General features: G+C 41.8%; 1 long non-coding RNA gene across 2 annotated transcripts; it reads left to right on the top strand.

Moving 5' to 3' along the window:
• The first annotated feature begins 32,796 nt into the window (after nucleotides 1–32,796).
• On the top strand, nucleotides 32,797–70,057 carry LOC104682716. 2 transcript variants are annotated; one of them, XR_004055059.1, is made up of 3 exons: nucleotides 32,797–33,015; nucleotides 65,930–66,009; nucleotides 69,929–70,057. It is a non-coding gene; the product is annotated as an uncharacterized LOC104682716 (long non-coding RNA). The 2 variants fall into 2 exon arrangements; XR_004055060.1 differs by lacking the exon at nucleotides 32,797–33,015 and adding an exon at nucleotides 60,636–60,925.
• Nucleotides 70,058–72,089: the final 2,032 nt, after the last annotated feature.

Below are 72,089 nucleotides of genomic sequence, written 5' to 3'. Positions count from 1 at the left end.
ACTCAGTTTACTTTCTGTAATGGGGATTTATTGCAAGATTGGTACATGCAGAGGGGGAGAAAGGGATGCTATCTCTCTGGATCCTAGTAGCCCCAGGACTGTGAGGCATAGCAACCTTCATAGAGAACTGGACTTTAGAGATCAATCTTGTCTTGGTTTGCTTAATATTCATATTTCCTGAAAGAGAGAAAATTGGGCTTATCTGCCACCATTCTACATGGAAAACCTTGGTGGGCAAAATTTAGGATAGCATATCCCAGAAATAGCCTTCTTTGTATCTGGTTCTGTGACTTCTCAGCCATTCCATAAAGCAGTCAGCTGTGTGGTTAGAGAGAGCAGGGTTGGTTTATCCACATGACATGGCACGAACTACATCATGATTGATATGGTTTGGCTGTGTCCCCACCCAAATCTCATCTTGAATTCCCACGTGTTGTGGGAGGGACTGAGTGGGAGGTAATTGAATCATGGGGGCAGGTCTTTCCCATGCTGTTCTCATGATAGTGACTAAGTCTCACAAGATCTGATGGTTATTATAAGGGGAGTTTTCCTGCACAAGCTCTCTCTCTTTGCCTGCTGTCATCCATGTAAGATGTGACTTGCTCCTCCCTGCCTTCTGTCATGATTGTGAGGCTTCCCCAGCCATGTGGAACTATAAGTCCAATTAAAGCTCTTTCTTTTGTAAATTGCCCGGTCTTGGGTATGTCTTTATCAGCAGCGTGAAAAGAGACTAATACAATGATATATAGGAATAAACCATACTAGTCATTTTCCTTATATTATGTTTGGAAAAGTTGGGCATCTGATGATTTTGAGGTTCTTCCTGTAGCCCCTTCCTCATACTACTTTGATCTTGTCCAAAGTCTTGGAGCATAATTTTATTGTTATGACATTTACAAATGCACTTTTTTTTCGAATCATAAAATTTTGTCTTTATGGGTGCATCTCAAAAATCTCTCTTTGCATAATGTGTGTATAGACCTGCCTACAGACATATTGGGTGGAAGCCCTAGGAGCCTCAAGTAAGTCTGAATGTTGGCCCTGAGAACCACTGTTCTCATTATCAGAAAGGATTTTATCCAGAGACCTCTAGGAATACATTCACCAAAAATGCAACTGTGGTCCTGTGGTTGTATGAGCTTTGGCTCTTCTCGTGAATTATATTTCACTGGGGTCAGGTGTTTTCTATAAACGTCGTTAAACCACGAGACCAACTGCATTGAACGTTTTTTGTACCACATTGTTTTATTTCTTGCTCATCTTTTCCTTGAAGAGCTGGGGCTGGGGTGAGGTGTGTGGTGTACCTAGCACTCAAAATGTAATGATTCTCAGAGTCATACAGGGGCACGGTCAGTACCTGAGAGTGAGCCACTCCTTAACATTTTGCCTTCTAGGTGCTTTACTTGCCTTGCCCAAGCACTAGCCCTAGATTAAATAATATGTTTCCATTAGTTTTTCAAAATTATAATATTAACAATAACTAGCACTTTATTGAGCTCTCCCTTAAGTGCCAGTAAATGTGACTTACATGTATTTGCTTATTTTTCCTTACATGAAACCCTATGAAGTAGATACAATGGGTATCATCCCTGTTTCATAGACAAGGAAACTAAAACACTGGAATGTTAAATCAGTATTTCAAGACTCATCTAGGAAGCGCCAGATCCAGGACTGGGACCTGGGCCATCTGATTTTCAGCACTTGATCTCAAACTTTCCACTAGATACCTCTTCAAGGACATTTTTGTCCGTGTGACAAGTAGAAAAATTCCACAGCTGGTTTGCTGACCAGCCAAGTCAGAGCTTCCCTGACACCAGTGTAATCTTAACACTTGGGATTTGAAACTGTGGTCAAGAATTTTCAGACTAGCTCTCCAATAAGAGCAACTTCAAATATCAAACCCCAGGGCGGCTCATTTTCATCAGGGTCTTTTAAATGACTGATTCTTGGACCCGTCCATTGACACATTCATTCAACAAATATTTACCGGGCCCCTCCTACGTACTAGATATCGTTCTAAATGCTTAGAACACAGCTGTGATTAAATTAATGCCCCTATCTGCATAGAGGTTACATTCCAGTCGTGGGGACACATCGTAAGGAAACAGACAAACATACAGTTTGATGTCACAAAGAAAATAAAGCAGATCTCGAGGGAAAGTGAGTGTTGGGTGGCCAGGAAAGACTTCTCTGAGGAAGCGGCATTTGAGCAGAGTCTTGAGTGACATGAGCAGAGAGAGAGAATGCCAGCCTCACATAGCAGTACTGTAGCTACTTTATAAATAAATTTTTCCTATTGTGTATTTGACTTGACATTTTTAAAAAGTACAAGATCAACACTGACAACAATGTAGTCACGAGAATGTCACTCACCATGGCTTCAAGAGCTATTTTCACCTCCTTGCTGTGGCAAGAAGGAGTAGGTGTGGTAGATGGCCCATGAAACAATTTACTTCACGGACAAAATCTTCTGACTGGGGATTTGAAGTCTGCTGAGTGATGCCCTGTTTGTTCTTCTGAATTAAATTAGAATTGGGCAGTCTCCATTTTGCGGTTTTCTTCTTCAGCCTCTGGTGGACCAGAGCATCAGCCAGTTTTCATTTGTGTTGATTTCCTTGGAGGAAGAAGTTGTGGCAGAGGCTGCCCCAGGTGTGCGAAAGACCATCCTTCCTGGGCCATGGCTGCAGCCTCTGTTTCCATTAGCCTTTCTGTAGGGCAGTGTTGTCAGGTGTCCGATTCCAAATGTCGCATGACCCAATAGTGAGCACGCAGTGGATTTGTCAGTCCTACCTAAGGCTGGGTCAGGACGAAAGCTGCCATGACAATGTCACGTGTCATTTGCTGTGCAGGTGGGTGTCTTAGGTGAGACTGGACTCTTCCTCTGAGAAGATCTGAAATGCAGTGAGCACTTTTGCTTGAAGACAGGGACTGATTTGGGTAGCATCCTTTGGCCTCTTCTAGTCTGGGAGTCAGAGAAAGTTTGCATCAAAATGTCATCAGGATACTTGCGAGTGTGAGTAAAGGTAGACGTTTCCAGGGCATCTTTGGCCAGAGGTAACATTTTAACATTTCAGGGCCAAATTTTTAGTTTTGGCAAAAACACGTTTTGCAACTCAAAACTTCTCTTCCTGCTTTACCCTGATTAGTTGCTAGTTGAAAACACTGGGCATCTCAACTGTGTCCTCCCCTCCCTATTACCACCCCCTCTCCCCAGCTGCTAACTTGGGAACTCAGGGCTGTGCCCAGTGGAGACGTTTATAACAGTTGTAGGGAGGTAGGTGGGAAGAAAGGAGGGAAAGAAGACAGGAAAGGAAGGTGGAAGGGAAGAATGAAGAAATTCCTTATCTATCCAGTTTTAGACTTGGAGATAACATTTTTCTCTAGGACACGGCGCAGGCCTCAGCGGTTAGAACAGTTGGGTTCAAATCTTAATCCCCCACTGAAAACACTGTGTGACCTTAGACAAGTAACAGAACCGTTCTGAGCCTCAGATTTTCCTCATCTCTAAAGGGAGAACGTGAGGGACTGATTTCAGTGAAGTAGCTTCTGTCGAATGCTGCTGCTGCCACACTTAGCAAATTGCTTAACACATAATAAGCATTCAACCTGAGAGTTTTATTGTTACTTTATTTGGGTACTGAGAGCTCTGTTTCTGGGGTGGCACTGCCTGACCTGGGGTGGAGTTACACCGTGTATCCCAGATCCACTAAGTCTGTGGCTTTATATAGCCTAAGAGGTTTGAATAACCCCAAAGCTTCTATCATACAAGAATTTCATAGAGATTCAGATACCAGCAAAGCCACTGGAAGCTGTGATGGTTAAGTTGATGTGTCCATTTGGACAGGCTGCACTATCCAGTCATTTAATCAAACAATAATCTAAGTGTTGCTAAGGAGGTATTTTGTGGATGTTAACTTTTACAACCTATTGACTTTAAGTAAAGAGGATTACCTTGGATAATGTGGGTGGTCCTCATCCAGTCAGTTGGAGGGCCTTGGGACCAAAAACTTGGACAAGAAATTCTGCCTTCAGACTGCAGCCTCAACTCACACGGGAATTTCCAGCCTGCCAGCCTGCCCTTTGAATTTTAGACTTTCTAACCCTGACAACTGCATGAGCTAATTCCTGAAAGTAAATGAGCTAATAAATATTTGTATTTTATATTATAAGTTATTATATTATTTTATATAAACTATATTATATCACACAATTATGTTACCTTTATATAATATAATAATTATATGCTATTTCTAATAAAATTTATATTACATTATATATTGTATTCTATATTATATGTCCAATTATAAATTATAAATACATGTAAATTTATGTATAAATAAATTATAATAATTTATAATTTGATATAATCATAATACATACATGTATTTATAATAACTTATAATTTGCTATATAACGTAATATGGAATATAATGTATATATTCCATATTGTTATATATTATATTCCATATTATGTTATATAGCAAATTATAAATTATTGTTTTTTCTTAATGATATGAATTATATATATATTATATATATGATATATATAAAATCTGCTCTTGGTTCTCTTTCTCCGGAGAACCCTGACTGATTCAGAAGCTTCTAGCTTAAGCATGTATACAGTGTAGACGAATTTTAGCAGGACCCTTTCTTCAGCTCTTCTGTTAGAGGAATCCAGACTTGAATTCTTAAGGAAAACCAAAAAGGGGACAAAGGCAGGAGCTTCTGGCTAGGTGGGGACCGGTGTGCGGATGGATTTCCTAATCCTAACCTGAAAAGGGAATTTCAGGATAGAATGGACGACGTCCCAAACCCCAGACCAGTGTTTAGTCCCTGAAAGGCTCCGTGGAGAGGTAAACAGCTTGGGTGGAGTTCACAGTTTTGTCTGTTCCGTTGCAGAGCTTTCCTGGGCCTTTTCCCCAAGCTGGGTTGTGGTGGTTTAAAATTAGTTCTTATTTGGCCTGCGAGGGAAGAGGGAGTTTGTGGAGTCTGGGCTGGACTCAGCCTTTTGCTGTAGAGGTTCTGAGGGCTGTGTCTGTGACTTGTGCATGTTGAAAGTGGAGAGACTTGGGCTCAAGACCTCCATGTGACCAAACCTCTGTCCTTGTCATCAGAGCTATCCAGAAACCTAAATGGAACTGAAGGCCACCACCTTGGTCTGATCTGGGAGACACGTCTCCTGTCCCAAATAGAGCTCTCTACCTACCTCCCTCTCTGAGATGCCTGCAATCCGCAGGAGGAATTACTCCTTTGGGGCATGACTGTAAGCAACTACTCCATTGCAAGTCTTGTTCCCAAACCATTACTGCCCATGAGCACAGTGACATTTAATTTCATCTTTAGGATTCACTTCCATCACTTCAAGCAGGGTCATCTTGGAACAGGACCCAGGATAGGTAAGCTTTGGTGGGGAGGGGAGGAGGAAGGTTGCAATGCTAGTTGCCCATTTAAGAAAGAAGCCCTAGCTCACTGGGAGGCGAGATGAAAACATTGCGGGCTGGAGAGCGGAGGATGCTGATTGAGAGAGTTCTGTAAGGGGTTAAAAGAGCAGAAAAACAGACATTCATTTTCTTTACAAGTGTGTTTTCAGTTGGCATGAAACCTCCTTTGACTCTGGAGTTGTTTTCTCTGAATATCTTTGCTTTCCCCTTTTCGGACATTGATTCCAATGTCAGTGTAAAGCTAAACGTGGCTGACTACACACTTGGCCTGGTCCTTGTGAAAATATCTAAGCTATTACTGAATTCAGGGCTATTGCTGATTGGTTTCCTAAGTGGACTTGAAATGTATAGCTTTATTCAAATAATCATATCAACAAGCCATATTGCAAACAGGTCAGCATGGGTAGTTGATGACTAATACCACAACACACACACACACACACATACATATGTGCACACACACCACTTCATTGTGAGCTGAGTTTAGTTATAATCATTCCAATCTCAGCAATGTTTGATTTATTTGATTTCTTTTGTCTGATAAAAACAGAAGTGATGAAAGATGATCAGTTTTAGTTATTAATACTTATTGATACATATTTAGATCTTTGATTGGCAGTTCAGTCTTACGACCACTAAAAAAGAGAGGCCCTTGGAGGAAAGATTAGCTTTGTAAGAATGTTAGGATTTTAATAGCTTAGATAAAGTTTTTTAACAGTTGGAAACTAGAAAATTTGCTTTGAATTTAATTTATGAAAAGGACTTCCAGACCTCTGTCATGTAGACAGTAGATTTCTGTTCCAATTGCAGACAACTGTGTAATCTGTTATTCAGTTAAGAATGTTTGTACAGTTTGTGTTCAAACAGACATATTTAAGCAATGAAGAAAGTATTGTAACTAGGCAACTATTGATTATCTACCCAGTGTCCAGTCCCTGCTATTCCCTTCCTAGCAGAACCTTGATTGGGTCGAGGTTTAAACAGCAATGTGTCAAGGCAGGTGGACCAGGAGGATCTTAAGGGAGGGAACTTGATTGACCTGAGGCAATCATAATACTCTTGAACATCCCTTGGCCAGCAATTGGCTTAGAGGTGGGCATCCTAGACTTGGCATATGAGAAAGACAGTAGGAATTTACTGGGCGCTCTTGGGAAATATTGCATAAAACAGTTCATCAAAATTGGCCTTTCCTTTTTGCCTTGACTAGCCATGTAAGAAGTAATGCCTAATGCTGAGACAGACAAATTGCAACCATCAGGGAAAGCCAGGAGACTCTGAGAGAGACCAATTATTGAGTTGCTGAATTAACCCTTCCTGAAGCCACCTACTTACTCACTTACTGGTGTGTCCTTACTGTGTAAACCCCTTTTAACTGGGTGTTTTGTTTCTTGCAGCCAAAAACAATCCATTGATACACTTGGTGACATTGATTGAGAAAAAAACAAATATGGGTAAGATTTAGTCTTCAGATTATTTTTTGTCTTTAGTAAGGCATAATGTAATTAACCAAAAAAGAAGTGATTATACTTTTGGTAACTCTTGTAGCCATTGTCAAAAAATAAAGTGATTTGGAAAATATGCATATATGCATGTACACACACGCACACTCACACACACATGCACTCTTCAATCCATTCTTGAGGTTGATATATTAGTTTCCAGGCATTGATTGTTTCAGTATTTCTATACCTAAAAAGTTGTGGAAGGACCCGAGAGACCCAGATTCAGTTTTTATAGCTGTTTGCAAGTATCCTAAGTTGGCAATGCATAGATGTGTAGAGAAGGAAAGTAAGAGACACAGGGAGCAACATGAGTGAATAATCTCAAGGGATGAACAATTCCCAGCTGTGTGGACTTCTTTAGCCACATCACATCACACGCTTAGAAGTCAAGTTCGCTAGGTGTGTTTTACAGCTAGAAAAGTCAAGGTGCAGAGAAGTCAGGACTTGCACATAGAAATTAAGTGATCTGAGTTCCCAGTGCCCCCAAAGGATTTTCATTACTGCACATTACCTCTGTTTTATCTCCTCTTACGAAAATGCAGACATGCTCAACCCTCTGAGGACCTGTTGCCTTTTTGTGAACTTGAGTAGAAAAGAGATCAAGCCACTTGCTGTGGCTGTTAGACTGGCAACTCTGAGTTGGTCACAAGAAAAATGGTGTTCATTTCCATGAACCCAGCCATCTGAACTGGTCAGGCTCTAATAACCGAGTTTATGGAAGCTTGTTTGGAAGAGATGAATTTGCTTTTGGTATTTTGGAAGGGTCTCAGGATCTTGCCAACATCAGCTGCTGATGGAGTTCCTGACTGTGTGTGACAGGTCTGAGCCCCCTGCTTCTAGGTTGCTCCAGGTACCCACTCCCTGGTAACCACCTCTGATTTTAAACTTCCCTAACAGTCTGGCCATGGAGGCATGATATCCATAACATCCCCCAAAGGAGCTAAAGGAGAAATCCACAAGTTACCATGAGCATTTCTAGTCTGCTGATTGCCAATCGATTCCTCCAGGACATTCCTCAAGGTGTGTATGAAAAATAGTGTCCACCAGGGACTGAGGTGGTTCAGGTACCATTGCTGCTTTGGGGTGGAACATTTCTGTAAAGTGAGTACAAAATAGGGGTAGGAGCTACGTGAACAAACCCTCTATTGACTAGGAACAAGACATAAAAAGTTTCTGATAGACACATATCTAATGGGGAGTTCATAGCGGAATCAACGCCCTCCACTTTTCTACCGATTACATCCTACCTTCCTCTCGGGCACATGGCTGCAGTCGTGCTTAGCCCATGAGGGTGCTGTTCTCCCTTCCTTATGGAAATTGGAGAATGTGGGAAGAGGAGACTTTGTTTTTCTTTTTAATTGTTCTCTTTTTAAAGAAAAACAATTAGGCTGTATTTTTTTTTAGAGCAGTTTTAGGTTCACAGCAAAATCGAGCAAAAGGTACAGAGAGTTATTATACTTTTTGTAACTCTTGTAGCCCCCTGCCCCCACACACATGCACAGCCTCCTCCACTATTAACACACCCCATAGAGTGGTACATTCCTTGCGACCAATGGGCCTACGTTGACACATCATTATCACCCAGAGCCCATAGTTTCCATTAGGGTTCACTCTGGGTGTTGTATATTCTATGGGTTTGCACCAATGTATAATGATACGTATCCACCATTATAATACCGTACAGAGTGGTTTCACTGCCCTAAAAATCCCCCTGCTTCACCTATCCATCCCTCCCTCCCCCCAACTTCTGGCAACCACTCATTTATTTATTGTCTCCAATGTTTTGCTTTTTTTCAGAATGTCATATAGTTGGACTCATATAGCATATAGCATTTCAGATTTTCTTTCACTTAATAATAAGCATTAAGTTTAAGAGACTTTAATTTTGTTCTGTAAGAGAGCCTAACATTTTTCACACCCTTTAATAAGGGTGTGGTCTTACTTGATTTATGTTAGAAGGAAACCATTTGTTTGGAATGAATAGAGTAAATCTTTTGGGAAAATAGAAAAAAAAGAGTATTTAAAAATCATGTGAATATTTAGGTCTAAGAGTTGTCCATGAATCCTTAGCTCAGTGTCCATAGGTCCCTACAAACAAGATCTATGAATAGAATTCTTGGAATCCTTAAGTTAGGATAAGAAAAAATTACCTTTATTTTTTCTAACCTCTATTTGAAATGTAGTATTTCTTTTCCTTATAAGTGTATGTGACAAGACACAATAGTATTGGTCATAACTAAGGCTTTATCACCAACAAAAATCATAGACTTTTTATATCACATTGTAATGTTGTAAAAATCTCAAGATATCATCTATACTCCTCACTACTTCAAAATTATGGTAGTTAGTAGACCCACCTTCAGGTCTTGTTATTGAATGCATTAATAAGGAAGCATACATGTTATGTTTCACAATTTTATTTCCTAAATATTTTTAGATCGCAACTGCATTGCCATATAATTTATTTTATAATTCAATGTGTTTCAAGTTATGCATTTACACATGTAATTCTAAAAAGAAGTCCATAGACTTCACCAAATTTCCAAAAGAGTTCACAGTAAACAAATTATTAAAAATCTCTGTTAATTCATAGATACTCATTCCAGAAAACATAACAATGGCTGCATATCAGGAATATCTTTTTCTAGAAAAAAATATCCTCAGTTACTAGATATTCTGGGTAGTTTCTGTATGTGGAGTTTCTGGGGTATATCCTTTGAGTTCAATATGTTGACTCTATGCTATGTCATCTCAAATATCTGACGTTATTCTGTTTTTCTTATCCAGGTCATTGTATGTTTCATAACTGGATTTCGTATTTGGTATTTGCCTCCCAAATTTTAAGAGCAAAACTTGTCATCTATCGCCTTATTTTAATTCTCACTATGTAAACTTATAAGAAATAACTCACAACGTGGTGTCTCATAACTCACTTCTGAAATATCCAATGAAAAATTGCCAAGTTATTCACTGTTGTTTATTTTGGTCCCAGTACACTGTCCATGCCCTGGTTGAATATCTCGCCAAATTTCCTCCAATTTATTGCAAAACCAATTGGCAGAACAATGAGGAAACCTGTCTGGGGCCAATTTCAGCAATTGATGGTGCCGCCTTCTCCCCCCACCTCCACTTTCCACTAATCCATCAAGTTTCTTCCAGATCTAGCCATTCTTAATGGGAATTTAACACCTTGGCGTAGCTCCAAATGTGAAAAAAAAAAAACCCTTCCTATCCTTACTCCACTGTTTCCCTCCCCTCTGCTTCTCATCCTTTTCTCAAAACTGACAGCCTCCAACAAGTACTTCTCCCAGCAGAGAGGATGGCCTACCTGGCATTGCAACATTGAGAATGAACCTTATTTTGAAAATAAGTGATCATGCTGTTATCAATACAGGAAATGGGAGATTTAAACCTCTTCCCATCAAGGTGTGAACCTTTCACAAAGCAGCAGCTCTGAAATATTTCCTATGCGGTTGGCATAGGTGAAAACACTGTTTTGCAGAGCCTGCTGAGGCCAAAACTAGGGAGTGTCTTTGCAGCCTGTTAGTCAAAGTAGTTATGTATTGCTGATGGTGCTTTTCTAACATAGACCTTAAAGCTCTTTTACATGGACTGTCTTTTTGCTGCATTTTTAAGACAGAGCAAGAAGCTGAGGTTATCTGTTCCCACTATGGTTTCAAGACTAGAAACTCAAGGAGGTTTTAGGCTTGTCCAAATAACTTTGGACAAGTGTACTTTGATACTTGTCCAAAATATACTTGATACTAGTATTTCACTAGTGTCAAAACCATAGTGAAATATGTGAATTAAACTCTGCTGCCATTCTGTTTATTATTATTATTTTTTATTATACTTTAAGTTCTAGGGTACCTGTGTACAAGGTGCAGGTTTGTCACATATGTATACATGTGCCATGTTGGTGTGCTGCACCCATTAACTTGTCATTTACATTAGGTATATCTCCCAATGCTATCCCTCCCCACTTCCTCCAATCCCATGACAGGACCCAGTGTGTGATGTTCCCCATCCTGTGTCCAAGTGATCTCACTGTTCAATTCCCACCTATGAGTGAGAACATGTGGTGTTTGGTTTTCTGTCCTTGTGATAGTTTGCTCAGAATGATGGTTTCCAACTTCATCCATGTCCCTACAAAGGACAGGAACTCATCCTTTTTTATGGCTGCATAGTATTCCATGGTGTATATGTGCCACATTTTCTTAATCCAGTCTCTCATTGATGGACATTTGGGTTGGTTCCAAGTCTTTGCTATTGTGAATAGTGCTGCAGTAAACATACATGTGCACGTGTCTTTATAGCAGCATGATTTATAATCCTTTGGGTATATACCCAGTAATGGGATGGCTGGATCAAATGATATTTCTAGTTCTAGATCCTTGAGGAATCGCCACACTGTCTTCCACAATGGTTGAACTAGTTTACAGTCCCACCAACAGTGTAAAAGTGTTCCTACTTCTCCAAATCCTCTCCAGCACCTCTTGTTTCCTAAGCATTATGTTGAGTTGATTTTCAGATTTCTCCCATAGGTAACAACCAGAAAGAATTTTGGGATATTGTGTTAGTTAAGGTGCATGCAGGAATACAGAAAGCACATTAGGTGTTTCAACAGGGGGATTTAATTTAGGAAGTTGGTTATATATATTTCAGCCTTTTTGGAAGGCTGAAGTAACTAAATGGGAACAATGAGATAACACAGAGATAGTAACTGCAGGAAGACGCTACCCCCACCAGGGCTGGGGAATAAGGGAAAAGATTAGGTCTATTGTAACCTAAAGGATCAGAGGAAGGGCCTTGAGGAGTTGAAGTCCAATCTCTGAGGGGAAGGCCCTGTATGGCTGCTGATGGCATGTCAGGAGATTGAAGGAGGGATCTTATAGAGCTGGAATTCAAACATCTGAGGAAGGAGCAATACTGACTTCCTAGAATTTGCACCTCTGAGAAAGCACTTTGAGGCTGACTCTAGGAGATAGGGACTGTATCCAACTACTGCTGTAAGGATGAAGTATTGCTGCTAGGTAGCACTGGTGGGAGCAGCAAGTAAAAAAGTGGGGAGATGCATTCTGCCTTCTCCTGATTCCAGTCTCCCTCTACTGCCCCCTATTGCCAGAATCTATCTGTTAGAAGCAACTAGCAAAGGAAAAACATGATTTGCAGAGTCCCCTTTAGTGTCCTAGAGCAGGTGTTGGAGGTTTGGGAGCTGGGAGACAGTAGCTTACTACATCACACAGGTATGTAGGACACTTTTGGATTACCAGAGGATGTACCAGTCATCCATAAGAATGTTTGGTATCATGAAGAGGATGATTTAGTATGAGGTCTACAGGTCATATATGTATGCCTAGAGCTGGCAGGTGAGTCACTGGGACTTGAGAGCCTAGGCCTTCTCTCGTTTGCATAGTCCTCTTGCTTGGGGCAGAGAGAGTGGGGTTGGTGTGGGAAGAAGATTGCAGCATGCAGGGTTGTGGGTGGTGATGCCAGTGTCCCTTGTCCAGCCATGCAGGTACTAGAAGCTTCAGAGCAGTTGGGCTGAGGCTACGGTCAGGGATTAGATGGGGAGGCACCTGGCAGAATATCTGAAGGACCACACCAGCATTTTCTTGTATAGGAATCAATGTATTGGTTTAGACAAACATTTGCACCCACTTAAGGCCCCAGTTGCTGGAATTATAAGGAGTAGAAAGAATCTTGATTATGAAAATCTACAGATGAATGTGCTCATCGAATAATGATAGAACGTCTAGTACATACTATCCATTGTGCTGGGGCCAGGGAACGTGAAGATGAATCAGGTAAAGATGAATCTGCCTTCAGGGGAGCTCAAACATTAACAGAAAATTATAGTCACTTTATTTCTAGCAGAATGGGAACAGAGTTGAGGGAGAGGCAGCTTACTAGTGCACATTAGGGACAGCCTCACCCAGGAGCATGAGCTGAGTCCTGTTATCAGGAGGGATGTTCAGTCGATGGCAAGAGTCAGGAGACAAAGGGCCATGGAACGATGAAGCAACATGAACACAGCCCAGAGGTGTAGCATAGACTGGTGCCCTTGAGAAAGTGGGAGGGATAGCAGGTAGAAGGTCAGGGTCTCCACTGAGGCAGCAGCTTCACCTGCCTTCTCTTTCCGAACATTCTATCAGGCAGCAGCCTGACCGGTTTGAATTTCACCTTCTGCTCACCTCGGATGAGAGCAATAATCATCATGATCCCAGGGAACAGCCAAAGGAAGAGAAAAGGCAGAAGATTTGGACAAGACTCCATGAAGACTAACAGCTCTTGGATAATTGAGAGAAGGCAGCTGCATGAACAGTTTCGATGCACTCATGAAGGCAGGGCCCAGTGCCTGTGGCATCTGCCTTTTTCTGGAACCAATCCATATTTCCTTGTGGCTTTCTAAAGTGCAGAGAGGGTACATTGGGAACTTTGCTTGGGGTCGTTTTCACATCTTAGAGAGAGGGAGGGACCCTCAGCATTTGTGTTAGCAGAGGGTGATCCTCATGTCCCTCTGAATGAGCTGGACTTGAGGGAACGAGTCCCTTCCAGGAAGCTGTCCCATGACTGAAGCCTCAGCAGCAGCCTCTGTCAGTTCCCTCCCCCCACAGAACCTTTGGCTTCCATCTGACCAGCCTTGACACCCAGTGTCCAAACACCGATAAAATTGATTCCACTAAGCGTGGGAAAGTCCTGGAGCATCGATTGTTTCCTCCTCTGCACCCCCGATACCCTGGCATTAGCGCTCTCCCAGAATGTACCTTGCTTGTTTGATTGGAGGAGGTCAAAGCCCTGATGAAGAATGAGTGGAATTCCACAGGATTGGGGCAGTCTTGATAAATGACAGCAGGGGATGGCGTGGGGAGGGGAAAGGATTGGAGGAAGTGGGGATAACTGAATGGCTTAAAAAATAATCCACCTTTGCCTCCCCTGGTTCTACCAGTCTGTCTAGTGCTTTCAGAATGAAAAAAAAAAAAAAAAAAAAAAAAAAAAGCTTGCCATTCTAAACATTTGGAGTTTCAAAAATGATCTATAGGACACGTTTAGTTTTTCAAGTTAGAAATATTAAAAGAAAAAAAAATGTTTGAGGGCTTTACTGCTTTCCCGCAAAGAGCTAGAGCCACCCAAGCAGGATTGACTGTCATTGGTTTGAGGTTTCTGCTTGCTTTGAGGCTATTTTTTCCTCAGTGCTATGAACTAGATCAGTCCATTTTTAGCTGATAACCCTTTCCAATTTCGCTATGAAATGAGAGACTGGTTGGGTGGTCTTTTATGTTCCTTCCAGATTTGACTTTTATGGTCTTTGATTCCAAGGTACCTCATCGACTCTGAAGACAAGAGATAGGTAGGTTCTAACTCCAGACAAGCCACTGCAAGATGGTACCAGGATGGGACAGAGAGTCTTTGTACTACCTTTTATATGTTCTCAAACCCAGCCAGGGATCAGAGTGACAATATACCATGGGGAATCAGAGAGATGTTTATGGTGATTCTGCTGTGAGTCAACTGAGATGTCCCCTATGGAGATAATTCCCCATACTATAGGTAGTTAGACAAAGATGTAGATGCCTCCATTACAAATGCTACCCAGATCTAATTAGGACCACACATGCAGAGAACCCAACGGCTTTTGGACATACAGGCCAATGGTCTTCTTGGGAAAGTCTCTTCTAGTCATGGGAATTGTCTTTTTATCGTTTAAGCTTTTGCATAGACCTGGAAGAGACATCCATTGCTGTTACCCCTGAGTTTATAATCGTGCTGCAAGTCCAGTGGGGAACTTTGGCACAAAGCGTTGAATGAGATGAGACTGCACTTATGTAGCCTGCATTGCTTGAGAATAAAGATTTCTGTTCATTTGGTGCAGTGGTTCTCATCTGGGGAAAACCCAGGGAGTAGAGGCCGGGAATGCCACTGAAATCCCTACACTGTGCAGGAAAGCTGTTAGCCCTTTGCCCCACAACAGGGGATTAACTCGTCCCAAAAGTCAGTAGTGCTGTGTTTGAGAAATGCTGTTAAGCACCTGGAAGTTCCAGAGAGCTCAGATGGTGGTGGTCATTGTGCTAAGTTTGAAATTCAGTATTTAGGTTTGGTTTTTAGCTTATAGGCAACAAATTGGCTGACTATGGGGTAAAAAGGAACTACCTCCTTTATCAAGATTAGCTTCAAAAGATGTCTGTCTCCCCTTCTGGTGGGTTCTGTGTCCATTCACAGTGTGAGAAATGGAAAGGAGGTCACTAAGAGACTTGCAATGGATGTAAAACTGGATGCAGAAACTCTGGATCTGAAGGGAATGTTCATGACTATTTCATCCCTCCTGCCTTGGAGCACCAAATGCAGGAGCCACCCAAGGTGAGACTGAGGATTACACAGTTTTCAACATTGCTTCCCATGGACTACTTCTTCCAGCATTTGTAGATTTTTTGGTGCCTCCTTTTCTTCTGGAGACTTTCCCCTTTTCTCTGAGCAGTGTTCTGGCTATTTCAGATCTCTGCATCTATGGAGGAACACATGCTAATTTGTTGTTGCATGGCCAGATGTCAGCAACTCATTGCATTGTGTTACCACTAGCAACTCTATTAGCATTTTTTTTTTTTTTTTGAGACGGAGTCTCACTCAGTCGCCCAGGCTGAAGTGCAGTGGTGCGATCTTGGCTCACTGCAAGCTCCGCCTCTCCAGGTCATGCCGTTCTCCTGCCTCAGCCTCCCAAGTAGCTGGGACTACAGGCTCTCACCACCATACCCGGCTAATTTTTTGTATTTTTAGTAGAGACGGGGTTTCGCTGTGTTAGCCAGGATGGTCTTGATCTCCTGACCTCGTGATCTGCCCACCTCGGCCTCCCAAAGTGCTGGGATTACAGGCGTGAGCCACCGTGCCCAGCCTCTATTAGCCTTTTTAAATGGGGTTCTTGAAAAAAAATAATGCCTAGCTCAATTTTTCAGTGGTGAAACTCTAGGTATCATAATACTTTAAGGAAGAAAACACTTTTGGTTGCAGGTCTTTTACTGCTTTTCAAATGGTTGTGTATAGGCAATCATTTACTCTTAATATCTACCTTATCCATGGTAATATTCCAAGCAAGATATTGTATAATCTTCCTTGGAAACACACTTGAATATTTAACAAGATAGAGTCCTCTAGATAACAGAACCCTATTTGCCTAAATCTAAACTCTTGAATATAATGAAAAGTCTTCCATCTGGACTATCTGGGAATAGTCATGTTTAGAGCTGCTAAACTGCAAATCAGTTATGTCTCCTGGCATTAAATATGACTTGCCTTCCTGTTTGTCTCATTAGCACTTTTCGGCCCTCTCTAACTTAGAATCCCAGGCCATTGATGAGGGCACAGGTGGGCTGTGGAGTTTAGCAGAGGGAAGGAAGCCACTCCCTGCCTGCCATGCTTGGTGATGGACCACTGGGTCCTGCCCAGTCTATTTTCATCTTCCAACACCTTTTATGACCTTGCTTTAGAGTAAGAAAACCGCCCTTCAAAGGCCTCGCTCTGTCAATTTCCCCCACCATATGTTCTTATTAAAATGTTTATGACGCTCTTTATCTTAGGCTTATTATCTTAGGATTGGCATTGATTAATAAAACATGCTACAAACTACAACTTACTATTTAGATTTTTAAAAAGTGGGAATAACAGTAACACATGTAGATTTTAATCACTTTCTAAGCAAATGTTTCTAGTTGCAAAGTAGTCTCAATAGCAATGGAGGACATTATCAGGGTGTGTTATTTTCAGACTAGAAACAGCATTGAATATATATATTTGTTTGGGTCACATGCCTCGTGATGTTTTTTTATGAGACTAGATAAAGCATATTGCAAAGCTGATAGCAGCAAAGCATTTATTGACATATTTTAGGTGTTTTCCAATTGACTGTAGTTTGTCATTGTTTGACAAATATAGCCCGGTCAATTCCTTTGATGATGGTGTTTTAGCAAAGTACTGTATGTTCAGATATTAGCATTAACAGCACATGGTAAATAAGCTATTTCTATTAAAGATTTTCATTGTCTTATTATAAAAGTAATTATGCTAATTGTAAAAATTTTGGAAAGCCTAGAAAAGAGTAAGGAAGAAAATAAATATAATTCATGATCCTAGCACCCATTTATAACACTAATTTTTTAATAAACATGTAGAGACATTAAGATACAGCTATATTGCATACATACACACATATAAACAAGTAAAATATATAATTATTTTGGTAATTCTATTGCATAACCAATTCTGTATACTTCTACTACCATTATACTATAAACATTGCCTATCAGGACAGAATTCTTTATAAACGGTTTTAAAGGCTCTGTGGTAAAACATTATGAGGGTGCAGCATAATGCTTGGTCTCTCTTAGCAGTATACAAGAAGGCTGTTTTCAATTTTTCACTATTATTAACAATGCCATAATAAGCAGCATTGTCTCAATCTCATAGGTTTTGTGAGAGGGAAATGAAATGGTTCATGTAAAGTTCCTAATGTAATAGTGATAGATGTTCAGAATGCCTTCCTATCCAACTTTCTTCCTCTCTCTCCACCTACGTTTCTCCTTTTCTACCTTTAATGCATTTTTTCCCTTAAAAATAAGACCCTAGAAGTATAGCTACTTGGTTAACGTATCTACACTTTTTTGTTGTTTGTAGTAATTTTTACTTCCTCATTTTAAATGCAGTTACGTGGATCTAATTCTTGATTGGCTTGATGCCTCGTTAACCTCTGTCCCAGTCTCAGTCCCATGTTAAAATATAGAAGGGTGGGAATGAAGTGTGCTCTAAAGTCAGTTACCACAGGTAGGAGGGTCTGTGAGTACGTTTCCAATGTCAAGTCCTTGCTGTCTTCCAGTCTTATCCAGCTGAAACCATCAGCCCGTTTGGTTCCTGGGCGTACCCGGATAGAATAGTGATGCTTTAAAAGTTCCATCTGCACTAGGGGTCTAGAATTTGATTTGTTGTGGAAGGTAAGATCCAAACACCTTCCTGTCCACAAAACACATTTAATTCTGCCGTATTTATTCAGTTCATAAGATTGATCCTTTCTCCCATTTCTGATTTATGTATACTTTACCTCCTTCTTGCAGTTGTAACCCTCTTCTAAACACTAATCTGTTTGGTTGGGCTTCAAGCTTCTGTCTGATCCTTGCCGACTCCTTACCCCTGGAGAAACGCAGTCTATTTCCGACTGAACGGGCCATGTGGAAGCACATTGCTCTCACTCTGCCAGGTGTACTTAGACATTTTTGCTCTCCTCTTTCACCCTCAAGAACTAACTTCCTTGAGCATTTATAGAATTCCAGATCGAGGCTCAATTTCCCATTCCTCTTAGGAGTGTAGGCCATCTCTCTTCTCAAAGCACTGACCCTGGGCCTGATCAGACAAATCTGTTTTGAGCCCATCCGCCCCAGAATCCTTCCTTCTTTCATGGCATTGGCAAATGTCACCAACTTCTCAGCCCGCTCAGGGTCAAGCCAGCTCATGAAAGGACACCCTCTGGTGTGCTTCTGGCTGTTTCAGGACCACAAGGAGAAGCAGCAGCTGGCAAGAAGCATGTTGCTAAATAGACCTGGCTTCTATGGGAATCGCAGAGTTAAGCATTCCCACCCCTTTGGGCCACCTTTCACATTTGATTGATTTTTTTTCGATTGGTTGTTTGCCTGACCTGATCAGAGAGTTTGGACAGGAGTTTCTGTTGACACTTTATTTCACTTTGGGTAAAGTTTAAACATGACTTATCACAACCCTGACACATCTGGAAGGCCATATTTTGCCCCCCTCTTGTTGTCTACCTCTTTCAATTATGAGAATATAGGGCATAAAGGCCTTTTTTTTTTTTATACATGAGGAGGACGTTCATTGCTTTGGATCCTTTTAGAGATAAGTCTTCAGCCGTCTAGGTTATAATTACTGCTAGATGATCCTTCTTTTCTCCTATTGTTAAAAACCTTCATAGTTATTTTATTTACCGCAGGTGAAAACCATCCATTTCTTGGAGAAGTGCCACTGTGGGGCTGCAAGTCCTAGGGTCAAGATTTCTATGTGTCTCTTTTTCCCTTAAAGTGGCTGAAATCTGAAGCTGAAGTTGCAAGTGTCATGGAGTCATTGAATCTCACAGTCTCGACTGATAAAAGTTATTAAATGTCCTCTGGTTCAACCTTCTATTTAATGTGGAAATCCTTTCTACAGTAACCCTGTGTGGGAATCACAGTTCACTTAGGGGCTTAGTCTCATAGTCAAAATGTCTTCTTCCTAAGTGGGAAATTACTTCCAGCTTCTAGTCACTCAATAGTTGTTTAATACTGTCTCTCTCTCTCTCTCTCTATATATATATGTATATCTATAGATATGTATAGATATACATATATACATGTATATATAGAGATATATATGTATATATGTCTATATACATATATGTACATATATCTATACATACACACACACACATAAATATGAAAAAAATATATTTAGAGAGAGTATATCTCTGTCTAAAAGTAGAAGCATAAAACATTATACCTTTAACACCAGGGTCCAGTTTAGGTGTGAGCGTCACAGGCATGCTGCTGGGCCCATGGGACGTCAAGTTTAGTAAATCCCAGAATTTGCCTTTAATAAGTTCAGAGTCTAAATATCTAAATATATATTTTAAAAGATGTCTAAAACAAGTTTCCTACTAAAAAGTGACTTGTAGTCTAGAAGGCAAGGAATGACAGCCGCTCATACTTTCTTTCATGTGCTAATCATAATGGTAATAAGAATGATACATGACATGCATTGAATGCTTTCTCTGTGCAGGTACAGTTTTAAGTGCTTGACATGAATTAACTCATTTAGTCATCATAATTTAACACTGCAAGGTAGGTAAGCACTTTCATTAACTTACCCATTTCGCAGAGGAGAAAACCGAGGCACAGCTGCTCAAGATTATACAACTAAGAATAAGAGGATCCAGGATTCAAAATAAAACATTTTGCCTCCTGAGTCTGTAGACTGTACTGGTATGCTATTTAATCTCTTGCAAACAGCTAAGATGTTTGGTAGAAAGAGAAATGCCATGAGAGAGAAAGGGCAGACTCCTGTGCTTGGAAAAGATGGCCTGTTTTGATGCCTTTGTAAATGATTTATCCCTGGTGTTGGCTTCTCTTGGGCATGTTTCCGGGTATGAGGGAGAAGGGAGTCACTGGCTTAATCTGTTGGTTGCCACCTGTAATTTACAGCAGCAGAGTTCACACTCAACTGGAACTTGGTGTTAAAATGATAATATTTTATGCTTTTGCTTTTAGTGAGTGACAATAAAAAAATCAATGAATTATAATTATAGGACCTTGAAGTTCAGCGTTGCCCCAGACTGTAATGAAAATCCATTTATGGTCTGACAACCACAGATTAGCAATTTATCTCTCCCAAAATAGCAAAGCAGTTTATTGTGTTGCTGGTTTGCCACCACTTACAGAAGGGACCAGATAATGTGCCAGGTTGCCCCATGAGTAATAGCCTGGTTTTATTACACAGGATAAATCAATCACATAGCTTCTTGCGTTGGCTTAATGAGGTTAGATTAGCATGCACGGAGCTTGGGAAAACTTGTTGGTCAATAACCTCCGAGTGCTGACAGAGGACCCTCAATGGGCTGAATCTGGAGTGAATACTCAGCAGTTTGCCTTGCAGGTGGGTGATAAGAATCTGAGACTTGGTTTGGGAGTTGGTTTTCAAGAGGCGATGATTCCTTTTTCTTTCTGTCTTTTTTTTTTTTTTTTTTTTTGAGACAGAGTCTTGCACTGTCACCCAGGCTGCAGTGCAATGGTGTGATCTTGGCTCACTGCAACCTCCGCCTGCCAGGTTCAAGCAATTCTCCTGCCTCAGCCTCCCGAGTAGCTGGGATTACAGGCACCTGCCACCATGCCCGGCTAATTTTTTGTATTTTTAGTAGAGATGGGGGTTTCACTATGTTGGCCAGGCTGGTCTCGAACTCCTGACCTCGTGATCCACCTGCCTCAACCTCCCAAAGTGCTGGGATTACAGGCGTGACCCATGGTGCCCGGCCAAGAGGGCAAGATTTCTAAAATACGGTTGAAACTGCAGACAACTTTTGTAGATGAGTAGATCAGTTATAAAACAAACAAAAGCCCAAACAATAAATCTTTTAAAAAGAACTGGCAGTCTTTGTCATTTCCCTTTGGAATGATGGATTTATTTAGGAGAGGATGTACATAGAAGGGGAATGGATTATAGAATATCACACTAGTTGATGGCCCCCAAAGGAAAGCATCCTGCCTCTCTATGGCTAACATTGGTTGGTGTGTGGAAGTTGTTTTGGCACGATATCTAGTGACTCCCTATCTTTCCAAGCTCCCTTATGTCACAAGTGCCACCCTTTATTGCTTGAGCTAGGTTCATGGCAGGAGAAAAGGCATTATAGTTTCCGTCTGCCCTTGGTACCCTGGCTTTCCTGTAGATGTGTTAGAGCCTACCTTTGAATATCTTTCAGACATTTGCCAATAAGAACAAGCTGAAAGTAATCAAGACCTTCTCTCTTGGTGAGCCTTCCTCACTAAATATCTCTCATGAAGCTAATATCTTAATTTGCCCCCACTCTGTGTGTACAGCTAATAAGAGTGCCATGCATTGGGCTGGGTGCAGTGGCTCATGCCTGTAATCCCAGCACTTTGGGAGGCCAAGGCGGGCAGATCACGAGGTCAGGAGATCGAGACCATCCTGGCTAACACGGTGAAACCCCGTCTCTACTAAAACTACAAAAAAATTAGCCGGGCATGGTGGCGAGTGCCTGTAGTCCCAGCTAGTAGGGAGGCTGAGGCAGGAGAATGGCGTGAACCTGGGAGGCAGAGCTTGCAGTGAGCCGAGATTGCACCACTGCACTCCAGCCTGGGCGACAGAGCGAGACGCTGTCTCAAGGAAAAAAAAAAAAAAAAAAAAAGTGCCACACATTAAAAATTAAAATAACCACAAAGAGTTGTGTTGTGGGATCTGGAAGAGGGAAAAGCAGACTCAGAGAGAGGGTTCAGGTGAGGTCCGATACTGGCATTCTCTATTTCAGGGTCAATCATGTCTTGCCTTTTGGAATGAAGCCATAATCCCTACGGAAATTCTAGAAGAGGCACATTTGAAGACTTTTTGCCTCCATAATGCGTTTCATATTTCATTTCAAATTTCTACTTTGTCCTTTCTATTAAGAGACTTAGACTTATCAGAAAAAACAAAGGTGTTAGTTCTCGTATGTCAGAAGATAGAAATTTGTTGACATTGAAGCAGAAGGGGGATAACTGAGACATAGAAAGCAGGTTATAAAAGGGACCATGACGGTGTATCAGTCAGCGTTGGTTGCATTAGGGTGTGGTAACAACCCTCAAACACTTTGTAACCTTTTTGTGTCAAATAAAACACAGATACAGAAACCCACACAAAACAAATATTTATCATATTATTAGAAAGCTGACCAGGCGCAGTGGCTCACGCCTATAATCCCAGCACTTTGGGAGGCCGAGGCGGGCAGATCACAAGGTCGGGAGATCGAGACCATCCCGGCTAACACGGTGAAACCCCGTTTCTACTAAAAACACAAGAAATTAGTCGAGCGCAGCCTGGGTGACAGAGCGAGACTCTGTCTAAAAAGAAAGAGAAAGGAAGGTAGGAAGGAAGGAAGGAAGGAAGGAAGGAAGGAAGGAAGGAAGGAAGGAAGGAAAGGGAAAGAAAGAAAGAAACCTAATATCCTTGTAACCAGCACGAAGGAAGGAAGGAGGGAAGGGAAAGAAAGAAAGAAACCTAATATCCTTGTAACCAGCACGAAGGAAGGAAGGAAGGAAGGAGGGAAGGGAGAGAAAGAAAGAAACCTAATATCCTTGTAACCAGCACTCGGGTTGGGAAATAGAGCATAGATAGTCACCCCAGAAATCCCCTCATAAACTTTGTCCTTTCTCTTCCTTCAAAACTAGCCATCTTCCTCACTCTTATGGCAATGACCCCACATCTTAATGGATTAAGACAATGAAAGTGTATTTCTTACACTGTGTGTCTCTCACCAGAAGCTGAGGTGATAGCCTGCTTGTCATTGTCATCCATATTCTGGGACTCAGGCTGGAACTTTCTGGAATATTGCCAGGGAGCATGGCAGAGGGCACAGTGCATTCTGGGGGAATGCACATTGGCTCAGCCTGGGTAATGAGTGGTATACATTACCTCTGTTCACAACTCATTGCCCAGCACCAGTCACAAGGCCCCACCAAATACCAGAGCCCAAGAAATGTAGTCCTGTGGATATGGTTTTGCTGTGTCCCAACCCAAATCTCATCTTGAATTGTAGCTCCCATAATTCCCATGTGGGAGGGACCTGGTGGGAGGTAATTGAATCATGGGAGTGCATCTTTTCTGTGCCATTCTCATGATAGTGAAAAAGTCTCATGAGATCTGATGGTTTTGTAAAGGGGAGTTCCCCTGCACATGCTCTCTTGCCTGCTGCCATGTAAGACATGACTTTGCTCCTCATTTACCTTCTGCTGTGATTATAAGCCTCCCCAGACATGTGGAACTGCAACTGAATTAAACCTCTTTCCTTTATAAATTACCCAGTCTCAGGTACGTCTTTATTAGCAATGTGAGAACGGACTAATACACCTGTGATGTGCCCAGAAGGTGGGGCTAAGGAGGGATCAGGAATATTTGGCAAATAGAAGTCTACCACAGTTCTGGAACTCAATGCTGGGTTCAAATGTTAGCTCTATCAGTGGCTAGCTGTTGCTTTGGATGAGTAGTTTAAAATACTCAGTTATGTCTTTTTAAAAAATGAGAGGAAATTCATAGGGTCTGATATGGTTTGAATCTGTGTCCCCACCCAAATCTCATGTTGAATTGTAATCCCCAGTGTTGGAGGTGGGGTCTGGTAGGAGCTGATTGGATTGTGAGGGTGGATTTCTCATGAACAATGATATGGTTTGGCTCTGTGTCCCTCTCATCTTGAATTATAATCCCCACATGTCGAGGGAGGGAAGTGGCGGGAGGTGACTGGATTATGGGGGTGGTTTCCCCCATGTTGTTCTCGTGATAGTGAGGGAGTTATCATGAGATCTGAATAGTTTATAAGTGGCAGGTTCTCCTGCTCTTGCTGTCTCTCCTTCTGACATGTAAGACATGCCTTGCTCCTCCTTTGCCTTCCACCATGATTGTAAGTTTCCTGAGGCCTCTTCAACCATGCAGAACTGTGAGTCAATTAATCTCTTTTATTTATAAATTACCCAGTCTCAGGCAGTACCTTCAAAGCAGTGTGAAAACAGACTAATACAAATGGTTTATTACCATCCCTTTGGTACTGTCCTCCTGATAGTGAGTGAATTTTCCTAAGATCTGGTTGTTTAAAAGTGTGTGCACCTTCCCCCACTTTGATCCTGCTTTCACCAAGTAAAGTACAAGCTCTTCCTTCTCCTTCCACTATGATTGTACGTTTCCTGAGGCCTCGAGCAGATGCCAGCATCATGCTTCCTGTACAGCCTGCAGAACCATGAGCAATTAAACCTCTTTTCCTTATAAATTACCCAGCCTCAGGTGTTTCTTTATAGCAATGCAAGAACAGGCTAATACAGGGTCCTTGAGATAATTAAATGAATTGATGCTTGATACAGTTTGGCTGTGTCCCCACTCAAATCTCATCTTGAATTGTAGCTCCCGTAATTCCCATGTGTTGTAGGAGGGAACCTGTGGGAGGTAATTGAATCATGGGGGTGGGTCTTTCCTGTGATACTGAATAAGTCTCCTTAGATCTGATGGTTTTATAAAGGGGAGTTCCCCTGCACAAGCTCTCTTGCCTGCTGCCATGTAAGACATGTCTTTGCTCCTCATTTGCCTTCTGCTGTGATTGTGAGGCCTCCCCAGCCATGTGGAACTGTGAGTCAATTAAACCTGTTTCCTTCATAAATTGCTTAATCTCAGGTATGTCTTTATTAATAGCATGAGAACAGACCAATACGATGCTTTACAGTCTTAGGGCATAGCCTGGCCATCACAATATTTACTGAGATGAAGAATGTTTAAACAATCCCTATTCAGGTAAGATGTTCAAGACTGAAAGAGATTCCCTCTGACCACTGTCTAAGATGGTGTGGGGGAAACAACCAGGTGACCTTTGCAGTCTACATTTATGTGCCCCATGTGTAAACATGAGGTAACAGAGTGATGGGCCGTTCTTTGAAGCACCTTGGAGTCTTTCTATTTTCCACTCCATGGCCTATTAATTTCAGGCGGGGGATGGGGGAGGGAAGGAAAGACAAGACGTTCCCATTGCTAGATACCTCTGGGGTTTCTATTTTGTTGTTGTTATTGCTTCAGAATGTTGATCTTTCATTCTTTTTTGGATGACAAGAAAGTGATTCATGTTCAAGGGGTGGGGTCCCATCCTCTGTTTCACTGACAGCAAAACTGTCAAAAAACCCATCCTTATAAACGCCAACCTGGCAAATGAGACCAAGCCTCCATATGGAAAATCAAAGTAAGGGATTTGGCAGGGAGTTGTAAAGATGGTTTGAATCAGAGGCAGAGACAGCCCATGGATATTGGGGTGGGGGTTTGGGGGCTGTCTGCACCATCGTGCCAAGAAGGCTGGGAGCTTTGGCCAGTGAGTTTTCATTCTTGGGAGAAGACAGGCCCTATTTATGGTGGAATCCAGATCGTAGCAGGTCTCTGGTTTAAATTCGGCTCATTGGAGGGTCCTCCAAGCTAATTGGGAAGGAGCCAGCTATATTTTCTTTCCTGCTTAATAACAAGGGGGAATTGCTTACAGCTCTGGACTTTATTAGGGGGGAATTTGACATTGTTTTGTTGGACAGAGGCTCCATCCAGGGAGCTAATCTCTCACACCTGTTTGGCTTTGTTACGGAGCCAAGGGTCCCTGGCTTGTTTGCTATTGGTTATTGTAGGGACTGATTAAAAAAAAAGGAAGGAACAGACCAGATAAAGGATGCGGATTTTCCTCCTCAATCTTAACTCTAAAAATCTAGACCTAAAGATGATACAGATGCCAGTGACAGAGTTAATAAGTCCAATGTCAGTGTATGAATTAGGTCCATTCAAAAACGCCAGTGCCCAGGTGTAGTGTCACGTGTCTGTAGTCCCAGGTGCTCAGGAGGTTGAGGTGGGAGAATCCCTTAGGCCCAGGAATTCGAGGCTGCAGTGAGTTAAGATCCTGGGTGAAAAAGATCCCATCTCTAAAAACAAAAAAAACCCCACAATATCCACAACCCCCTCTCTCCCACAAAAACGCCAATGCCCTCAATACTTATAAAGTATCTGTCATTTGCAAGGCATTGTCCTGGGCCAGTAACTTGTGAGTTAAGCAGAGCTCCTACCCTTTGGGGAGTTATATGTTAGTTATCCCAAGAAAACACTGGAACATGTCTCAGGATTCTAGGAAGTTGGGACTCTCAGCAAAAGGGATTCCTTAAGGAACTGATACTGGCTCCTTGCCTGGGCTTTTTCTTTCACTGGAGTAAACTCCAATGTTATAGGCTATTTCATAAGTCCAGGGAACCTGGCCCTTTATCCTTTGGGGGACATTTTACCCTAATTAGTGCTCTTAGAAGAATGATTAAGAGAACCTGAAGAAAATACAAGGCGAGCGTAAGACACCTGGAGGGAATGGAAAATCGCTCTTCCTGTGGGATGAGCACGTGACAAAGCCTGGGGCCTTCTGGGGACCAGTCACACACATTTCCTCTTCTTGTCATGTGAGCTTTGAAGAAGGAGGAGTCCGCCAATGCTGGAGCAAGGAGCTCTTTGAACAGCTGAAGGCATAATAAAAAGGTGCTGGCTCTTATGGATTGAAGAGCCAGGTGTCTTGCACTTTGATTGGTAGCTCCATCTCTGGACTTGAGGTGTCTGGGTTTGTATTTCAACCAGGGCCAGGCCCACATCATTTGTGGGGCTCAGTGAAAAATGCAAATGCTGGGTCCTGGCCAGGAATCAGCAAGTCATGGGTTCATGACCCCCACCCACAGTAGACTGGAGACCCCCAAGGAGATTGCAACTTCCATCCCAGGACGTGCTCAGAATCTGGATTGGGATTAGGGAGGGGCTCCCCCAGAGGTGGGATTGGCTGCTGCCTTCCCCATCTGGAGATAGCACAGGGTATGCTTCTGACCCTGAGCCTCCATGGGTCTGTGCCCAGCTTCACCACTTACAAGCAGTAAAAGCTTGATAATGACCTAACCTCTTTATGCATTGATTTTTCGGTCAGAGTCATGATGATGACAGCAGCTATCTCAGAGGGATACGGTAAAACATTTAAAACCCTAATACACTTGAAGTGCTCAGAGCAGTGCCTGCCTCTTAACCAGCAGTGCTGTTAACCATTATTATGGAGCTAGATTCACCACTTGCTTTGCTGTGGTAGGGTGTATGCTTGGAGCTATATATTTTTTTCACCCAGTTCTCCCAAAGGGCCCCGACTTGTTCTCTTTGCTCTCTTGTGACCAGTAGCAGGATATTCTAAGATATCTTCTCCAGGCTTTAGGAGGAGACCCATATTAATATAGAACGCAGAATACTCTGCCCCCTCAATACACACACACACACACACACACACACACGTCCACACATACACAGGCACACATAGTCATACAACACAAACACAACACAAACACACATACTCCCCTCAACAGCATTAAATGCTAAGGTGAGGTGTTTTGTTTTGTTTTGTTTTGAGACGGAGTCTCGCTCTGTCACCCAGGCTGGAGTGCAGTGGCCGGATCTCAGCTCACTGCAAGCTCCGCCTCCCGGGTTTATGCCATTCTCCTGCCTCAGCCTCCCGAGTAGCTGGGACTACAGGTGCCCGCCACCATGCCTGGCTACTTTTTTTGTACTGTTTTTAGTAGAGACGGGGTTTCACCGTGTTAGCCAGGATGGTCTCGATCTCCTGACCTCGTGATCCGCCCGCCTGGGCCTCCCAAAGCTCTGGGATTACAGGCATGAGCCACTGCGCCCGGCCAGGTGAGGTATTTTTTAAAGGGCACCAAGGAGACGAAGGTTCTTTGAGGGTGCTAAGGGTCCCCATGAGCAGCCAGCAGGAGTAACCAACCACTGTCATCCCACCATTCCCATTCAATTACAGAAACTTTTCATTTTCTCTGAATTGTATTTTATTGTTTCTAATAGAATTTTGCTGGAACACATAGAGCTTTGCTATTCTGAAAAAAAAAGAAGTATGAAAACCGGCACTTTAATCAATGGTGCTGTAGGACCTTGGCTCTGCCATAGTTATGAGTCTATTGAAATTTTGATTACTCTGGCCAGGGGTGCAGTGGCTGAAGTGGGCACACAGACAGTTCAAACCCTGGGCTCTGATATTAAATGCCCTTTACCCAAGGAGGTACAGCTAGTAAGCTTGGCTGGGATTGGCAACATGGCTTGCAGATTCTCTCTCTCCCCACTGAACTGCCTCCTTGCTTAAACTGAGGTCTAAGAGGGATAGAACTTTCCAGAAGAGCTGTTCCAAAAAGAGTATTTTGACTTTCTCATGAGAATCAGAAGACCTGGGTTCTGTTCTTATCTCAGCCATTCTCCATTGTGTGACTTTGGGCAAGCCATATAAGCCTTTTGAACCTTAATATGCTCATCCACAAAGTGGTAATACGCTCTAGTTCATTTTTCCCACAAGAACATTACGAGGCTCACACAATATGGTTTGTAGAAAAGTCCTTTTGGAAACTATAAAACACTATACAGATGTGTGAAAAATGTAAGAGTGTACTCTTGCCTCCTTTGTCTGTTTTTTTTTTTAATTAAATTTTTTTATCTGTGTAAATTTAAGGGAAGCAAGTGCAATTTTGTTACATGGATATATTGAGTAGTGGTGAAGTTTGAGCTTTTAGTGTAGCCATTACCTGAAAAATATACATTGAACCTATTATACAATTTCTCATCCTTCACCCCCCTTCCACTCCCCTACCCTGCCAAATGTCCAATATCTATCATTCTGTATTCCATGTCCGTGCGTACACATTACTACCTTCCATTTATAAGTGAGAACACACAGTATTTGTCTTTCTGGTTTTTTGTGTGTTGTTTCTTGCCTGTCCTTTGATGAGTCTTGTTCTTGGTGACCCTGATGAAACTTGTAGGGCAGGTAGGAATAGCTCACATTGTTTCGTTTTTCTACCAATAGCCTTGTTTCTGTGTTTTGTGATCTGCCTCTACTAACCCCAAGTTAAATGATGGACTAAACATATACATGCATGCACATATGCACATACTCCTATACCTCTATTTAATTATCATCCTATAAATTATTCAAATTACCCCCTTTCCTTACATATAGGTATGCTATTGGACAGTAAGTAGTGTGATGGTAATTTTTTTAAAATGGGGCCTCACTCTATCACCCAGGCTGGAGTGCAATGGCATGGTCTCAGATCACTGCAACTTCCGCCTCCCAGGTTCACGCAGTTCTCCCGCCTCAGCCTCCTGAGTAGCTGGAACTACAGGTGCGTGCCACAACTCCTGGCTAATTTTTGTATTTTTAGTAGAGACGGGGTTGCCCTATGTTGGCCAGGCTAGTCTTGAACTCCTCGTGATCTGCCCACCTCTGCCTCCCAAAGTGCTAGGATTACAGGCGTGAGCCACCACAGATGGTAAATATTTAACAACCAGCTCTCAAAAAAAATTCATGTTAATATGGACATAAGTTTACTATAAATTTTATTGATGTAAAGGATGTGTAGCACACAATTTGCAAATAATTATAAAATATTAAATATCCTTTATTATACATTCCATATACCTGCTTGATTCTCACAAAAGCATTTTACTGATTTTTTTCTTTTGCAGTTGGTGAAAAAGTACAGTTCCAGCATTAGTGCTGGTTGATATTTTCATGTCTGTTGAGAAATGAAAGAATGGCAGGGCATGGTGGTTCAAGCCTGTAATCCCAGCAGTTTGGCAGGCGGGCACAACACGTGAGGCCAGGAGTTTGAGACCAGCCTAGCCACTATGGTGAAACTCCATTTCTACTAAAAAATACAAACATTAGCCAGAGGAGGTGGCACTTGTCTGTAACCCCAGCTACTTGGGAGGCTGAGGCAGAAGAATTGCTTGAACCTCGGAGCCAGAGGTTGCAGTGAGCTGAGATCACATCACTGCCCTCCAGCCTGCATGACAGGAGTGAGACCCTGTCTCAAAAGAAAGAAAGAGAGAAAGAGAGAGAAAGAGAGAGGAAAAGAGAGAGAGAGAAAGAAAAGGAGAAAGAGAGAAAGAAAGAAAAAGAAAGAGAAAGAAGAAAATAAATGAAAGAATTAAGATGTATGTTGGAAGGTCAGTTCTTAGTCAAATGATGTAAGTGATTTCTTCTCTCAATCAAGGAGTAGTTTTTGAATACTGGAAGAACATTTCGTTAACTTTTTTTTGGTTGTTATTTTGCTACTCACAATGTAAAAACCCTTGACATGATTTACTTTTATGTTTAATCTGCATCATTAATATTTTCTTCATCCCTGTCTCAAGTCTAGACAATTACAAAACTATAAAACCATGATTTATGGCATTTTTAGATTTCCATGGTGTCAGTGTTCCCACCAAGGCCTATTTTAAGCTAAAAATGTGACATAATTGAAATAAGAGCAGGATAGAGATGCATGGTAATCATTAGGACACAGTATTTCCACCATATAAACACAGCAGATGTAAACAACCTCCAGAGTATAGGTAATAGTAAAATAACAAGGAAGTGATGAGCTCATTACCTTTGTTTTTAATACAATTTATTTAGTTTTAAGTTTATAGAATTTAACTTTTAATAGTGGCCGTGTTTAACAACCTCAGCTCAGAAAACTCTCATAAATTTAATAATTGGCTCCTGTGAGTGGGTGTGGAACAGCTCCAGCATACCACTCTGTATTTGTTTTCCTCTTCCTCGTCAATCTGGAATTTTTCAACATTCGGAGAGAGATATTGAGCACTTCTATGTGCTAGATGTCGGGGATTCGGTGACATAGTCCCTGTCTCATGGAGCAAATAGTCTTCTTGAAAATCAAATAAGCAGTGATTTAGAGCAGTGGTGTAAGTGTATCTTTGTGTTTTATTTACAAGAGAGCAGAAGTCCTGTTTGGTGTTAAGGTGCACACTTGTTCCATTCTTTTTTTTTTTTTTTTTTTGAGATGGAGTTTCACTTTTGTCGCCCAGGCTGGAGTGCAATGGTGCCATCTCAGCTCGCTACAACCTCTGCCTCTTGGGTTCAAGAGATTCTCATGCCTCAGCCTCCCAAATAGCTGGGATTGCAGGCGCCCGCCACCATACCTGGCTAATTTTTGTGTTTTAGTAGAGATGGGGTTTCACCATGTTGGCCAGGCTGGTCTCAAACTGCTGACCTCAGGTGATCCGTTTGCCTTGGTCTCCTGGAGTGCTGTGTGAGCCACCGTGCCCGGCCCCATTTTCCCTTCTTATTTCCCAATTGTCTTGTAGGGGTAGCTCTTTGTGTCAGGGTTTTCCAATTTTCTGACTAAAAATTCTTCCTTTTAATAAAAAGTTTGGCTAAGGAGCTTGACGCTAAGGATGATGAGGTGCTGTCTTGAAGTTGCCTTTTGAAGGCTGACTATATTAACAGGTGTGGCACCTGCCTCCTTTGGAAGAAAGGCCCTCTAAACACTTTATGATTTGTATGGACCCAGGAATTCCTTTTCCTTCACTGTCAGAACTGATTCCCCAGACTTCTACCCTCTAACCTGGGCAAGTGCAAATTCTGGATCCCAAGCAAAAATAAATCCATGAATAAAAATTTTCAAATACCCACATACCCTTTGAGAGAATAAAAGAGTTCATGTTGAGAGGGCCTCCTCATTTTGTAGGCTGCCCTGAAATCAGAGGATTTCCAAGCAATGGTTACACCTCTGCTTATGTAAAAAGGTGTGGGGCTTGATCACTTCGTCCAGACACGGATGCACCTGTGCAGGTACATGGGCCTGCAGACACAAGGACACACACACAGGGAGAAAAAGGCTCCCTTCTTGTCTTAACAGATTGTTCATCAAAAAGGGTTAGCAGCGAGTTCTCTGTCATCATGTGTAATGTCCCCTGAAATGACTTGGAAAAGTTTAATTATGTGAGTGCCTTATTTTCAGCTCCTGTTATCTTTTGAACTCTGGGAGGGTGGGGGGATGGGTTACCCCGAAGCTCAGGCTCTTTCTAAAGAGCCTTTGTCTTTCTGCCCAGGTATTAAGTTGGTGGCGCAACAATCCTAGGTACATTTGGTTCACTTTCCTCCACCCCGGCCCTCCCCTCAAGCGCTATCCTGGGTCTGAATGTGGGCCTGTGTTCTGGCCCACCATCCTCAGGCCTGTACAGGGGACCAAAAGAGAATGGGCCACAGGAATGCACCCAGAACAGAGCCAAATTGTTCAAGCTGCGTGAAGAAGAAAGAAAAAAACGGGAGGAGGGTGCACGGGGAGGGAGAAGAAGAAAAGCTTTCCTTGTCGGTTCAATTTCTCCGGAGATATTTGGAGGATAACATCGTAATTTTTCAGGGAGGGGCTGCAGGGGGAGCAGAAAACGAGAGAGTCGAGTTTTATCGGCACAGTGGCCCATACAGAAAGGTGACATTTGAGAGAACAATTGCTAGGTTGTTTGGCCACATTTGCTTCTATGAATGAGGCTTAAGAAAAGGTGTCTTTGGATTGCTACTAATAGTCATCTTCATCATTCCTGCTCTCTCTCTCTCTCTTTCTCAGTTCCCTTATGAAATAAGGGCACACAGGTAATAAACAAAGCACTATAAAAGATCGGATTGAGGTATTCTGTGGGCTCATTCAATGTTTGGAGCAAGCTTTCTGCACTCCACTGCCGGTACTTTCCGGCTTCAAAAGCAGCTTCGAGACTGAAGAATAGTAGGCAGGATTAGACTAAGGCCCGGGAGTTCTACAACCCTGCTGAATTTAAAAGAACCATATTCTTGGTCAGCTAAACCACACCCGATGGCCAAGGGGCAGAGGAAAAAATGGCAGGGTAGAGACTCTTGGACTTACTCATTTGGATTTTGGAGTTTTACCTGACTTGGTCAAGCCTCATGCCAGATCCAGGTGAGTAGCTGCCTGGGCTAAAAAGCTGTCAGTTGAATCTTGTTTTTGCTAACCTTGACAGATGATTCACTGTTATCCTTATTTCTTCTCTTTTTGCCTCGATGTAGGCACTAGGGGTGAGTTGCAATCTCCCAGCAGAGTCTGTTCCGGCCACCTGCTGGGGGAGAAGCTGGCCAACCTCTACAAAGGAATTGTATTGATGTGTAGGAATTGGGGGAAGGGAGTTAGGGAGGATAATCAGCAATGGATTGATGGAGACAGGTATGAATGACTCTTCTCCCAAAGGGCAGGCTTTCTTACCACGAATCTTCTTGCTCCTGGCCAGGCCTCTATCCCCTGCCCTTGCCTCCTATACATTTCTCCTTTGCTCTCAATCTGCATGATTCCCCATAAGCAAACAAGGGAGCTGTTGGAAAGTGTGAAGGGCCGCTGCCTGGTTTCCAACACAAGAAAGTTAAGTGAGTGAGCAGCAAGCTGTGGATCGGATTTCCTACGGCATATTGGTACCCAGGGCGCTTATCTAGAAAGTTCATCCACATGAAGGTGCTGCTGAGCTGGGTTCCCACAGGCCGGGCCTCTGGGCTGACAAGTAACTAAAGATGAAAGGGGGACCCAGGGGTTTTGGGGCTCTGTGTTTCATCAGAGCCTCAATATTCTTTATTCTGCTATTGGTTCTCCTTCTCCAGGATTACAATAATCATTACTGGCTATGATCAAGTAATAGACCTGAATGGAGTTATATCCATTTTGCAGAAAGGAGTACAGAGTTTAAATGGGCTTGTGCCTGTGCTTGTATTTGCACAGGAATGCCCACCCGAATGTGATAGATATACTTCAAATATTTGCTTGACAAAACCTTTAAAATGCCATATTGCTTACGGACAGTAATTGTATCAGTTGCTTAGTTCTAGGCATTCCGAGGAGAAAATTCTTCTAGTAGCTATATATTCCCATCTCTCTTATGACCAGCGAATAATGCCAAAGAGTGGTCTGATGTATACCTTTTATAACACTAGATTCTCCTATATCTACACAATACATTTAGCCTCAGGATTTTAGGTACTTTCCAAATGGACCCATTTATTATTATTATTTTTATTAACCTCCATTTTGTGAGTAGAGAAAATGAGTCATCAGGGGTTTCGGTTATCTTCCAATTATTACACAGAAATCTTTCTGAGGTCTAACTAAAATCTTAGCCTTCCCAGATGACAAACAGATTTGTGTGTGCGTGTGTGTTTAAGTGTATGTATTAGAATGTACATCATGGGAGCTATATACAAACGCAGGGGGTATATCGCTTGTTCTGTTAAGGTGTGTGTATGAGAATAAATAATGGAGAATATTGAGTCATTGTAACTTGGTGACTTCGACTCAGGCTCTAGACTTTTCAACAGAGACTTTTCTGATAGCCTGCTGTGTGAGAAACGAGGCTGAACGCTGCAAAGACATGCTATTAATTCGTAGGAACGGGGTTATATTTAATACCCCATAAAAGTATTTCATAGACACGTACAAAGTTTAATATAGGTCTTCCCACTAATGAACAATAGATGCTTGAAAGCTCCCCCAATTGGCCATTGCATAGAAAATTACCTCTTTATTTGCTCAGCTTTGAGGCTTTTGTTTCCTTTGCTTGTGTTTCCTAAGCAGTATGAATTTCTCTAGAAATAAAAGAGATTTTTAATATGGCTACTCTAAAATAAATCAAGCCTCTGGTTTTAACTGTGCCAGGAACATAGTAGGGAATCAGTAATGGTTTGAAGATTGAAGGAATGATTGAATAGTTCCGTGAACTGTAGGTATTGATTTATGTTAATGTACACCTCTATATTTATTTACACAGGCGTGTGCTTTCTTAAGTGGAGTAGTCAGTTTTTTGACTCAGTTGACAAGTTCTTATCTTAATGTCTCATTTAATTGATCAGTGACTTAAATTCAGTCAGTTAAGCGGTTGCTTTGGTATTTTGTAAATATATAAAAAAAACTTTTGTATCCTTGAAGTTTCCTTCTTTGTATTTCCCATCATCATCTATATTTAATCAATATACATTGAGTAGCTTAAGATAAGCCCTCATTTCTCTTGAGACTACAGTTTGAAATATGTGTGCAGTATAAGTCAGGTGTACCAAATCTTGGAACACAATTTAACTTCTTTTCTCATACTTCCTGATGGGAGACCTTGAATGACCAGCAGTGCTAATGGTAGCACAGGGGTCAAAAAATTTATTCCTATAAGGAAAAAGCACATCGTTGCTCAAGAATTCTATAATTAATGCTAACTACAAGTCACAATCTATGGTTGTGTTCTAACAAGCATTTTGCCCAAACAACGCTAGGTGAAGCAGCTGCCAATGTTGTCTGGACCGGACATCTGCTTTTTACAGACTTATGGGGGCATGGGGACCCAGGGCTCAGACACATGCATTATTCACTGTTTCTTTCTCTGCTTACTAGCCTTGTGGGTAAGGGCGGCATTAACCACCGGCCCAGCAGCCTTCGAGAACACCATGGCAAAATTCAAGAAAACACACAGTCTTGTGTTTGGGGCTTTAAGAGACTCTAAGGTGACTTGGTGCTCAGGAGGATTTGAGAACAGATTGGCTTATAGCCATTACTGTTGGCTAATAATTGCACTAATCTTTTCGAGGTGGGGGTTTGTATTCTCCCCTCCTTCAATCTCCAAGACAGAGAACAATGGGCGAATTGTGTTTCTGAACTATTCCATGAGATAGGGTCAGAGACTGCAACTGGGTGGATAAGGTCTTCAGGGGATGACCCACCAGGCGTTAGCCCCAAACCATCGTTAAGAAACCCAGGACCTGAGCATTACAGCTTTGGCCTAATGATAGGGAAGCATTTCCCTAGTGGAGCCATTTCAACAGCAGCTGTTTTGGGGTTCTCAAAGTGTCCTTTGGGTGCTCAGAAGCAAGTGCAGTGCTCACTGGAAGAGAAAGGGTGTGTGTGTTTGACCTGCACATCTCTGCACTTGTGTATGCTGCCTTCTATCCATTTTTCTCTTGCTTAAAATTCACTTAGTAAAACCATTTTGTCTTCTTTAGAATGGATGACATTAAACTCAAATTTGGAATTGCAATGCCACATGGAGATACCTCTGTAGAATGAACCGTGAATGTGTGTGTGTGTGTGTGTGCGCGCGCGCGCGTGCACGCACACGCAATGGTGGTGGGGACCATATTTGTCTTTAATATTAAAGTCAAGTTGTCAATTCTACTACCAGGAGTTAAAATAATCTACAAGATTAATCTATGCAGAGGGTATATCGTCTGATGTAGAAAGTATCATTTAAATGTAAAGTTGTGATAAGCATGCATCCTGTAATTTAGAAAGTACATGCACAGTAAAAACTTTTGTCTAGAAGGTTCCACTAAGAAGTTCAAAGTTCTTGTCTAGAAGGTTCCACTAAGAAGTTCAAAGTTCTTAGATCCAAGGGGCAGGTAAACCTCAGAATACATTTGTCACAGTTCGTCCTAATCTCCTTCAGTTTTCCCAAAACGGGGTCCACGATCATTTTAAACATCCTGGGCCTACCCTTTCCTTTTAGGGAATTTCCATGGGCTAGTTGTTCAAATGTGGGGCATTGAGAAGGCCGGGTCCTTGCCACATACTGATTGGGATAGGTGCAGAGCATTTTATTTCTCCTCTGCCTCTCCACCCAAGGTTTCCCTCCTGCCTGAGAGTTCCAGCCCTTTCTCCATCTGCTGCCTGTTAAGCAGCTGCTGGGTTCAGCAACAAGGAGGCCGGTGTGGCTGGTGGATGGAGAACACTGTTGGTGTAACTTGGCAGGAGGTTGCACGCTGGCACAGAGGGGCAGTGAAAATGAGAGGAGGTGAGAATATCTCCACAGGGTGGGGGGCGGAGGACAGGGAAGGAGGACGACCACTAGGAGACTCACTGGCCCTGGCGGCTGGAGCTCGTAGGGAGCGGCTGGTCCAAATTGGATGGAGATCCAGCAAAGACACAGTGTCTCCCCTCCCAGACCCCAGGAGTTCTCCAGCCTGCATTTTCCAGTTCCCCACGAACATTTCCAAATTAAAAAATAAAATAAAAATACGTGTGGAAAAATACAGTAAAAGTGACAGCGCCTTCCCGGTTTCCGACTGTTCTGTTTTGACTTCACAATCAGCCAAACTGGAGCCCCTGAGTAGCTGGCTTAATTTGTCACCTTGAGTTATTAACCGTTTCCCTGCCTCTCTCGGTGGGTGTCCTCCTGGCTCCTCGCCCTGGCTGGCTCAGTGACCTGTTAATCTTGTGCCCTTTCTCTCGGGCTTATGGCTCTGCCTGGAGAGCCCTGTTTCCCTCTTGGAGTCAAATTTGAATTCATTTCACAGTCACCTCTCAGCTGGTTTTTGCCAAGTGGTGGCTGAAACAGAAGGGTGATGGCAAAGTGCAGGAAAGAATGGCTCCAGAGGCAGCTCTCACGGGGTCCCCGGTGTCCTTTAGAAGTTCAACAGTTCAGTCTATTTCTCTTGGTTAAGGGCCAAGAGGCAGAGGGAGGCTCATTTTAGAACTGGGATGATATAGAATATAGTCTATTGGGAAGCAGAGGAGAGCTAATCCTGATACATTTTTCATGTCAGCAAAGTTAGTCTGCGTAGCATTCTATCTCTCTTTCCATTATCTCTGTGTTACTTCATACTTTCATGTCTCATGGAGGCTTGGGACGTTTTTGGAGAATATCCCAAGAACACCATTATCCAATGTTCTCTTTTTCCTCAAGACTTACATACCCCTAATACTGTTCATCCTTGAAGCCTTGTATTTTAGGACATCCAACTTATTAACAAAAGCAATGAATCCAAGTTAATGAATTCTTTGGGGGAGCTACTGGTTTAATGTGTTACTCAGAGTACTAAGGTGTCTTATAGAAACAAATTTAAAATGTATTAAAAATTCTTTTTTATTCTTAAAATATGTAAATTGTCTTATATTTAAAGAGGTAGTATGATTGCATGAATTATAATTCAAAATATAAAAATAAAACCACCTCCCCCAGCAACTGAGGTCCTTTTCTAGAGGCAACTGCAATGATTAGTTTATTGCTTTTCCTCCCAGAGATGTTTTATGCATATGTGGGCAATTATAAAATCTCTACTGCTTTTATTTATTTTTTGTTATTATTATACTTTAAGTTCTAGGGTACAAATGCACAACCTGCAGGTTTGTTACATAAGTATACATGTGCTGTGTTGGTTTGCTGCACCCATTAAACTCGTCATTTACATTAGGTATTTTTCCTAATGCTATCCCTCCCCCAGCCCCCCACCCCATGACAGGCCCTGGTGTGTGATGTTCCTCGCCCTGTGTCCAAGTGTTCTCATTGTTCAGTTCCCACTTATGAGTGAGAATATGCGGTGTTTGGTTTTCTGTCCTTGTGATAATTTGCTCAGAATGATTGTTTCCAGCTTCATCCATGTCCCTGCAAAGGATATGAACTCATCCTTTTTTATGGCTGCATAGTATTCCATGGTGTATATGTGCCACATTTTCTTAATCTTAATAATTAATATTAATTATCAATAAATGCCATATTTTAGACTAGTTTTAAATTTAAGGAAAAGTTGTAAAGATAATTACAGAGTCCCCATTTATTGCATCATTCAGTTTTCCCTTTTGTTAACGTCTTGTAGTTTTGTGGTACATTTGTCACAGCTAGGGAACCAACATTGGTATATTAGAATTAATTAAATTCCACAGTTTATCAGGTTTCACTACTTTTACCCCAGTGTCCCTTCTCAGTTCCAGGATCCCATCTTGAATTGAGCTCCCATGTCTCCTTAGACGCCTCTGATCTGGGACAGTTTCTCAGACTTTCCTTGTTTTTGATGACCTGGACATTTTTGAGAGGAGCTGGTTTTTTGCAGAAGGTTCCTGAATCTGAGTTCAACTGATGTTTTTCTCATGGTTAGACAAGGGTTTTGAGACAATGACCTCAGAGATGAAGCGCCTTTCTCATCATGTGATATCCAGGGTACGTACTTCAGTATGACTTATCTCTGATGATGTTAACCTTGATCACCTGGCCAAGGTAATGTGTGTCAGGTTTCTCCAGTGTGAGGTTACATCTCCTCACTTCCATACTGCAATCTTTGGGAGAAAGTCACCAAATGCAGCCCAAACTCAATGACTGGAGAATTACGGTCCCTCTCCTTACAGCCCCTTGAATTTTCAACAACATGACAACATACCCTACAGGCTTTGCCTTTTTGTTTGAAACAACACATTTTAGAGATTCTCATGTCAGTAACTCAAGAACTTCCATATTTTCTATTAATTTGCATTTATTCTATGGATGTATGAATACCATCATTGAGCCAACTAGTGATGTCCTTTGTGATGACAGGCATTTAGGTTGCTTCAATATTTTGATCTCGTAAACAATGCTGAAATAAATAACCTGGTACACGCTCAAGTATACCTGCAGAACAAATTTCTGAATGTTAAATGGCTACTTAAAAAGGTGTGATTTATAATTTCATGAGCTATTGCTGTATTGCCTTCCATAGACAGTCAATGTATAAGTCCTCAGTATTACATAATCAGGAAGATACAGTGGATGGAATTTTGGGTTGGCGGAGGACATATTTTTAAATTGGTAGACCATTGAGTGCTTTGGCAAATCTCCTTAAATCACATTACAGCAGGAACAACTATAGAAAATACAATTATTTAGGAGCAACCTGATCTGTGAGCTAATTTAATGAGTCAGGAGCCCAGCCTACATGCTGAAGAGCTCACATGCCTCCTACCTAGTTCCTTAACTAGGTTCTCATTCATGCCCATTCTGTCATGCTCTTGAAACCTTCCTATCTTTGCATAGAACATTATTCTTTCCACTCTCACCTTCTTCCCCAACCAATCATGTACCTGTTGAAAATCTGCATCTTGGCTAGGCTTATGTGACTCATTCTTTGCTATTGTAGCACAGATTCACTCCGTCTACCTTATAGTTATATTTGCACGTGTATATTGCTACATTCAGCCTCTTAAGTTATGGTTATATTGAAGACACTTTTACCTCCCATGTACATTATGAATATGCCAGGGTAAGAGGTTGTGTCTTCTCTTTATTGCATCATTCCCCAAAGGCTCCTGAGCTCAATGTGAAAGGAGTCCACATTGCTAGTAGACTGCTGGCTGCCCCTCTTCTCCTCTGTTCACCTCTATCACCTGCTACAAGAGTCACCTGGGAGGAAATCATTGCTGTGAAGATGTCTGCCTATCCCTGGTTTCTTGGTGCTGAGACTATTTCCTGAAAATAACTTGAGAGGGACAAATATTTTATTTATGGCTAAGTGATAATTTCACAGGGGTAGTGAGGAATAGCTATAAAGATCACCAGAGAGAATTGAAATGATCTGAAACCACTGGAAATCACAGTGGAGTAACTTTTTTTTTTTTTTTTTTTTTTTGAGACAGAGTCTCGTTCTGTCGCCCAGGCTGAAGTGTAATGGCGTGATCTCGGCTCACTGCAACCTCTGCCTCCCAGGTTCAAGCGATTCTTCTGCCTTAGCCTCCCGAGTAGTTGGGACTACAAGCACGTGCCACCACGCCTGGCTAATTTTCCTATTTTTAGTAGAGATAGGGTTTCACCATATTGGCCAGGCTGGTCTGGAACTCCTGACCTCATGATCCGCCCGCCTCGGCCTCCCAAAGTGCTGGGATTACAGGGGTGAGCCACTGTGCCCAGCCCAGAGTGGAGTAACTTTGGGCCACAAAGGCATCGTGGATGGTGGGGACGGTGGCTTCTCTGCTGTGTTGGTGCTGGCTGCCTTGAATTTATTTACTGCAGCCGGGTAAGCTGGCAGCTGAGAAGGTTCTCCCTTTTGGCCATTCTGGTATTACACTAGCTGTTTTAGTCTGTCCTGGCTGCTATAAGAAAATACCACACACTGGGTGGCTTAAAAATAACGTAAATTTATTTCTCACAGTTTTGGAGCCTGGAAAGTACAAAATCAAGGCATTAGCAGATATGGTATCTGGTGAGGGTCCACTTTCTGGTTCACAGTTGAAGCCTTCTCTCTCTCTTCTTATATGGTGGAATGGATGAGGGCTGTCTCTGGAGCGTGTTTCGTAAGGACACTAATTCCATTCATGAGAGTTTCACCCCTATGACCTAATGATGCCCCAAAGGCCCCACCTCAAATTAATATAATGGTTAGAATTTCAACATATTAATTTGGGGGAAGCACAGACATTTAGACCATAGCACTAGGGTTTTTAAAATTTTCTTCCTGCAAATCCAAGTTGAGACAGACATACTCTGCTCTAATGTAGTTGTCTTTTGTCCAAGTCTCTGGAACCTAGCCTTCCTGAGATCAGAACATTGCGAAAGCCAGACATCTTGCCTTTGGGAACGGGCTTAGTATCATTATTTTGTCTAGTGAAACATCCTCTGTTACACTTCTGCTTTCTAACCCTTTTAGCCCATGTACACATCTATGGAGATAGTTTTATTTCATTTGGTTCTTACTCATTCAATCTGTTTAAATGATAGGATTTTAGAATTAGAAGGTGTCTTGGAACCCCAAAGGAAAATTCTCTCTCAAGGTCACAAAGCTGGTTGCGGAAGTCCAGGGTCATTTCAGACAGGTCTCCAACAGCCATGAGTTAGTTTCTCTCTATCAGACTCCCTTATTTACCAAGTGGCAAATAATAACAACAATAGTGATTAATGGCTGGCACTTATTGAGTACTTTCCATGAACCTATGATACGATAAATGCTTTCCATATATTGTTGTTCCCTTCCTTCCTACTTCCCTTCCTTCCTTCCTTCCTTCCTTCCTTCCTTCCTTCCTTCCTTCCTTCCTTCCTTCCTTCCTTCCTTCCCTTCCTCCCTCCCTCCCTCCCTCCTTTCTTTGCTTCTTTCCTTCTTTCCTTCCTTCTTTCTCAGAGCCTTACTTTGTCACTCAGGCTGGAGTGCAGTGGCACAATCTCAGCTCACTGCAACTTCCAACCCCCAGATTCAAGCAATTCTTCTGCCTCAGCCTCCCGAGTAGCTGGGATTACAAGTGCCTGCCACTGCGCCCGGCTAATTTTTGTATTTTTAGTAGAGACAGGGTTTCACCATCTTGGCCAGGCTGGTCTTGAACTCCTGACCTCATGATCCACCCGCCTCGGCCTCCCAAAGTGCTGGGATTACAGGCATGAGCCACTGCGCCTGGCCCCCATGTATTGTTTTCTTATAACCACTCTCTAAGTCAGGCAACTATCTTTATCCCCATTTAGCAGATGAGGAAATATAGCAAACAGTGATTAAGTTACTTGCTCAAGATCACAGGTCTAATAACAGGTGAAGTCAGGACAGTCAGATTGCTGAGCGTTCACACTTATCCTTGCTATGATGCCTTTCTGTGCTACGTTACAGAGCAAAGTAGCACATGGAATGCAGGAAGGACATGGCAGAAACAGTCTCAGCCTTTGAGGGTTTCCATTATAGCCCAGGGGGCAAGATGTGGGGATAGTGTTGCCTATAAAATACACAACACCCAGTTACACTTGAATTCTGGATAGACACTGATTTTTTTTTTTCTTCAGTCTAAGTATGTCTCAAACATTGCCTGGGGCATACTTATCCTGAAAAGCGTATTTGTTGTTAATCTGAAATTCAGATTTCACTGGGTATCCTGCAGGTTTATGTGCTCAATCAGGCAAGATTTTATGGGGAAAATAAAGCTTATATGCTACACACTTTTCCTTTTCCTTGACCCCAGATGATCTTCTCTCTGTTCTCCTTTCTTCCTTCTGCACCTCTTGCTATTGGGCCCCTCTCCCTGCTGTGTGCACTCCTTCCAAGATATGCAGCCTTGGGCCACAGCAGCAGGTTCTAGAGCTACGTCCCAGGCTGCCCAGCAGTCAGTGTGAAAACATTTTCCCTTCTCCCTGGGAGCTCAGCCCTGGGGTGTGCCCCGTAACGCCCGAGGCCTTGACGCTCCTGCGGGAACACTCTTCCTCTTGGCTCTCTCCATTTTCTCTACTCAACCTGTACACCACCCCAGACATATTTTACCAGGGTTCTCACCCCATCCAGTCCAGCGGCTTGTGCTGGTTTGCATCAAGTCACTTGGTATTCATTAATATTCACCTACATCCCTGAACCCAAAGGGAATGAGGCAGCAAAGGAGCCTGGCTGCTTCTTTGTCCTCTCTCTGAGATAGGCTTTCATGGGAATCGGATGAGCCGTTGGGGTGGGGTGGGCGGCTGCTCTGAGCACACTAGCTGCAGTCACTGCCTGTGTACTCTCTGGGATGGGGGCGTTCTACGGGCTATTTTAAGGCCAGACTGGTGAATGTTGGGTTCCCCTTCGTTTACCTAGGCTTTCAATATTTTCCCTGGCACAAGCTAAGGTGGTCACAGAATGTGGGAAACCAGGCAAGGGAAAAAATTAATGCAGTGTGATGACGCCCCTGGTAGCTGCTGCTAGATTCCACGGAAAAGATGGGGGGCTTTCTATCTGTGTCCATGGGGTCCTCCTAAAGCTGTTAGCTGTGTTGGCACCTGCTCAACTCCAGAGATGCTGGAAAAAAGAAAACTGGCTGCAAACTTGGTCCACGGCCTGCCTGGTAGCACCAGCTCCACCCATTCCCGTGGAGTGGCTTTGCCCACTGTGAATGCCCCTTTATCGTCAGTGGGCGATAATGACTTTTCAAAAATACTGTGTAGGCCTTGTGTCCTGGATGCCTGTGGCACGAAGGCTCTGCTTCCCTTTCAAGGGTGTTGGCTTAGAAACTCACCCAGAGACCTGAGAAAAATATCTCCACTTGGCAACTCAGGAGGCTGACACCAACCACTTTCTGTTTTTTAGCCTGCTGGCCATGAACTAACTAGTGGACAGTTATTATCAGGGAAGGAAGCAACCTCAGTACTGAGAATTATGCAGCAGGCAAATGACAGTTATCTAAAGTCCCACAGGGAACATTCCCTGTGTCATTTAGACCTGCATGGTAAGGATTTAATTCAGAACCTTCTCCGAGCTGTAGATTGGCTTTGTAGGAATGTCCCCCCTTGGCCTCCTATAGTCTTAGCCTCATTACGGCTTATGGTGGAAATCAAGTCCTCGTGTGGGTCTGAAATTGGGTATGTAGTTGGGTATTGGTCTTTCCCATGGGTCAAGCATTTGTTAAGTGCCTAATGTATACTAGGCACTCGACAGTCACATAATGCTGTGTACCTTATGTCTATCAATCTGCATTCACAACAACTCTGTGTGGTAGGTGTCACTGGATCTGCTCTATAGATGCCATCTTCAGTAACTTGACTATGGTCACCAGACAAGGTCAGCCTGGAAGAACTCTTGTGCAGTGTCTTCTTTTACGCAAAGCCTCCAAAGTAGCAGAACTTTTATCTTGAACATGCATTTTTTCCATCTAACTGCAGCTTTACTCTGGAAAAACAGGTCATACCCAGAGGTGATGGGTCCACTTTAGGATTTTTTTTTTTTTTTTTTTTTGTCATTTATCACATATTAACAACTGAGTTCTATTCAGATACAGGTAATATAATTTCATTACTTTTTAGTGACTGATATGTTTTGGCTTTGGGTCCCCACCCAAATCTCATGTTGAATTGTAATGCTGGGCGAGGGACCCAGTGGGAGGTGATTGGATTATGGTGGCAGACTTTTCCCTTGCTGTTCTTGTGATAGTGAGAACATTCTCACAAGATCTGGTTGTTTTAAAAGTGTGTATCACTTCCCTTTTCACTCCCTCTCTCCTGCTTTGCCATGTGAAAATTGTGCCTGCTTCCCTTTCACCTTCCACCATGATTGTAAGTTTCCTGAGGTCCCCCCAGACAGACTTCCTATACAGCCTGTGGAACCATGAGCCAGCTAAACCTCTGTTCTTTATAAATTACCCAGTTTCAGGTAGTTCTTTATAGCAGTGTGAGAACAGACTAATACAGTGACATCAAGTGAAAAATGCCTCACCCCAAAGCTGTTGTCTCTCTGTCATACCTAGATGGGTTCTGTTGACTGGAGGACCACTTACATCCTCAACTGAGTACAAGATAGAAATAGTTCAATGTGGTCTCCAAATTGACTCACACTGGTCACTGAGATGTCAAAGGCAAACTCTTCTATTAAGAGTGTGAAATGCTCCATGTGAGCTTTTGTTCCTGCAGAGGTAATGCCCAGTGTGCTCATGTTAAGTGCTGCTAACTTACTGGTGGAAAGTGAGCATTGGGAAAGTACTTAGAGTCCTTGATGTTTGACTTAATCTAGGTAAAATCACAATCATGGTTTTACTGATTGTTTGGTCCCCAGAGTGATCCTAATTCCTTGCCCTCCATGAATGTCACCCTCCCTCACTGTGGTGACTATGGGGTAGCCTTCATTTGGAGAGTCCCGAGAGCATGTATAAGTGAAAAAACCCACAGGAATTGGCCTGTGACCACATCTGTTATTAATACCAGTTATGATTTTTAATTAAGTTCTTGACAGTCCAAAGGATCACAGTCTTTTTGTAATAGGCAGACCTTCTCCCTGGTTGGAAGACAGGAGTTAGCAAAGCACAAATATCAAGAAAAAATATTCTGTTCTAGTTCTTACCTCAGAAGACATAAACCCAACTTCCTGGAAAGTATGGAGAGATGGCTAACTCCCCAAACCTACCTGTCATTCTTCCCCCCATGATGAACATTTAATATAACATTATGCAGATTTGGGGGCAAGTTGGTTGTTTACTTTTACTGCTTATCCTTTTGCCAAGCTTTCTGCATGTTCTTTATATTGCTCATCAAAGGCCATTCATTCCATACCATTTCTCAAGAACCTGCTGTGGACAAATCCCTATGCTTGGTGCTCTGAAGGACATAGATGGGGTCAAGGATAAGCAAGGGAGACTCAATGACTATACTAAAAACAAGCGAACAACTGTAAGGCAACAAACAGACTGTGCAACCATGGTACTGACACTGTATCACAAACCATACGTTCTTCTGCCAAAATGCAATTAATGCTCCCAGAAATGAATTAGAATAGTACATCCTGTTCCTGCAAATGCCCTAGTTTGCTGAGGATAATGGCTTCCAGCTCCATCCATGTCCCTGCAAAGGACATGATCTCGTTCCTGTTTATGGCTTCATAGTATTCAATGGTGTAAATGTACCACATTTTCTTTAGCCAGTCTATCACTGATGGACATTTGGGTTGATTCCATGTCTCTGCTATTGTGAATAGTGCTGCAATGAACATACACATTCATGTATCTTTGTAACAGAATGATTTATATTCTTTTGGGTATATACCCAGTAATGGGATTGCTGGGTCAAATGGGGAGGGAAAGCATTAGGAAAAATAGCTAATGCATGCTGGGCTTAATACCTAGGTGATGGGTTGATAGGTGCAGCAAACCACCACGGCACATGTTTACCTATGTAACAAACCTGCACATGTACCCCAGAAATTAAAATAAAAATTTTTAAAAAGTACATTCACTACTTCATTCTGATATTCACTCAACAAGTACTTCCTGAGGGTCTTTAATGTCAAACTTCTGCATTAAGCCCTAAGAAGAAAGTAGAATGGTGAAAGATAAGCTCTCCCCTTCCAAGAGCTTATAATTAGGCCGGTAGGAGATATTATAAGTAGGTCTTTCTTATATTGTTATTGTATAGAATAAATAGGGAGTCTGCTGTTTACGGGGAAATTTATGTTTGAAATGCCAACACACATATCAAATTCAAACAGACATCACTCTTTTCTAGGCACTCATAGATTAAAAATGTATGAAAATTTAAAATAAGAGAGAAGAAAGTTTGACACTAAAATCAATGATGTTTTAAGCATTTCTCTGTGATAAGATCTCCAATCGACGAGGAATGTGTAGATGCACAGGAAGGGTAAGGTCATGGAATGTATTTCATCAGGGCAACAAACCCTCCTGTGTGGCTTAGATTCAAGGCAGCTTTAGTAGAACTTGAAGGTGACAGACATACCTCCAGGAAAGAGTGGGGCTTAAGCAGAGTGGAAATAGGGAGAGAGGAAGTCCACACTGTGGTGGGAATGGAGGACAGGAAAAGATTCTTCTAATGTGAATGGAGGAGCAAAGCTGTGGGGTAAGGAAAGAGAAGGATAAAAGGAAGGAATAAATGTAGGGTATGAGTGCTAGCTAGACTGAGGGCTTTTGTTTTAAATCAAAACAGACTTTTATATAGGTCAAATCTGTGCATGATACAAAAATCAAAAGGTCCAATAAACATATTGTGCAAATTCAGTCCCCTCCTGGCCTTCGCTCCTAGCCATCCAGTCCCCTACCCCACAGGCACCAGTGGTGCTTCTGGTTATCCTTCCAGGGATAGTATGTGCATTTATTCAAGCACTAGAACAGTGGTTCCCAACCTGGGGTGATTTTACCCTCCAGGGAACACCTGGAAATGTCTGGAGACATTTTTGATGGTGATAATGGAGAGGGTGGTGGTCTGTGGGTGGAGTGCTAACATCTGGTGGATAGAAACTAAGGATGTTGCTAAACATCTTATAATGCACAAAACACATACAATGTAGTTAGAAAGGTTATAGAGAGGAAGGAGATAGATTTACTACTGCCCAGACTATTAGGCACTTTGACATTTTTAATTTAAAATATAACTTGGAGACTTTTTATTTAATTCAACACACACAGAATGGCTTGTATGGATGTAAAAATACCAAAACACAGACAGCTGTCTTTGTAAAGCTCTATAATATTCTATTATATGGCTATGCCATAATTTTCTTCCCCCATTGTTGGACATTAGGTTTTTTTCTCACAGTCTTTTGCATTATTCGGCACAGCATTAGAGACAATGCTTTTACATTCACCTTTCTGTAGATCTGAAAGTATATTTGTTAAGATTAATTCCTGGAAGTAGAATTGCGGGGTCAAGGAGGGTGTATGTTTGAATTCTGATAGATATTTAGACTAATATTAAATTTGCTATGATCAAGTTTTTTTTTTTTTTTTTTTTTAAGATATTACACCTGCTGTTCTTTGTTTTAGATGTCTGGATATATGTTCTGGTACTGTGGGCAACAGAAACAGCACAATGCAGTGCTTTCTCAACTTGCACAATCTTAGGAAATACTTTGGGGGCTTGTTAAAAATATAAATTCTCTGCCCCTCTGCCTACACCAAGCAAATCGGAATCTTCAGAAGAGGGATCTGGGAAGCAACGTGAACAAAGCCAGGCAAATTTGGTCAACTATCAGCATGACAAGGTAATGTCCCAGATTTTGATGTGGGGCTCAGGGTAGATGTAATTCAGAGTCATGGGAAAGTGACAGGAAATCCTTATAGCACAGATACTTGGGAGGCTTAATGAGCTGTGTTAGTTTCATCCTTGGAAGTATTTCACAAGAGCCCAGCTTCTTCCTGTTGGAAAAGGTTAGGCAAGATCTGCACAGAGGCAGGTGGTCAGGTATAGAGAGGGTAGGTAGAGGGTTGGGAGGTGGCAGTAGATTAACAGACCTCTGTTTCATTTCTCATTCATGTACTGCATGACCCTCTGCCTATGTTTTATATCAAAAGTGTTCCTCTTTAAAGGTTAGGCAATATCTGTATGAGGCAGGTGGCCAGGTATGGAGGGTAGGTAGAGGGTTGGGAGGTAGGGGCAGATTAACAAATTTATGACCCTCTACCTGTGTTTTACATCAAAAGTACTCCTCTTCATAATAATTACGCCAGCTAATGACTATAGAGAACTTTCTGTGCCTGACCCTCTGCTCTGTTGTTTACATACATTACCTTTACTTCTTATAATGGTGTGATGTGGTAGGTCACTTCTTATTTCTTCATTTTGGATATGGAAACTGAGGGTCCCCAGGATTAAGTGATATGCCCAAGTTAACCCATTCTATCAGTAGTATAGCCAAGGACTGGAATTCAGATCTGTTAGATACCAAGACTGTGATCTTTGCAAATTCACTGCACATACTTTAAAAAAGGGAGTAGGAAAAACCACAGAACAAACAAGCCGATATGGAGAGTCTATTTACACATTTCTACCTTGAAACTAAGGAAACATTATTTTAGCACAGAAAGTAAAATTTGCATTTAGCATAAAGATAAAAATAGGAGATATAGATATGCCATATTGTCAGCTGGCCACTTCCAAACCTCCAGAAATCTCGCTTCACTTTCCTCTTAGCGTTTATTTGGTTAAAAACTTTGAGGAATACTGTACTCTATTCAGTCACTGACATTCACCTCTCAGTTTGTACACTTAACACAAGACATGCCATGAAAAACATTTGTACCTTCAAAACAGCGTGGTATCAAAACACGTAAAGCAAACACTGTTAGAATATGCAAGAACAATTTGGGCAGAAAACACACTTGCAAACCCAAACAAGCACAAAACCACAAAAACAGCAAATGGAGTAACTTCTGTTGAAAAGTGCTCCTTCTTGAATATCTTTTTCCTTCTTTTCTCAGGTAAAAATGGTGCTACCCTTGGAAATCCAAGAGCAGCTTCAAGAGTCAATGACACCAGCAATCCCTAAAGCTGGAGAATTTATGCCCACGGAAGTCTGTAGCATTTCGCAAACCGTGAGGCTGAGGAATAGACCTAGTTCCTGCAGCAGATCAAAATTGTAGCCCATTTCCTTTCCATGAAAAGAACTTCTACGGAGACAGTAGGTTTCCTATTGGATTGTTGTCAGATGAATTGACCTTGTCTCTTTTCAACCCTTACTCTCGGAAAGATGCAGAAATGCAGCAACTATTGCAGGGATTCCGTAAGACCAAGCAGCTGTCTCCATAGCAGGGTGATGTTGCCTTTAGTAATAATTATAATGGTAAAAATATCATCTGATATTTATGGAACAATGCCAAGCACTAGAACTGTGGTTCTCAACCAGGGGCGATTTTACCTTCCCAGGGGACACTTGGAAATGTCTGGAGACATTTTTGATGGTGATGATGGAGAAGATGGCAGTCTGTGGGTGGGGTGCTAACATCTGGTGGATAGAAACTAAGGATGTTGCTAAACATCCTGTAATGCACAAGACAGTGTCCCTAACCTCCAACAAAGAATTATCCCACACAAAATGAAAAGAGTGTTATGGCTGAACAACCTTTCAGTAGACTGAGGCTTGTACACATATTTAGCCTTCAAAATAACCCTATAAGACACACAGTTATTGCCCCCACTTTACAGATGAGAATATTTAAGCTTGAAAGAACTAGCTCTAATTGTTTTGATCTTTGAATGCTCTCAGGTTTCTTTCTTAAGATCTATTTGGGGGGCCGGGCGCGGTGGCTCAAGCCTGTAATCCCAGCACTTTGGGAGGCCAAGGCGGGCAGATCACGAGGTCAGGAAATCGAGACCATCCTGGCTAACATGGTGAAACCCCATCTTTACTAAAAATACAAAAAATTAGCCAGGCATGGTGGCGAGCGCCTGTAATCCCAGCTACTCGGGAGGCTGAGGCGAGAGAATGGCGTGAACCTGGAAGGAGGAGCTTAGATCACGCCACTGCACTCCAGCCTGGGCAACAGAGTGAGACTGCATCACAAACAAACAAACAAACAAAAGAACTATTTGGGTCTATGGTCATTGCAGAACATTTAGGTTTGTTCAGTGGCTGGGAATTGGTTCCCTCAAATGTCAGCATGGAAGTTATTCAGCTCAAGCTGACCTAATCCCGCTCCCATTCTGCTGACTAACAGCTGGTGGCTGGAGCTGCGGGGAGAAGATATTATATAATGTCTACAGAAGTAATGAAAAGTTGATTTAACTGCTAAGATAAGCAACCAGCAAGACAGAGAGAATTTACACTGATTTAAAAATATGTTTGCTGAGCATAGTATCTAGACTGCCCCCCATGCCCTCTGTTGTTTATTCCTGACCTCTGATAGTGCTGTGGCATGTGCTGTTGAGAAATCAGAGGTCTCAATGCCATGAGAATCAGACAAGAGGCAATCTCTACACTGTAACCACATACAGAATTAGGTCATTGAATTCCAAGAGTGTTGGGTCCTTTGGAAGACAACCTCTGTTATTCTTTTTTTTTTTTTTTTCCTTTTTGATAAATGCCTAGCTCCTTGTCAAAATATTTATGACTACAGACAGGAAAATCAGACTTTTTCTTTTGAACCATTTCTCTGCATCTGGGTTGGATGTTGACTACTTCTTCTCTTTCCTCTGCTCTTTTTCTATCCTTTTCCCTATTTTTTTCAACCTTTTTCACAGTTGTTTCTATTTCCTTCTTCTCCCCTGTCCTTGTAATACCTTCCCTGTGTACCAGGCAAGTCAGTATGGTTGGGTCAATAAGGGCAAAGACCTCTTTAGTGTGGTGGGAAGTCACCAACTTTGAAGTCTTTTGTAAATGAATAACCCCCCTCTGAAAGTTTTCGAAACCTAAGCTGGGTACAACAGGGTACAAATATAAATAATTTCTCCCCTCACAATTTTCAAAAACTTTCTATCCTAACCAGCTATCTGCCTTGTCCTACTGCTCATGCACATTTAAATGTTATTATCACTTTGACTAACTGATTTCAATGAAATTCAAAATACATGTTAATTTAACAAACATTGATTAATCATGTATTATGGACCAGGTTGTATATTATGGGCTGTGAGAGGTAGCAGGATGAATATGTTGGAACCTCTGCCCTGTAGGAACTTAACATTTTGGTGGGGAAAATGAGTAAATAGACATCCAGTTGTTACTACAGGTTGAGGTATTCATTATCAATTGCTGTGAAACAAATCACCCCAAAAACTTTGTGGCTTAAGATAACACACATTTATCATCTCACAGTTTCTGTAAGTCAGGAATCCAGATATGGTTTTACTTAGTCTTCTCATTTCAAGATTTCTCATAAGCCTTCAATCAAGGTGTTAGTATAATATCTGTGGTCTTATCTGAAACCTCAACTAGAGAAAGGTTCACCCATATGGTTGTTGGCAGGATCCATTGTTGGAAGAAGGTCTTGTTTTCTCACCAGCCACTGACTGGAGGCCACCCTCATTTCCTTGCCACATGAGCCTCTCCAGCACTGCAGCTTGCTTCTTCAAAGCATACAAGCTGAGAAGGCAATTGAGAGAGGCTGCGAACAAAACAAAAGTTACAGCTTTGTCTGAACTAATTTTGGAAGTGACAGCTCATCACTTGTGTGTATTCAATTGATTAGAAGAAAACCACTAAGTCCAGCCCACATTCAAGAAGAGAGGATTACATCAGGGCTTGAATACCGGGAGAGGAGATCATTAGGAGCTGTCTCAGAACTGCCTACCTATAAGGTTTAAGAGAATATTAAAGAGAGGCTCAAAGAAGCTGTGATTAGCCAGGCACAACGGCTCACGCCTGTAATCCCAGCACTTTGGGAGGCCTAGGCAGGCAGATCATGAGGTCAAGAGATCGAGACCATCCTGGCCAACACGGTGAAATCCTGTCTCTACTAAAAATACAAAAATTAGCTGGGTGTGGTGGTGTGTGCCAGTAGTCCCAGCAACTCAGGAGGCTGAGGCAGGAAAATCTCTTGAACCCAGGAGGTGGAAGTTGCAGTGAGCCAAGATCGCACCATTCCACTCTAGCCTAGCAACAGAGTGAGACTCCATCTAAATAAATAAATAAATAGAAGCTGTGATTGTGTGAAAGCAGGGAGTGGTAAAGACATCTTATTTTTAAAAGGAGATATGTTTTACTCTACTGATACTAGACTGCTCTAGTAGGTTTGCATCTACCCAGTGGTTTATGGAATAATCCCAGACCTCCAGAATTTGTGATTGGAGTGTTGGTGGCTAACTACTTAAAGTATTATGTCTCTAGTCATGATGAAACATGAAGCTGCAACAGTGTCCCCAAAGCCACATTTATGGTTGTTCTTTTCAGGCTCTGTCTCAAGGAATTTTTTGTAATCAAAAGGTCATTCAGTTGTTTATAGTTGTTATTACAGTTGACCCTTAAACAATGCAGGGGTTAGGGGCCCCAACACCCCATGCAGTCAAAAGTTGGCGTATAACTTTTGACCCCCCAAAAACTTAACTAATAGGCTACTATTGACTGGAAGTCTTATTGGTAACAAACAGTTGATTATACAAGTTTTGTATGTTATATGTATTATACACTGTATTCTTACAATAGACTTGAGGGCCGGGTGCGGTGGCTCGAGCCTGTAATCCCAGCACTTTGGGAGGCTGAGACGGGCGGATCACGAGGTCAGGAGATCGAGACCATCCTGGTGAACACGGTGAAACCCCGTCTCTACTAAAAAATACAAAAAACTAGCCGGGCGAGGTGGCGGGCGCCTGTAGTCCCAGCTACTCGGGAGGCTGAGGCAGGAGAATGGCGTGAACCCAGGAGGCGGAGCTTGCAGTGAGCTGAGATCTAGCCACTGCACTCCAGCCTGGGCGACAGAGGGAGACTCCATCTCAAAAAAAAAAAAAAAACAAAAAAAAAAAAAACAAAAAACAAACAAAAAAAAGACTTGAGAAAGAAATGTTATTAAGAAAATAATAAAGAACAGAAAATATATTTATTTTTCATTAAGTGGAAGCAGAACATCATAAAGGTCTTCATCCTTATCTTCACACTGAGTAGGCTGAGGAGGAAGAGGAAGAGGAGGGTTTAGTCTTGCTGTCTTAGGAGTGGCAGAAGCAGAAGAAAATCCAAGTATAAGTGAACCTGCACGGGTCACACCTATGTTGTTCAAGTGTCAATTGTATATTTATATGCATTTTTTGTATCAGTTAATGCTAGATAATGAAACTCAAGGATGAATTACCTTTGAGGGATTAGATAATAAAGTTCAAAAACAAGTAAGATTTACCTTTGAGGGCTTCTCCTCCATCAAGACCAGGAGTTCAACTATGTCCTTTGGGTTAAATCTGCCCCCATCTCGTCTGTTTCTGAATAGCTAATGAGATTTAAAAAGAGATAGTTTTTACATTTTTTAGCATTTGAAAAACAAATAAAAAATATTTTATGGCGTGAAAACGATATGAAATTTAAATTGTAGTGCATATAAAGTGTTGGAATGGAGCCATGCCCATTTGTTTTCATATTGTCTCCTATAGACTGAATGTCTGTGTCCTCCCAGAATTCTCTTTTTTTTTGAGACGGAGTCTCGCTCTGTCGCCCAGGCTGGAGTGCAGTGGCCAGATCTCAGCTCACTGCAAGCTCCGCCTCCCGGGTTCCCGCCATTCTCCTGCCTCAGCCTCTGGAGTCGCTGGGACTACAGGCGCCCGCCACCTCGCCCGGCTAGTTTTATGTATTTTTTAGTAGAGACGGGGTTTCACCGTGTTAGCCAGGATGGTCTTGATCTCCTGACCTCGTGATCCGCCCGTCTCGGCCTCCCAAAGTGCTGGGATTACAGGCTTGAGCCACCGCGCCCGGCCTCCTCCCAGAATTCTTATGTTCAAATCTATTCCCCAATGTGATGGTATTTGGAGGCAGGGCCTTTGGGAGGTGATTAGGTGATATTGTTTGGCTGTGTCTCCACCCAAATCTCATCTTGAATTCCCATGTGTTGTGGGAGGGACCTGGTGGGAGGTAATTGAATCATGGGGGTAGGTCTTTCCTGTGCTGTTCTCGTGATAGTGAGTAAGTCTCATGAGATATGATGGTTTTAAAAATGGGAGTTTCTCTGCACAAGCTCTCCCTCTTTACCTGCTGCCATCCATGTAAGATGTGACTTGCTTTTCCTTGCCTTCTGCCATGATTGTGAGGCTTCCCCAGCTACATGAAACTGTAAGTCCATTAAACCTCCTTCTTTAGTGAATTGCCCAGTCTCAGGTATGTCTTTATCAGCAGCATGAAAACGTATTGTATTAGGTCAGGAGGGTGAAGTCCTCATGCATGGGATTAGTACTCTTATAAAAATAGATCCCAGAGGGCTCCCTTTTCCCTTCTGCCATGTGAGGACAGAGAGAAGACACCACCTACAAACCAGGAGGTAGGCTTTAACCAGATGCGGAATCCACTAGAGCCTTGAACTTAGACTTCTCAGCTTCTAGAACTGTGAGAAATAAATGTCCATTGTGTACAAGCCACTCAGGCCACGGTATTCTTTAATAGCAGCCCAAACAGACATCATCTATGGTTGCTTTTGCAAAAGCAGCAGACTTGAGTAGTTGCCACAGAGACCATATGACCTGCAAAGCCTAAAAATTTTTACTATCTGGCACTGTTAAGAGAACATTTGCCCGCCTTTGGTCTAGAGGAAGATGGACATGCAAACAAATGATTATTGCACTGTGGTAAGTGGTATACTGGCCTTACAGACAAAAGACATCAAGGAGCACAGAGCAGGAGTCTGAAATCTTTGTGGCGGTCTCCTCGAGGATAAGTAGGAGTTTTCCCAAAATGGGAGGAGTAAAGAGAGAACAATCAATCTCAAGAGTTTGACCCATTTATGCCTAGTGTTCCATTATTGGAATGCTAAGCATGTGGGAGTTATTTATATCCTACTACTCAAGATCATCACCAAGATCTGATTGCAAAAATTGCAACCTCAGGCATAAATGGGTCAAGTTGGTAATCACATACTTCTTAGAGAGTGAGGTACTCCCTGAAATCACTGGCAAAACCCTGTGTTTATGTACATATGTGTGCTTTTCCCACCTTAGGGATAGAGTTTATCTCTTTCAATAGGTTTTCAACAACTTAAGAACCACTACTGTGGTCGGACATGGCAGCCCATGCAAAGTCACAAAGGTGTAATATAGAGAACAGCACACTCATGGGGTCAACAGTGAGATCAGCAAGAACATAGAACAGATTTCTATGGAGGAGAGTGGGAAATGAGGCTAAAAAGATGTCACCCAACATCAGAGGGAGCACACAGGATGGGGGTGGGGCAGAGGTCTGAGGCTGATTCAATACAGTATGAAGGACTAATTAGTACAAGGAGAGTGAACAACATCAAGTTAAACAGATGTGGACTTTGCTCTCAGGTGGCTACTCCATCAAATGCAGTTGGTGGACAGGCAAGAAGAACCCAGCTAGCCTGCAGAGAGGCTGTGGGTTGGTAGTTCATTGTGTTAAGAATAGAAGGGCTCACCAGATGGTCAACTGTTTTTTTTTTTTTTTTGTCTGCTGTTTAAAAATTGATCCAAATATTTGTGCTTATTTATGGGATACCTACGATATTTTGTTACATGCATAGACTGTGTTTAACGGTCACATCAGAGTATTTGAAGTGTCCACAACTGTTAGTATTTATCATTTCTATGTATGGATCATCTCAGGTCCTCTCTTCTAGGTATTTTGAAATACACAATACCTTGTTAACTATAGCAGATAACCAGCTCTTTAATCAATCCTTGGTCAAATCTCCATTTCATATGCCCCTCCGAACCAAAACAACATTGACTAAATCTGCCTCTGGCCCTGTGAAAGGCCAGCCAAACAGCAAGAGGCCAGCACAAGACATAGCTTCCTCTTCCTAGAGCTGAGACTTCACTTTTGAGTGTACTGTGGGGCACACAGAACAACATCGAACTCCCAGGTGATGGGAGGGAGAGCTCCTAGGACTCGGGAAACGGAGCCTATAGATGTGAGGTGTGTGAGGAGCTGGGGTGGGGATGTAATGGTTTTCACTGGATTCCTTTTTATATTTTATTTAGATTAAGTTCTGCTCAGCAGGGTGATTTCTTAATTAGAGCTGCCCAGCCAAGCAGACCTCCAGCTCAGACCCCTGTGCTGCCTTCTAAGGTTTCATGAGGGACCTTGTCCTGCCTTATTTCCTGAGTTCTAATATTTGAATAGTATGCAGTGGATTTCAATGGGAGGAAAAGACATGTAATTTAATCATCTTTATTAGATTTTGCCTGTGGATGGGGAGAGGAGGAGGAAGCAGGAGGGACATGGGTCCTTTCTTAATTTTCTTTTTCTTTTTCTCTACCTTTCTTCCAGTGGTCAAAGGAGGATGAGGATCAATGGCCTTTTTTCCTCCCCCCACCACTCTTTTTTTTTTTTTTTTAAACAAAGAAGCAAAGTGAGAACATTAAGCCCTAAAGAGAACTGTGTTCATTGCAGGACTTTTTGAGGTCTGGTTAAGCCATTTATATAAAGAAATTACACAGTTCCTCTTTGGTAAACTCAATCCTGAGAGTGAGTGTGACAGGCCTACAGCTTTTCGTTCTCTTCCTCACTCCAGAAGTTGCGGACTGCGTTCAGCAAGACCTCACCACATGGAGGAAAATTAAAGAGATAAACAGTCCATGGTGTAACCCCTTGCCCCACCATAAATTGACATCATTTTGTGCACAATCCAGGGAGAAGAGAAAGAAGACCAGAAGCTCACAAACCATCTGAGAGAAGGAAGGGAGCTTTGTCATGTTGCCATCTGAGGCAAGTATATTTGGGATGGGACAGGCAAGCTGAATAGGAATGAACAAGAGCACTTGGTCAACAAATACACAAATCTACTAAGGTTTTTCAAGAAAGAGAGACAAAATTCAGCATGGCTCACCAAAAAGAAAAAGAAAAGAAAAAAATTTGTCCAGAATTCTCCCAATTGTCCTGCTAGATACACACACACACACACACACACACACACACACACACACACACACCAGCCTATAATCCCCCCCACCTCATGCCCCTATTCTGTTGATCTTTCCTCACTTAAAAATTATCAGAAAAGAATTTATTCATTTGGGAGGATTCCAGGCACTACATTTATGTTGAGTTCAGATGAAATGGGATCCAGACTTTTCAAACTGTACTGTTTTACAGATAAAACATAAAGGCAGAACTTCATTATCTGGAGACACTGCCCTTTCTTTTTTCTCCTGCCTTTTGTTTCTGAGCAATTTTAAGCTTGTTTGGAAAGTATCATAACAGGGGCAGAGCGTTTTTTACCACATCTACTTCAGGAGGGTTTTTAATACAGAATAATAAAATTATTGCTAAACAGATGGAAGAGTTTTACTAAAGCTAGAAAAGACACTTTTACTAATACACCCTATAGGCTGATCTCAATTCTTTCATTGTTAAGAATGCTTGGTCTGAGAGAGTTGTATTTATGTGCCAAATGGCTTTATTAAATCATTATATTAAAACAGAAAAAGTCCTATTACAATGACTGTCTCTGTATGATCAAAACTTGTCCATGATCCTGCTGATAGCCTATTTATTCTGAAATTTAAAAAGGTAACATTCCAGTACAGCCTAATGTTTGGCCAAGTTTTACAAATGCATTATAATATGGCTGGAAGGGTTACTATGTCCTAGCCAGGAAAGGCCTAAGTTTTATCAGGGCAGTAGTCCCCAGACAAAAAGAAAACTGTGAAAAAGAGACCTCTCTCATCCACTCATAGAAATTAATCCCTGGCAACATTGTAATGATTTCACCTGTAGAAATACAATGGGTCTGTGATTTCTACTTTGATTAATAATAATAATAATAATAATAATAATAATAATAAAAACAAAAACAAACAAAAACCCAGGGTAATCTCAGTGCTTTGGGAGGCTGAGGCAGAAGAAACACTTGAGGCCACAAGTTTGAGGCCAGTCTGGGCAACATAGCAAGACCCTGATAAATTAAAAACTTACCTAGGCATGGTGGCTTGTGCCTGTAATTTCAGCTGCTTAGAAGGCTGATGTAGGAGGATTGCCTGAGCTCGAGAGTTTGAGGCTACAGTGATCTATGATCATGCCACTGCACTCCAGCCTGAGTGACAGAGCAAGACCCTGACCCCACCCTCCCCTGCCCCCACAACGACCAAAAAGAATCCCAAGTGACAAATTTAAAGGCAAATTAATTGCACTGGTGAATCCAGAACTATGGCATGTGAAAAGAGTTTAAAAAGCCAAGAGAAGCAAAGTTTGTTGTATACTGGATTTGGAAACCGAATTAAACAGAGAAACACACACAATTTTTGAATGTAAAATTAATACATGTTGATTATAGAAGAAAAAAAAAAACCACTCCTAAGCCTACCACTGAAAAAGCATATTTGTTTTGGCCGCTCAAGATTGATTTCTGCCTTCATGTGGAAGTAAGTTTAAAGGCTCTGTGTTAGGGCATAGTCTAGAAACAGGGGGTCCCATGGGCATCAGGAAAACTTACAAAGGGAAGAGATAGAACTAGTTCCATCTCTCCATGTTTTAGAGAACTGGGGCACTAGGTCAGCCAGGTAAGGCCAGGTCAGAGGAGGGTCCCGATGAAGCTTGAGATGCAGAGGGATGGTGCATGAGTGAAGACCTTGGGTAGCACCAACGTGTGGTGGCAGAGGTGGGGCGGATGTGGCTGATGTCAGGGAGAGAATGGGGAGCATGCACAGGGCTCAGTCCTATACATACACTGAAAATCCTTTAGCCTTTCAAAGATTATTAACCCAAATCACCTTTCTTTCTTACTCCAGATGACTCAGTCTCTGATATAATTGCTAAGTATCTGCCGTGTTAAAAATAAACATTTGAGAATCCAGGGTGATTTTTCTCTTTTCTTTTGAGTTGTAATTGCGATGTACTTATGGCCTGCCATGACGTGAGGTCTGGCTTAGATTAGCCCCTGGCTGAGAGACCTGTGCTAATTTAGTGCCTGCAATTATGCCTGCCTCTAATTGTGTTCTGCTCTTTGTAGGACGTGCCCTTTGAGTTTCTCTGCAATAGCAGCAACGGTTATGCTGGGTCATCTATACTTTCTTGCCCCAGGCCCCTTGTGACACACATTGGTGAGACAACTGGCCAGGATTAGGGGTATGATCTGTGACCCTGAAACAGAGTGAAATTGATTGGCAATGAGGGATGAGGGGGGTGATCCTATGAAAATTGTAAGCACCGTAAGTATTCTAATATCTGACCCCCCACTGCCATGGATGTGCACCTGCCTCCCAGCTGTAAAGATGCTTCCAATAAAAGAATCAAAAAGGAAAACATGCAGAAAAACAAACATTTTTGTATTAGTGCATTTGTCTGAGGTGTCATCCAGCTGTAGCTTCAGAGTAGGAATGTACATGTCAATTGAGAACTGAGAAGGATCAGCCTTTGCTTTCTGTCTGCAGAGCCTGGCAAAGGGGTAACAAGCCGCATAGTTCATTGCTGGCAAAATAAACCACTATGTAATTATAAACAAGAGTGGGTGGGTGAGTCGAAAGATGGGTGGATGGGTGAGTGGGTGGGTCCCCTTCCTGATGTATAAAAACAGAACTCCTAGGTTTGGGGTTCATGTTACAATTGGACTCCAGGAAAACAGACTATACATTCAAAATAATTCTAAACCAGCTTTAAAATATAAATTAAAAAGTATTTTCCCTCTAGCACATTTGAATATTATTTACTAAGAGAAAGAAGAACAGGCTACATGCCATCTTCGATAGCTCCCGCATGCTCCTAGATTCACAAATGATACCAGGGAAGCCACTGCTTGCCTCTGTGCCTTTGAAGAGGCGGGGGTTGTAGTGGGAAGTCTGAAAGCTCACCATCACGGAGCTCCAACTTCTTCCTGAGATGGGGCACTTGGCTGTGAAGCCACAGGAGGCTGGAGGGGTAGAGGCTGGGGGCAGGAAGAGGAGGAAGTGAGGAAGGGGGCGATGCCCGGGAGGGCTCTGGGAGAGTAACCAATTCCTTCACTGGGGGCAGGCGGGAGTTTCCAGGGTCATTATGGGGCAACCTGTGAAGGGAGGGGAGGAAAGAGATTTCCGGAAGTCTCCCGCTCTCCCCCCTGCCTGCTTCCCTCCTTCCCCTAGCGGTTGATTGCGAGGAGCAGCGGAAGGAAGGATGTATCAAACCGAAAGAAGAAAGAACCCCTGCCAGTCGCCCCCATGACATCCGACTCTGAACGGCAGCGATCTCGAGGCTGCAGCGTGTCGCAGATTAACAGCAGCGAGGGCAGGAGGCAAATCAGATGCTGCAAGAGCTGACTGTTTTCTTTAGCCCTGAGAGCTGACTGTAGGCACAGGTTGCATATCAAAGGCAACAGGAATCAGTCCGTGGCAATATTACATCAGGTCCTGGACTGGTGGTGGTGTTGGTTGGGGGGGGTGGGCGGTGGGGTCTAAGTCCTAAAAGATGTCAGTCAAACACCAGCTGAGCTTCTAGACCTCCTTCTGTGGCCCTGCTTCTGAGCAAGTATGCAAATAATACAGTCAGGCTCTATCTCCTGCAATTAGCACAAGGGAGGGCTGAGTAACTAACTGGGAAGACTTAGCCTTCTCCCTGTGGTTAGCTTGAAAGGCTTTGAAGTGTAACTTTTGTTTTGGTTTGCTTGCTTTCCCCCTGCATAGAAATTTTCCCTAAGGGAAAGGTGGGTCTAAACTACCTTTAAAATGAGTTTTCACTCCCTGAACAAGGCTTGTAAAAGCTTGAGAGAAAATGCCAGGAGAAAGCATGGAAACTTTTTGGTGATAAACTATGGACACATAATCAGCGGACAGCCGCTAACCCCAGTAGCTGCATGCTTGCTGTCATCTTCATCTACCTGAGCAAAACTTCGGGAACATGTTTATGCTGAATCTCCAGAGACAGCAAGAGAAGCCCAGCTTGGGAGAAATGACTGGACCTTGATTACTTAGGCTAAAAAGAGATCAATTTGTGGTAGGACTATCTGTCTATTTATGTCTGCACATTCATCAGGTTTGCCTAGGAAAGGAGTCTGAGAAAATGTGTTGGAATTGGGCATTTCTGATGTCTATCCTATTCCCTGCCTTGTTTGATAACACTTTCTCCAGTCCCCAGATCTCATTTTAGGAAATGAGACTTGTTATCAGGCGTCCTAGAGCCTCCATATTTTCTGAGTCTTTCTGTGTCTGCCAGCTCCATTGACGTTGTTACTGTTGCTGGTTTTCCTCTTCCTTATATTTTCTGTGAAAATGCTTAGGAGTTTTTAAGAACTGGTGGCCACCAGAGAGGTTAAACATTGTAAACAATATAAAGCAAAGGAATCTTAGTGTGTTCTCTTTGGGGTGTGTCATTGCTGTACAGCTTTTCTTTTATCCTAAGAAACCCTAATCATCATCTGTGGTGGGAGGGGTTGGAGGCGAAGGGATGGCTAGTTGAGGGGGGGGGGGGGCAATTTGTGCTATACCTGTCTCTGAAAGTCTTTTAACTTTTCATTTGTCTATGCAAATTTCTTGTAAAAGAGCTGTGTCCAGAACTGGTTCCTTCCAGTGGGTTCTTGGTCTCGCTGACTTCAAGCATGAAGCCATGGACCCCTGCAGTGAGTGTTACAGTTCTTAAAGATGGTGTGTCCGGAGTTTGTTCCTTCCAACCTTCAGATGTGTCCGGAGTTTCTTCCTTCTGGTGGGTTCATGATCTCGATGACTTAAGGAGTGAAGCCATAGACCATCCCAGTGAGTGTTACAGCTCATAAAGGTAGTGTGGACCCAAAGAGTGAGCAGCAGCAGCAGCAAGATTTATTGTGAAGAGGGAAAGCACAATCTTTCCGCAGCATGAAAGGGGAACCAAATAGGCTGCCGCTGCTGGCTCCGGTGGCCAGCTTTTATTCCCTTATTTGGCCCCGCCCACATCCTGCTGATTATTCCATTTTGCAGAGTGCTGATTGGTCTGTTTTTACAGAGTGCTGATTGGTCTGTTTTTACAGAGTGCTGATTGGTGCTTTTACAAACCTTTGCTAGACACAGAGTCCTGATTGGTGCGTTTTTACAGAGTGCTGATCGGTGCATTTACAAACCTTTAGCTAGACACAGAGCACTAATTGGTGTGTTTACAATCTTTTAGCTAGACAGAAAAGTTCTCCAAGTCTCCACCCCACCCAGAAGCCCAGCCGGCTTCACCTCTCAAAGTTATGACGTTTTTATTCATTCACTCGTTCACTTAGCCATTCAACAGACATATGCCCAGCACATGCCTTGAGTAGGACAAAGCTGAATGCTGTTTTTAAAAGGTATGTTTCTGTAAAGATGCACTCTTCCTTGACCACCAGACCCTGCCAAACCTTTGAGAGAGTGCCTCTGAGAAAGAATGAGCAAGGGGAACTATCCCATTGGAAGGGAACTCTTGTGTCCTCATCCCTCCTGAGATAGAGGTGATTATGGGCGTCTTCTAAAGCACTAAGAACTGGAAGGTCTCCTTAAGGGGGTGAGGGATATGACTTTTGAAAATAGTAGTAACAACAGTTTCTGTGGGGATAGTTTATGAGAGTTCGCAGAACCCTTTCACGTGCGTTACTAGAATGAGCGTTGGGTTGAAGATTAGGCAGACGTGCTTCCAATAATACTTTTGAAGCACTGAACACATGGTGTGTTTCACCAAGAAGTTAACAATTGTTCACAGTTGTAGTATCTGTGAACACATGTCCCAAATAATCAGATGAGCTAACGTGACCAAAGAGGAGAGGCTTGAAATCTCTTTCACTTGGTTCCATCTCCTTATTTTGTCACTAACCTAGTGTGTGTGGTCATCCATTCACAAAACACACAGAGATGAAAAACTAACTTAAAAAATCAGGGCCGGGCACGGTGGCTCACACCTGTAAACCCAGCACTTTGGGAGGCCGAGGCAGGTGGATCATGAGGTCAGGTAATGGAGACCATCGTGGCTAACACGGTAAAACCCCATCTCTACCAAAAATACAAAAAATTAGCCAGGCGTGGTGGCACGTGCCTGTAGTCCCAGCTACTCAGGTGGCTGAGGCAGAAGAATCGCTTGAACACAGGAGGTGGAGGTTGCAGTGAGCCAAGATCGCGTCACTGCACTGCAGCCTGGGCGACAGAGCAAGTCTCTGGCTCAAAAAAAAAAAAAATATATATATATGTGTGTGTGTGTGTGTGTGTGTGTGTGTGTGTGTGTAAATGTGCGTGTGTGTGTGTGTGTGTGTATATATATATATATATATATATATATATATATATATATGGTGATGATTTTAGGGGATCAAGTCTGATTTCAGGATTTTGGGTTGCTTCTGTTCCTCTGGGTGTTTTCTTGGACCCAGAGTCAACATTTAAAACAAAACAAAACAAAAACACCTACTGGTTCTCGAGTTTTGACCCTTGTGTCATTTATCATCAGAAGTCATGGGATCCACAATTATAGGACCCAGGACTGAGTTAATCTTTGAGGGATAAATTGTGGCACATTCTGTTTTTGAGGGCTGTTCCAAATCTAAATATCTTTGTCAGTGATTTATGATCTTCTGTGATTGTTTATTTAGTTCCCTTGGTCTAAAAAAAAAAAAGAAAAGAAAAGAAAAAAGTCAGCCTTTAGGGTCAGCCTTCAGTGAACAGCGGCTGGACATCTCAACAGCCTCAGCCCAGCCTTGGGCTTCTGCTGAGATGCAAGCATAATGACCAGGAATGTGATCTGTCCCCAGCCAGATGGTCAATAGCTGGAAATACTACTCCCTACACGGTAACTACAATCTAGGGGAGGTTGAGAGGGACGATCAGCAAACCCGGTTGATCTAAATGGATTTCCACTCCACGTTCAAGCATTTTGGGTTTGACAAAACCCCCAATACTTCGAGCCCCGGGCATTTTTTCCATTAATATTTTAAACCGATGTTCATGTCAAGGGAAATTTAATACGTAGGTTTCTGATTCATTTACACTTAACTCATCAAAATATTGTTCTGTAAGAGATGATCGGTGTCCAAGAAATCTTAAGAGCCTTTTTATAAGCTTTTAAACTTCTTTTAAACATTAAGAAACAGAAGTTGCAGTCTCCCCAATGTAAACAGGAGTGAATCCCTGGTGGGGGGGAAGGAAGGTGGGAGGGTGGAGAGGGTGGATATAAGGCGCCAAGACACACTGACCTCAGTCCTTGAGGGACAAGAAAGTGGAGCCCAGGACTTTCCAGTCCCCACCTAGTGATCAACGTCTCACCCACAGTCAGGGGAGCAAACTGCTGGTTCTACTTTTTTGAATTCTGAAGGCAAAGGCAAGCTTTTTTTTAGGGGTCCTGCTGCTGGCAGAGAAAGCTCCCAAGAGTTCTGCTGCAGAGAAGAAGGATATAGACTCCAAAATTTGACTTCCAGGCAAGGCCTCCCCCCACCCTCTTTTTCCCCCTTCAAAGAAAGTGCTCATAATGTATCCTTTCATTTATAATTTTATGAAGGTCTCAATTGAACATGTAAAGAAAGTGGAAAAATTCTAAGTTGCCATGGATGTTTGGCATTTTTCCTACTATACTAAAATCTACTTTCTGCCCCAAGCAAAATGGTTTCAGAGATTCCAATAAAAGGGGGTGGAAGACAGTGAGGGTGGAGGTCTGGAATCAGAGTCTTCATGAAATATATTTGTATTTTAATTATTTGAATATGATCGACTTCTGTTTCACCCTATTTCACTTGGCTTCCTATGGTAAAATACAGCTCCTTTGCATTTCATAAAGCTTGTAACCTGTGTAAATGAACACTCACGTGTTTTATCTTGTTTTACTCGTGCTTCTACAAAATGATAAATGTAGCAGAATTCAGCATCTCTTGTTTAGGTTTGTTTATTTGTTATATTGTTTTTATTTTTCCTCTTGTGTTTTCTTAAAAGAGGGAAAGCTTGAGAATAAATCAGCAATGATAAAAATTTTGTTCTGTTTTCGGAGTTTTAAAAAATTCTCATAATTTCAAGTAAATACAGAAAGCATTCATATTCAGAAAAGGAGCCAAGGAAAAATGTTAGACACCACTTTAGAGTTGTCCAAGATAACATTTACAAAGTGGTGGCTTTTTTCTTGGTCTAAGTTTTAATCTATCGGTATTAGCAATATCTGCTTTTCTCCTGCCTTGCTTTATACAGATTCATGATTTTCTAAAAATTGATGTTTTACTCAAATCGAGGTAGGTTCTTTTCTACTGTCTTACATGACTTTGGGTGGATAGACCAAGATTATTTATACGCTGTAGAAGTCGATGGTATTAAATCCGCTCGAGAAGTAAGAGAAGCCAGAGGCTAAGTTATGAAAAACCTTTGTCAAAAGACTGTAGGGTGAATGTGGTTTTTGCATCCAATGCTTTACCTGTGGTTCTAATATGGTTTTTGTGTATTCGTCTTCTGCAGGGACCTTTTCAGTAGAGCCTCTTAAGACACATGTTTTGGAATGCAGTCAAATGCGTGCTGCTGTATGACCAGCCTATTCGGTAAGGAATGCCCAAAAATTCTGTCTTGTCAGATTTAGATGTGGAGATTGTTTTGAGGAAATTGCATGTAGAAATTCTTCCATGAGTTCTGATAGGAACATGAAAACCATCCTTCTGAAAAACGGGATAGACATCTGAGTACTTTGAAACACTCATCTACTACTATTGTTGAAGTGTTTCTTTTTTTGAGTAACATTTTAAATAGTATTACTGTTACCCTAATTATACTATTGTTTATTTCACGGTTAAATTCTCTGCATCTTTTTTTTTCTTTTGAGAAAAAGCTAATATGACATATATCTTCATAACTGCTATTGCCTTTTAAAAAATCTCTTTTTAAATGATGAATTTTACAACATCCCTGAAAGCTTAGGTTTGAGGTGTGTGCCTCTTACTATCATGAGGTATCAGTGCTGATCTCTAATGTTGCTTTTGTGCTATTTGAATTATCAATTGGCAAAGGAAATTCTTGTCCATGGAAGATATGACTACACATATTTTCAGCAAGGTTTTAAATTTTTTTCTCTGTTGAGTTAAAGTTTTGTAAAAAGAAAAATCAACTGATGTTAATTGTGCTGACACCTATTAAATAATTATTTGGTTGGTTTTGTGATCATTCCATGTGACTGTCACAATTGCCCCAATTCATAGTTGAGAAAACTGTGGCTTTAAAAACTCGTGTGATGCAGCTATTGATTAGGTAAAACAGTACGACTCCTTGCAGTGCTGGGTAACTGGAGCATGTTGGCTGGACGATCTCTTTGTGATGATGTTTGTGTTATCCCAGCATTAGAATGGGGACTTAATTGACAAACAGAACTGTTTACATTTTCTTTGACATAGTATTTTTTAAGTTCAGAAGAATAATTTTTATACCCAAAGCCACATTTGCTCATATCCGTTGTACAGGTATATTTCTAGTTATTATTTGTTCATTGATTCACTCACTTAATGAATGCTGACTCTTAGCTGAATAAGGCTGGAAATAGGCAAGGCGCCTGGCTTTGAGTATATAATCAAATAGGGGAAGTAATACAGAAATAATTAGAAAATCATGTAAGAAGGTCTAATACAAGTATTTTACAAAACAACTAGCTTTATCGTATGACTTTCAACTTGAACATGATTTCCTATTTAGGATACCATTTTACCAAGAATGCAGGAAGTTAAGCCTTCATAATATTTACAAACACTCCAGAGTTAACTTTTTTTCTGCCCTATAAATATCACCTCAAGTATTTGGTTTTGCCATAAAACATCGGATAAGCCCAATTTGAAATGTGATTCCTAATTCCGGAAAAATGCAAATGCTACTAAAAGATAAGCTTCATTTTCAGTTCCTTTATGGCTGTCAGTCACCAGAAGAAGGGAGAGTCAATTTCCAATTTATTTCCAATGTTAAAACCTTCATTTTGAACATTGTTTTTCATTCTAGTTATAGCTACATCCAACCTCTTTGCAATGGTTGGAGACCCTTCCCTAAATTGCCCTCTTCTTTATGGACTGTTAAACTAGCAGAAAGCACTAATTAAATGATCATTAGCTTGAGGATGATTGATTACACTTAGATTTACATGTTGCCTTTTATGTTCAAAGAACTGCTTAAGCATCAACTAATTAATCTGCAAGTGAAGAATACTTCCAGCATTACTCTATAATTAGACAATCTCAGGAGGAAACAAGAGGATTTCAAAGGGGAGTCAGATGGTTTTGCACACCGCTACCTCATTTATTTTTTCATTGCTCAGGTAAAATGGCCAGACCTGAATCCAGTTGCCAACTCATTATTCTTATTTACAAATAAATTCATTTTAAAAAGGCTAAAGTTGTATAACAGATGATGAGCTGGAAATAAAAACAAATGAATAACCAAAAGTAATGCCTTTCATCTCAGCTGTTTGGGTTATTTCTAACACTTTATTCCCCATACAGAGTGAAATTAAGCAAGTCTGTTTCATGACATGTGGTAGACTGTCCTTTCTCTCTTTTCTTTCCCACCATACTCTTATTTGCAAGTTATTGCTGTATATGTGTGTGTGTGTGGGTAGAGAATTAATACTTATTTTGGGCTTTGGTTTCCAAAGTAGTAAGTATTTGAGATAGGACAGATCAAAAATATATATGAGGGGGCTGACAAACAGAATTTTATAAATATTTTTGGGAAACAAATGTTTGTGACCATAAGAATGATTGATTGATAGAATGTTGGGAATCTATTTGGTGTAATGATGCATACATTGAAGTAGAATATATCTTTGTAAATTCATCCCAAAATTATATTTAAAACCATAATGACTTTTGCACCAACCCAATACACAAAACAAGGACCTTGAATAGTAATAAAAGATAATCGTTTTACTCAGGCATCTCATCTGTATATATGGGTCAGTAGGACAGCTCTGACCTATATATACAAATTAGGTAGGATATTAAAATGATACTACAATGTCAAGCCTCTGTTGGTCAGATGGTTATTTATCAAACTTTCCTTGAAGCATAAGAAGTCTTCTGAGCTTTACAAAATAGAGGGATGTAGCAGTAAGCAAATTCAGTTCAAGTTTCTGTTTTTGGTTGGTTTCAGATGAGCTTGTGTCGAATGCTAAATTTTCCCTAATTCAGCAACTAGCTTGCACATGAACATTAAGTGTTTGTGGGGGAAACTTCACCATTTATTTTTTTGAAAACTTATAGCTATGCATTGATTTGCATTAACTTCTCTCCCCCACTTCACTTAATCACAGTAAATTAAAGTGATGATCTGTTTTTAGGTTAGAATTTGCTAAGTGAGTGTCTTTGGGAGCAGTCACTTAATTTTCTCACTAGGAGTATGCAGTTTCTAACCTGTCAAGGACAGCTTAGATTTACCATGCCACACAGGCATTCTGATACAAAATTCAAAAAGTTGGGATTGTTAGGAGAGCTAGAAAGCACAGATTGCACTCAGTTGGACAAAGATAAACAGAAAGCATGTTTTTTTATGAAATCGGAGATTAAATGAGTTGATGGAATCAAGCCTAGACAGCCACATAAGCCAGAGTGGAAAATTATAGACTAAAATGCATCTGATATGAAGAGAATGACTCTCTCCAAAAACCCTCACTTTTTATTTGATTCAAGGAGTCTTTATAAGCTCAGCAAACCCTAAGATTTTAAAAAGAAAAACAAAAGCCTCCAAACAGCATGGCTTTCATCCAGCGCTTTTGTGATTTACAAGTGACCAGATTTAAAACTTTAATCATCTCACACCTAGGGATTTTTTGGGTTTGTTTTAATTTGTAAGGCATGTTCACAGACAAAATGACTCACAAAAAACAAAATCAGCCTAAACCCCCTATTGGCCCTATTCTTCTGTCAAACCAAGACAGTCAATTTTGCCCTGGGATTTCAGAGTGTCCCCAAGTGGCCCTTGTATTGATGCAATGTTCATCTTGCAGCTATAATCCCTGGTTTCTTTTGAAGTATACTTAAGCTCTTGTTTAAGTAAATCCATTCATGGACAATTATTTAAGAGACTGGAAAATCATTTTTCCACGTGAAACCTTTCTTCCTGAGCATCCTTATAACTTGAGATGATAACTTCTTTGGTCGACTCCATGCCATGGATCCCACTCTGTGAACCTGTTTTATAGAGGCAGTATAACAGGTGATGTGAAGCCTTGATATACATTTGGAAGGTATGTGGAAGCTAAGAAAGTGCCCTTTGGGAAGCCCTGGTCACTCCTGAAATTGTAATTCATAGAAAGTTACTGGAGCTAAGACTTATTTTTAGGGGGAAATAGAAAAAGAAAGTAATAGAACTATGAAGATCAGGTCTTGATCCTTTCAGAGTTGCTAATGCTAATGTCATTGTTCTTATTTTTCTTTCAAAGATGGAATGACACTAGTTAGAAAAATAAAAGTCTGTTATTTAACATTTCAGATTATGCCTCCAAATCCTATGGAAGTGTAACAACCATAGAGCAGACAAACACCAACAGCATCAACAACAGAGAAACTCAGTCCAGGAGGATATGAAACCCTTTGTAATAAAGAAAGCAACAGCCATGAACATTTGTGTACATGTGTCTTTATGGTAGAATGACTTCTATTCATTTGAGTACATACCCAGCAATGGGATTGCTGGGTCGAATGGTTCTGTTTTTAGCTCTTTGAGGAATCATTACACTGCTTTCCACAATGGTTGAAGTAATTTACACTCCCACCAACAATGTATAAGTGTTCCCTTCTCTCTGCAAACTTGCCAGCATCTATTTTTTCTTTTTTAAACTTTTTTTATAGTAGCCATTTTGACTTGTGTGAGATGGTATCTCATTATGGTTTTGATTCACATTTCTCTCATGATCAGTGATGCTGAGCATTTTTTTCATATGCTTGTTGGCTGCATGTACACCTTTTGAAAAATGTCTGTTCATTTCATTTGCAAAGTTTCATTTCATTTCCTTTGCCCACTGCAGCACTATTCACAATAGCAAAGATATGGAATCAACCTAAATCTCCATCAATGACAGATTGGACAAGAAAAATGTGGTACATATACACCACGGAATGCTATACAAGCATAAAAAAGAACAAGATCGTGTCTTTTGTGGGAACATGGATGGAACTAGGGGCTATTATCCTTGGTAAACTAACACAGGAACAGAAAACCAAATACTGCATATTCTCACTTATAAGTGGGAGAAAAATGATGAGAACTCATGAACACAAAGAAGGGAACAACAGGCACCGGGTCTACTTGAGGGTGGAAGATGGGAGGAGGGAGAAGAGCAGAAAAAATAACTAAGCTTCGTACCTGAGTGATGAAAAGATCTGTACATCAGACTTCTGTGACACAAGTTTACCTATGTAACAAACCTGTGTTTGTACCCTTGAACCTAAAAGTTTAAAAAAAGAGAAATCAACAGCTAACTTCATCCATTCACTGATGTGCTACTACTTTCTCCCATAGGAAGATGCTCTCCATAGCTGGTATCTTATAGTGATTTAAAAGCACAGGTTGAAAAGTCCCTACTGGCCTCGCCACCCTTGGTACTTCTCTGACTTCAGTTCTTTCATTTGCAAAATGGAATTGAGCACCTTCCTCGTGGAGGGTGACCAGCAGTCCCAGCTTGCCCAGGACACTCAGTTATAGCCAGTGATATGGTTTGACTGTGTCTCCATCCAAATATCACCTTAAATTGTAATAATCTCCACGTGTCAAGGGGGGGCCAGGTGGAGATGATTGAATCATGGAGGTGGTTTTCCCCATACTGTTCTTGTGGTAGTGAGTAAGTCTCATGAGATCTGATGGCTTTATAAATCAGATTTCCCCAGCACAATCTCTCTTGCCTGCCACCATGTAAGAGGTGACTTTGCTCCTGTTTTGCCTTCCACCATGATTGTGAGACCTCTCCAGCCACGTGGAACTGTGAGTCCATTATACCTCTTTTTCTTTATAAATTACCCAGTCTTGGATATTTCTTTTTTAGCAGCGTGAGAACACACAAATACAGCCAAGTTCCAGGGAACCCATCAATGCTGAGCAAACTGATACATTTTATCACCCTCTATGAGAAACAAATGAGAAAATGTGTGTAATATATATAGCAGTCCCTGGCACATAAGAAAAGCCCAATTTATGTTAGCTGTTATTAAATGGATTGGAGGGGGTCAAACTTGGTCTTCTTTCCCCCAGCCCCCCAACATATGCATTTTATAAAATAAGAAAGAAATGCAACTTTTCACGACCAGATGTCAGATTGGGTCACAATCTTCCTGATGACCTTGAGGGACTTGGAGCAGTGTGTCATCCATCCAGGGCAGAGTGTGGAGTGTAAACAGGATGGGAATTGAACAGTCACATAAACTAGGGCATTTTGTTTTTCTCATGTTCTCTGTGCTGTGCTGATGTGGATTTCATCTCAGCCCAATTCTTCCTATGGATACTTTCAGTCCTAAGCTTCTGGGGTACCACATTTTCAACTTTATAAGGTTGGTGCAAAAGTAATCGCAGTTGCCATTAAAAGTAATGGTGACCAGGCGTGGTGACTCATGCTTGTAATCCCAGCACTCTGAGAGACTGAGGTGGGCGGATCACGAGG

This window comes from Rhinopithecus roxellana, chromosome 19 (assembly GCF_007565055.1).
Source record: "Rhinopithecus roxellana isolate Shanxi Qingling chromosome 19, ASM756505v1, whole genome shotgun sequence".
In the NCBI taxonomy this organism is placed as follows: domain Eukaryota; kingdom Metazoa; phylum Chordata; class Mammalia; order Primates; family Cercopithecidae; genus Rhinopithecus; species Rhinopithecus roxellana.
Note: the sequence above shows the minus strand (reverse complement) of the source record. Positions and strands in the feature narration are given on the sequence as shown.